A 72,089-nucleotide genomic window follows, 5' to 3' on the forward strand; every position below is an offset into this window, starting at 1 on the left:
GTGCCCACCTGGCAACTCATGAGAGAACTCATTTCCCTTTGAAAGATCTCAGGAGCGGAGGATATCCCAAAGGGAAGTCTGCAGAAGCAGAACCGACCTACCGGAGTGATAAAGGTAGTCAGTTTGCGGCACTTTGGATCCAGGGGGATCTGCCAAAAGCCGCTAGAAGCGTCTAATGTGGAAAAGAACTTCGCCCCAGCCAACTTCGGGGCTATATCTTCCAATGTCGGCAGCACAAATCTCTCCCTCTTCACTGCCTCATTCAACCTTTTCAGGTCCACACAGATGCGCACCTTTCCGTTTTTCTTTGCAACTGGAACAATGGGGGCACACCAATCAGTTGCTTCAACAACCTCTTCAATAACCCCCATAGACTTCATGCGCATGAGCTCTTTCTCCACTTGAGGCATGAGCGGGAACGGAATTCTACGAGGAGTAGAAATACTGTACGGGACTGCGTCACTTTTAAGTGCTATACGGACAGGTTTGCAGCTCAGTAGGCCCAACTCGCCAAACATATCTTCAGAGATCTCATTCACTCTGGCCACGAGGCCCAAGTCACAGGCTGCTTTTCTGCTCAATAAACTGTTAACACACTGACCTCGGATCACATGCACCCACATGGTGAACTTCCTTTGTTTGTACTCACAGCTGGCAAGAAATTTCCCCACACAATCAATGCGGCCACCAGGACTATGAACATTTGTAGTAACCTTCGCCAGCTGGGGCTGTCGAGGCAGTTTCATAAATTCAGCAAAAGACATTACAGTGATATCTGCTCCTGTGTCAATCTTAAAATCAACTTTGGCTCCCATTACAGTAAAAGTAACTTTCCAATCTTCCTCTGAGCTTGTCCGTTCCACAACAGACCCCACAAAAGACACTTCCTGACCCTCCTGGTCACTGTCCACCTGCATCTCCTTAATGTATTCAGTTTTACACACCACTTCAAAATGGCCTATTCTGTTACATTTTCTGCATCTTTTATCTCTGGCCGGGCATATAGCACTCTGATCATGAGCCCGGTAGCACCGTGTGCATCGGCCATGTTGCGCCCATCCACTTCTAGGCCTTTCCAGTACTTTAGATCTACCGCTCACACTGTGCCTTTCACTAGTAATTTTCCTAGACTGTTGCACTTCATCCACAATACTCTCAGACCTCAGATCAGCACTTTGCTTTTTCACCAGTTCACTCTGGCGGGCCATCCTAATAGCCCCGTCTAACGTTAAATCAGGCTCTAACTGCAGCTTCAGGGAGACTTCAGCATCTGCAATTCCAATAACTATTCTGTCTCTGATTTGCTCTTCTTTAGCAACACCAAACTCACAGAATTCAGCTAATTCATACAGGCTGCGCACAAATGACTCCACAGATTCTCCCACACGCTGATTACGTTTGTGAAAACAAGCTCTCTCATGAATCACATTTCTTTTGGGCACAAAGTGGGCACTGAGTTTATCCATAACTATATCAAAGTTAACTTTGTCCCCTTCTTGGAAAGTAAAAGCATTGAACACTGGCTCTACATCTTTCCCCATAGAATATAAAAGAGAATTAACTTGTACTTCACCACTCTCCTTGTTCAGTTTGGATGCAATCCTGAAGCGCTGAAACCGCTGACGCCATGTGGGCCAAGCTGCAGGCTGAGAAAAGTCAAAAGGCTCAGGTGGGGTAAACTTTGACATCGTCATCATCAGAAACAGAAGCGTAGTCCAGAACTTCTGACACCATGTCATGAGATGCAGGACATATGCAGGACACAGCAATGATGGTACAACTCTATTTTATTACAGAGCATAGCAATACACATCCAGACAGGTTGATTGTACTAAACTAACTGCGACACAGACACCGGACCTAAGCCCCGCCCACATGCTAGTGACATCACATCCTGCTATCATCACAACCCACACATGTGTTACACATACAGTGTGTCTGTGACTGCAGTACAGTAGTCCAGCCTAGTCAGTGTGTGTGCGGGGCTAAGGCTACCGGCATCCCCACAGCCCTACCAATCACATAAATATAACATTTTGCGGCTAGCTAAAATCACTCAGTGTGTAATAGTGGGTGGGGGCTAAGGCAGCTGCAGCCCACAGGGCAAATGCCCGGTATGCCCTAGGGTCAGTCCGGGCATGACCTGAGGTGCATAGAGAGCCTGAGCTGCATAAGATGTGCAATAAACTGAGCGGGACTCTGGAAGCTTGGATAGAAAAAACAGAGGGGTAAAAGATAAGAGTATATTTATGAGACAGCAGCTGTCTCCCTGAGCAGTGTGTTGGGCGGTCCCTCTTTCACTCGCACTACAACAAGTATGATTAAAAAATAGAGTAAATACATTTTGGTTTTAAAAATGATAATAAATTATTAGCTTACAGATGAGGCAAGTTCAAAAGATATTATTTAGGGAAAAACACTTTATCAGCAGTAGTTTTAGTTATGCTGTGCGCAGAGTGTGCTGTCTAGTGTCTACAACTCTACATACGTGCGCGCTCACAGCAAAGCAGAGACTTCCGGGTTTGTCTACATAACTTTCTGCCATGTCTGCACGGAGCGGACAGAAAGTGAAGTAAATTTAAAAAATGGAAAAAAAAAAGTAAACATATAATAAAAATAAATAGCGAATTGCATTTAAAAAAACAAAAGAAACATTATGAATTAAAAAACAAAACAACATAAATACAAGTGTTTAAAGTCCCTTTAATGCACATGATTTGGACCTGTCCTAAAATAAGGCATCTTTGGTGGAAGCTAGAGTTTTGGTTCAATAAAACCTTAAAAGTCTCTCAACTGGCTCTTACACAGCAACAGATCATCTTTGGTACAAAGCACCATAATCCAAATGATAAATTGATATTTCTCTCTATACTGGCAACTAGATATCTTATTCTTAAAAATTGGAAATTAAGAATAGCCCCATCTATTCCAGAGATCAAGAATTGTTTGAAAAAACAATACTTGCTAGAACAAAGGGACACTAATCTAGATAATGACTCTGACATCAGACAATTTTTTGCCAAATGGTCAGCCTTTATTAGGTCATTGCCAGATACAGAGATGAATGACTTAATATTCCCATTCAGAAACTCGGAACTGGTGCTTCTGGGTGTCTGGTAACAATTTATTAGTTGAGAGGAGCTTAGATGATTTTCTGGGATTCCCCTGGTCTCATACAATTGCACTCTCTTCCCTAGTTTCTGGCTTCGGCGGGGGGGGGGGGGGGAGTGTATTCTTTCTGGGTTGTCCTTGTCCTTGTCCTTCCTTTTTCTCTTGTTTTGTTCTCCTTCCTCCCCCCTTTTTTTCCCCCCTCTTCCTTCTTCTCTTTTTTCTTTTTTGGCTTTGGCAACCCATGGTTGGGTTGACTAATTCAGAGATAAAATTTAGCAGAATATTTACTTGCTCACTGTTCTTGATTTAAATGTAAAACAATTTTGAACTGTTTGATTTTTGTGATTTCTTCTGACATTTGTTTTTGTAAATTACTGTTGACATTGAAATAAAATAATTAATAATAATAAAATGGAAAATATGGGAGATAATTACATGTGAGGAACCTAGGGCCTAGATTTAGAGTTTGGCGGTAGCCGTCAAAACCAGCGTTAGCGGCTCCTAACGCTGGTTTTTACCGCCCGCTGGTATTTGGAGTCAGTCAGGAAAGGGTCTAACGCTCACTTTGCAGCCGCAATTTTTCCATACCGCAGATCCCCCTACGCCATGTGCGTATCCTATCTTTTCAATGGGATCTTTCTATCGCCGGTATTTAGAGTCGTGGCTGAAGTGAGCGTTAGAAATCTAACGACAAAACTCCAGCCGCAGAAAAAAGTAGTTAAGAGCTTTCTGGGCTAACGCCGGTTTATAAAGCTCTTAACTACTGTGCTCTAAAGTACACTAACACCCATAAACTACCTATGTACCCCTAAACCAAGGCCCCCCCACATCGCCGCCACTCTATTAAATTTTTTTAACCCCTAATCTGCCGCTCCGTACACCGCCGCCACCCACGTTATCCCTATGTACACCTAATCTGCTGCCCCTAACACCGCCGACCCCTATATTATATTTATTAACCCCTAATCTGCCGCCCCCAACGTCGCCTCCACCTACCTACAATAATTAACCCCTAATCTGCTGACCGGATCTCACTGCTACTCTAATAAATGTATTAACACCTAAAGCTAAGTCTAACCCTAACACTAACACCCCCCTAAGTTAAATATAATTTAAATCTAACAAAATAAATTAACTCTTATTAAATAAATTAATCCTATTTAAAGCTAAATACTTACCTGTAAAATAAACCCTAATATAGCTACAATATAAATTATAATTATATTGTAGCTATTTTAGGATTAAAATTTATTTTACAGGCAACTTTGTATTTATTTTAACCAGGTACAATAGCTATTAAATAGTCAATAACTATTTAATAGCTACCTAGTGAAAATAATTACAAAATTACATGTAAAATAAATCCTAACCTAAGTTACAATTAAACCTAACACTACACTATCAATAAATGAATTAAATAAAATACCTACAATTACCTACAATTAAACCTAACACTACACTAGCAATAAATTAATTAAATAAAATACCTACAATTAAATGCAATTAAATAAACTAACTAAAGTACAAAAAATAAAAAAGAACTAAGTTACAAAAAATAAAAAAATATTTACAAACATTAGAAAAATATTACAACAATTTTAAACTAATTACACCTACTCTAAGCCCCCTAATAAAATAACAAAGACCCCCAAAATAAAAAATGCCCTACCCTATTCTAAAATTAAAATAGAAAAGCTCTTTTACCTTACCAGCCCTTAAAAGGGCCATTTGTGGGGCATGCCCCAAAGAATTCAGCTCTTTTGCCTGTAAAAAAAAAACATACAATACCCCCCCAAAATTACAACCCACCACCCACATACCCCTAATCTAACCCAAACCCCCCTTAAATAAACCTAACACTAAGCCCCTGAAGATCTCCCTACCTTGTCTTCACCACGCCGGGTTCACCGTTCCGTCCACCGAAGTCTTGATCCAAGCCTCCGAAGTCTTGATCCAAGCCCAAGCGGGGGCTGAAGAGTGACGTCCATCCTCCGGCTGAAGTCTTGATCCAAGCGGGCAGAAGAGGATATCTGGACCGGCAAACATCTTCATCCAAGCCGCATCTTCTATGTTCTTCAATCCGATGACGACCGGCTGATCTTCAAGACCTCCAGCGCGGATCCATCCATCTTCACCGACGACTTCCCAACGAATGACGGTTCCTTTAAGGGACGTCATCCAAGATGGCTTCCCTCGAATTCCGATTGGCTGATAGGATTCTATCAGCCAATCGGAATTAAGGCAGGAAAATTCTGATTGGCTGATGGAATCAGCCAATCAGATTCAAGTTCAATCCGATTGGCTTATCCGATCAGCCAATAAGATTGAGCTCGCCTTCTATTGGCTGATCGGAACAGCCAATAGAATGCGATCTCAATCTGATTGGCTGATTGGATCAGCCATCGGATTGAACTTGAATCTGATTAATTGGGATCATATTTTCGGATTGGGAACCTGATTAATTGGGATCATATTTTGTGATGTTATTGTATGATGTAATACTTGATGTTCACATGTGTTTCTCTCAATAAAAAAAAAATAATAAAAAAATGCTCTATCTGAATCACAAAAGAATCACAAAAGAAAACAATTTGGGTTCACTGTCCCTTTAAGGAAATTCTTTCTCTATAAATATGTGGGTTATAAGGTTCAAATGGGCAGATTCTAAATTAATTAGCTTAAATCAGCCTCTAACGAATTATGTTTGCAAGTCAGTAAGGCAACATGAATAAGAGGTTATTTTCTACAGTGATGACAGTTTGAAAACTTTGAATTAGAATTTGTTTATGTATCTTGAACATGAAACCCAAAAAGATGATTGACAGTTTGATAAATGAGGACTAGAGCCTAAAAATACACAGTAGGGAGAAAGAAAGATCCTAAATTATCTTTTTATATTTATGATCCTTCTGTGGAGCTTAACTTACCAATTTTAGTACTCAGGACCCACAAAAATGAAAGATTATTGGGGTATCTGAAGTGCATCTCTGGTATAATCAGCTGCTCAGTACTTCTTACTATCTTACCTTTTATCATACAAAATAAACCTAATATTCTCTCCTGTTTATAGGGCCAATCGGAATTAAGGTAGGAAAATTCTGATTGGCTGATGGAATCAGCCAATCAGATTCAAGTTCAATCCGATTGGCTGATCCAATCATCCAATCAGATTGAGCTTGCATTCTATTGGCTGATCGGAACAGCCAATAGAATGCAAGCTCAATCTGATTGGCTGATTGGATCAGCCAATCGGATTGAACTTGAATCTGATTGGCTGATTCCATCAGCCAATCAGAATTTTCCTACCTTAAATCCAATTGGCTGATAGAATCCTATCAGCCAATCGGAATTCGAGGGACACCATCTTGGATGACGTCCCTTAAAGGAACCGTCATTCGTCGGGAAGTCGTCGGCCAGGATGGATGTTCTGCGTCGGCGGGATGAAGATGGAGCCGGAAGAAAGAAGATTGAAGATGCCGCTTGATAGAAGACTTCAGCCGGATGATGGACCTCTTCAGCCCCCACTTGGATCAAGACTTCAGCCGGATGATGGACCTCTTCAGCACCGCTTGGATCAAGACTTCAGCCGGATAATGGACCTCTTCAGCCCCCGCTTGGGCTTGGATGAAGACATTGCTCGGATTGGATGAAGACTTCGGACCCTCTTCTGGACGGATCGGTGATACCCGGCGTGGTGAAGACAAGGTAGGGAGATCTTCAGGGGCTTAGTGTTAGGTTTATTTAAGGGGGGTTTGGGTTAGATTAGGGGTATGTGGGTGGTGGGTTGTAATGTTGGGGGGGTATTGTATGTTTTTTTACAGGCAAAAGAGCAGAATTCTTTGGGGCATGCCCCGCAAAAGGCCCTTTAATGGCTGGTAAGGTAAAAGAGCTTTTAAATTTTTATTTTAGAATAGGGTAGGGCATTTTTTTATTTTGGGGGGCTTTGTTATTTTATTAGGGGGCTTAGAGTAGGTGTAATTAGCTTAAAATTGTAATATTTTTATAATGTTTGTAAATTATTTTTTTATTTTTTGTAACTTAGTTCTTTTTTATTTTTTGTACTTTAGTTAGTTTATTTAATTGTATTTATTTGTAGGTATTTGTATGTAATTAATTTATTGATAGTGTAGTGTTAGGTTTAATTGTAGATAATTGTAGGTAGTTTATTAAATTTATTTATTGATAGTGTAGTGTTAGGTTTAATTGTAACTTAGGTTAGGATTTATTTTACAGGTAATTTTGTAATTATTTTAACTAGGTAGCTATTACATAGTTATTAACTATTTATTAGCTATTGTACCTGGTTAAAATAAATACAAAGTTGCCTGTAAAATAAATATTAATCCTAAAATAGCTACAATATAATTATTATTTATATTGTAGCTATATTAGGGTTTATTTTACAGGTAAGTATTTAGCTTTAAATAGGAATAATTTATTTAATAAGATTTATTTTATTTCGTTAGATAAAAATTATATTTAACTTAGGGTTAGACTTAGCTTTAGGGGTTAATACATTTATTAGAGTAGCGGCGAGGTCCGGTCGGCAGATTAGGGGTTAATACTTGAAGTTAGGTGTCGGTGATGTTAGGGAGGGCAGATTAGGGGTTAATACTATTTATTATAGGGTTTTTGAGGCGGGAGTGAGGCGGATTAGGGGTTAATAACTTTATTATAGTAGCGGTGAGGTCCAGTCGGCAGATTAGGGGTTAATAATTGTAGGTAGGTGGTTGCGACGTTGGGGACGGCAAATTAGGGGTTAATAAATATAATATAGGGATCGGCGGTGTTAGGGGCAGCATATTAGGGGTACATAGGGATAATGTAGGTTGCGGCGGTGTGCGGTCGGCAGATTAGGGGTTAAAAAAAATTAATAGGGTGGCGGCGATGTGGGGGGGCCTTGGTTTAGGGGTACATAGGTAGTTTATGGGTGTTGGTGTACTTTAGACCACAGTAGTTAAGAGCTTTATGAACCGGCGTTAGCCCAGAAAGCTCTTAACTCCTGGCTTTTCTCTGCGGCTGGAGTTTTGTCGTTAGATTTCTAACGCTCACTTCAGCCAAGACTCTAAATACCGGCGTTAGAAAGATCCCATTGAAAAGATAGGATACGCAAATGGTGTAGGGGGATCTGCGGTATGGAAATGTCACGGCTGCAAAGTGGGCGTTAGACCTTTACCTACACGACTCTAAATACCAGCGGTAGCCCAAAACCAGCGTTAGGAACCCCTAACGCTGGTTTTGACGGCTAACGCAGAACTCTAAATCTAGGCGTAGGTTCTTTGCTGCTTCTGAGCTTACCTAGATAAATATTTCAGCAAAGGATAACAAGAGAAGGAAGCAAATTAAATAATAGCAGTAATTTGGAAAGTTGTTTAAAAACGCACCCAAACGCACCCAAACGTGAACCCAAAGCACTACCACCATAAATTAAAAAGCTTAAAGCAATCTCAAACCCTATTAGAGCGTGGTGGAAGATTGGGAACCTCTTAAAAATTAATTGTAATGCTTCACAACATATGCCTATCAAGGGATGTCCCGATTTTCCCCCGGGCCTTGAGCTGGCAATTTTTGATAAATGGCACATTAAAAACTTGAAGAGGGTTCAGCAACTCATTAAAAAAGATACACAGAGTGTAAAAACATTTGAGGAATTAAAAAATGAGTTTAAGTTAGAAAACAATGAATTTTTTACATATCTCCAATTACGGCATTTTGTTTCAGAATTGGTTAGAAAGATAGGCTGGAATTGGGACATGGGTAAGATGGAAAATTGGTTGACACTTACGAAGAGTGGTCATATGTCAATAACTTTTTGCTACACATCTCTAAATAGCATTAAAGGAGTCTCTTTCCTTGACCAACTAGCAGAAGAGTGGAATAGGATAGTTGTTCCCTGTATTATAGATCCAAAATTTCTTCAAAAATCTATAAGAAAAGTATCTCAGGCAACGTTCTCAGCAACCTGGAGAGAAGCTCATACTAAGCTACTGCATAGAGCATACTTTACACCACAGAAGGGATATAAATTACACAACGGCAACTTTGATAAATGTCCAAAGTGCTCTCTAGAAGCAGCTGATTTAAAACATATGTTCTGGAGCTGCCCGAAAATTGGGCAATTCTGGCATAAACTTGAATATTGGTTCCGCAATACATTGAAGGCCTCCCCTCTGGGTCTCACACTTACACAAGTTATATTTTGTATAAAGCAAAGTGAAGAGCAACATCCTCAAGAAAAATTAGTAATACTTTCAATATTAGCAGCTAGGTACTTAATTATCAAATGTTGGAAAAACCATAGGGCTCCTACAATATTAGAAGTTAAAAATTGCCTCAAAAAACAATGCATGTTAGAGCAAAGAGATACCAATATAAATAATGAAAAGGATATTAAAACATTCTTTAAGAAATGGTCAGCTCTAATTAAAAGCCTCCCAGAAAATGAAATAGAGCATATGGTTTTCCCTTTCAGAAATTCAGAACTGGTACAATTAAATATCTGGTAGAGGAGATGCGAGGGAAGTGAGAGGGGAATCACCCTTTCCCCCCCCCCCCCCTTTTCCCCTTTTTTTTTTTTTTTTTTTTTATTTTTATTTTTTATTTGAATATTTTGTGTTATTTAGTGAAGCGTTAGATATTACGTTTTTTTTGTTATATAAATTGATAAAACAGCAGATGAAGTCAAAGGTCAAGAATTAATTGCCTAAAAGATGATAACTAACATACATGTTACCCTGAATTTTTATTTTTTTGTTCTGTATCCTCTTTTCTTTTTTTTTCCAAATGTATTTAATCTTTCTGCTGATATGATAAATAAAATTTATAAAAAAAAACGCATCATCTGAATCATGAAAGAAAAATTTTGCGTTTCATGTCCCTTTAATGCTCGTTGATATATAAAATGGCCACACTTGGAACAGATTTAACATTCTCATATTTACATATATTCAGCATTATTGAACACAATTTTAGGCCTCCATCCCATGCTTTAGGACAACATAATAGTAATATAACTATAAAACGATTTATTATAATACTGTTTTATGTTTGAATACATTTTAAAATGTTAAATTTACAAAGATAAATATTGATACTGTTATATTACTTATTATTCATTTTAGCTTTAACACTTCAGAGTTTTATATTTTTCATTAAAACCTCCAGTGAAATGCTGACATTGTAAAGCATATTTTATAAAATCAATATATTATTTTACTTGCTGCAATGGGTTCCAGGCCTCTCCTGCAGTCAAGGGGTTTAAATGTGAAAATAGTGTATTGTTAGCAAAATACATTCTTTTATTTTATGTCCCATCTTGACTCTTTTGACCATGGAATAGATGGGACTGATGTAATTGGATTTAATTTTCTAGTAAATTTATTATATTGATTATTAAGGTTGTAAGGAATCTCAGCAATATTTTTTTTAAACAGAACAGAAGGAACTACACAGATGAATGCACACACTTCATTGTGCCTTCAATATGTTATGGCAAAACCCCAGTCAGGTGATTCCTCCAATGAATTGATTTAATTCACAACGAAGAGCTGTATGTGGAATGCACCCTATCAACACTAATGAAGATTAAGGACACATTAATGGCTATGGCTGATAAGCATTGTCTTCATATTTAAGAGGAAATTAAAGCTGTTTACATCTGCATTTATTGCAAGCAGCGAGTAAAATAGATTTCATACGCTTAACAGATCTTCATTACTGTTCCCTACACTACATTAACATTATACCTTCTTCAATTAGAAATTGCACTGTATTCTTCCTAATCACATCATTGATTTATTAATGTGGCTTAGAGTTTAATTTTCAACCTTAAGAGCTTAAAAATAGTTCTAAAACGTAGGAATATTATTATTGATAAAACAGTGTAATAAAAGGTAATTATTTTTTTCATTTTTATATTTTAAATGACATATTAAAAAACAGCAATTGACAACTAATTAAAGGCATTCAATTTGTACCCCTATAAACACATAGGGCAAACTTTTTTAAAGCTATGAGATGCAGCTTTATGTAGCTCTGGTGCAGGCTTGCATAAGCGAGCCTGCAGCCGATAGTTAAGAAGCAGCGGTCACTAGATCGCTGCTTCCTAACCTGCACACCAGCTCGGAGTTGGCGGACTAAAATTACCCCGGACAAGTCCAACCGAGCTGATTGACAGCCTCTGCTGGCGCGCTATTGGCCGTGCGCTAGCAAGAGGCGGCATTGCACCAGCAGCTGCTGGTGCAATGATATTGCTGTAGCGAGCCTTGTTCCCCCATTGATTCTATTATACATTGCAAAACAATTGAATTTGATCTTCATTATCCATTCCTTCAATTAGACTCTTTCCCAGCCACAAACATATAAGGGAGAAATATCACTAAAGTGTATCAGTCATAGGAGGAAAGCCCACTCAATGTTAAGGATATATAAAAAAAAAACATATTTTATTACTCGTCCACTGTAATTAATTGCTCACTCAACCAGGACAAGTGGAAGTTAAAAAAAAAATAATATATATATGTATATATATATATATATATATATATATATATATATATACTGTATAATGCTTTAGACCTGAGGAAGATAAATACATATATGTGTGTGTGTGTGGACTCCCCTTCTAATTATTAAAGGGACATTATACACTCATTTTTTCTTTGCATACATGTTTTGTAGATGATCTATTTATATAACCCATAAAGTTTTTTGTTTTATTTAAATGTATACTTTTGCTTATTTTTAAATAACATTGCTATGATTTTCAGACTCCTAACCAAGCCCCAAAGTTTTATGAGAATACCGTCAGCTACCTTCTCCAGCTTGCTTCTGTTTGTGTAAAGGGTCTTTTCATATGCAAAAGAAGGGGGAGGGGGGAATGTCTTATTTCCCACTTGCAGTGAGCTTTCCAGCTACCTTTTCAACAGAGCTAAACTCAGAGCTTCTAAGTAAGTTTTTAAACAGTTTTATACTGGATTTTTATATCAGTATCTGTGCATCTTATTCTTTATAATAGTGTCTATTACATGCAGTTATATGAAAATGAGTGTATACTGTCCCTTTAAGTTCAGTTTAGGTGTTTCAGCAACACCCATTGGTATCTGGTGCCTAAAATCCAAGATATATCAATGAAATCTACATAGGCAAACACTGGCAGCAATTCATTATACTGAAAAACTCAGTGACTTTAACTGTGGCACTTTCATAGGACGCAACTTTTACCCAAATTAAGTTAATGAGGTTTGCCCTGTTATATCTAACCCAGTCAAATGTAAGTGCTATAGTGCAGTAATGAAAAAAAGGTAATAATGTAACGTGCGTTAATAAGGTTCTGAGATCAAGTTCCTTTAACCAGATTACAATTTTTGATGTGTAGTATGAATATTTAAAAAACGTCACTCACTTTTCTTTTCATTTAATAGTGGATTTTAAGAGAGTTTAAGGTTGTCATTGCCAACATGTCCTAGCTATTAGACTATATGACCTATGGAATTTGACTATTGACAGAAGTTGTTTTGGATGTTTGAAGAATAGCTAGTGTAATATCTCTCTATAAGAAGGACATCTGGGAAGACTCTGTTCACTACAAGTCAGTCAGTTAAACTTCATTAGTAGTGAAATTAATTTAAAAGAAATCATTTTGACTTTAATAAAGACAAACAATTCAGTCAAGATGAACAGTTGTAATAAAATATAGACCTAATTTATTTGCCTGTTTAGTTCCTTTTTCTAAATCCATTGTTTAGAATATTTAATGCCAATAAATGTCCTTTTTTATTACTCTGTAGAGCTGTGTACTTCAAGATTACTAAATTTGCCAACCTATGATTAATTAGATAGGACACTATGAGCTGAAGCAGCATTATTACAGTTTATCTATACTGGTTTAGATATGTTTTAAGTATGCCCATAACAGCGAACATTTTTATTCTATTTTCTGTCCAACAAATTTAAGGAAGGTGCAAAGCTAGACTGAAAAATGACCATGGTTTCCCCATGTGTATATATAATGGCACCTTTCTGAAACGTGTTCCTAGGTGATATTCCAAGCCCATCTTACTTATTTCTCACAACCAAGCAGTACTGTAACCTCCTTTGCATGCCATTAACACAAAGTGATTTGGTCCCAGAGGTTACCAGTCAGGTCAGTAGGCATAAGTAGGTCACACACAGAGGTTAACAGAAATTATAACCAAGTTTAGAGCATATAGGTACTGACTCAGTTCATGAGCCCAGAGAAAAATGAGACAACAAAGTTCTGGTAATTTGTAAAACTGTGTGTGACACATACCAGTATATTACCCAGCAATATATTGCTTTCCATTGCATTGTGTTACCTGATCCAATTTACCTATTGTTTTACCTGCAGCATTTACTTTGGCATGATAGTATTTAGGTATAGCCTTTTTTTACTGTTAGCCAGTTGGTCAAATAGCAAGATTATACAAATGATACACTATGTTCTTATAAGCAATGTAAATGAAACCTGGTTAGTATTAGTTTAGGCTTAGGGTTTGAGGTTATGTCTGTCCGGCTGTAACGCATTGCTTTGCAATGTATTACAATGTATTATATCTATCTAGGACAGCTGAAGTCTTCACAAATGTTTCCTTGGACAGACATATGATAAACTTGTTACTTAGAAATTGGTGCAGAAATGCAGGTTACATCAGTTCTTTCTCAGTATTATGTCATGTGACTGTTTCTCAGTTAAGTAAAGTTAAAAACAACAAAATCTTCACTTCACGCAATAAAAGTTGTCTTATTTCACCCTCCATAGTGCTGCCATTACAAGTTTTTGAAAATCCGCTGTGTGTGTGCGATATGGTGTTGATGAGCTCCATACCGCACAAAATCCAAGGGCTGCTTTGACGTGCTCATGCACGCTTTCCCCATAGACATCAATAGGGAGAAAGTGTTAGAAAAAAACCTGAAGTGCGAAATGGCGATCGCCGTAAAGCAACCCCATTGTTGTCTATGGGGAAAAAAAGTTACCTTTAAACCTAACACCCTAACATAAACCCCAAGTCTAAACACCCCTAATCGCGGCCCCCGACATTGCTGACACCTAAATAAAGTTATTAACCCCTAATCTGCTGCTCCCGATATTGCCGCCACTATAATAAAGTTATTAACCCCTATTCTGCCACTCTCCGACATCGCCGCCACCTAAAGAAAGTTATTTACCCTTATTCTGCAGCTCCCCAACATCGCCACCACTAAATAAAGTTATTAATACCTAAACCTCTGGCCTCCCACATCACCATCACTAAATAAAGCTATTAACCCCTAAACCGCCAGCTCCCCACATCACAAAAAACTAAATTAAACTATTAACCCCTAAACCTAACAACCCCCTAACTTACCTGTGAAATTAAAAACTAAGTTTAAACTATATATTAAACTAACATTACTAATATATTAAACTTAAAATAACTACAAATTAAATAAACTAAATTACACATTAAAAAACCTAACTACTAAAAAAAAATTATAAAATTATAAAAAATAAAAAATAGTAAATTACAAAAAATAAAAAATAGTAAATTACAAAAAATAAAAAACAAAATTATCCAAAATAAAAACAATTACACATAATATAATAGCCCTATAAAAATAAAAAGGCCCCCCAAATAATAAAAAAAAAACCCTAGCCTACAATAAACTACCAATAGCCCTTAAAAGGGCCTTTTGTAGGGTATTGTCCTAAAGAAATCAGCTCTTTTCCGTGTAAAAAATTACAAAGACCCCCCAACAGTAAAACCCACCACCCAACCAACCTCCCAAAATAAAAAACCTTACTCTAACAGAAACCTAAGCTACCCATTGCCCTGAAAAGGGCATTTGTATGGGCATTGCCCTTAAAAGGGCTTTCAGCTTTTTTTCATTGCCCTGAAAAGGGCATTTAGCTCTTTTAAGAAAGTCCAAACCCTAATATAAAAAAAAAACCCACCCAAAAAAGTTAAAAAAAAACCTAACACTAACCCCCAACAATCCACTTACAGTTTTTGAAGTCCGGACATCCAGGCGGCGAGAAGTCTTCATCCAGACGGCGAGATCTTCATCCATCTAGACGGCATCTTCTATCTTCATCCAGGCGGCATCTTCTATCTTCATCCCAGTGGCGGGGAGCGGGTCCATCCTTCAAGACATCCGGCACGGAGCGTCCTCTTCATACGGTCGCCGCTTTACACTGAATCTTGAATGCAAGGGAACCTTTTTAAAATGGCGTCCCTTGCATTCCTATTGGCTGATTTGATTTTTGAAATTAAAATCAGCCAATAGGATGAGAGCTACTGAAATTCTATTGACTGATTTGAATAACCAATAGAATTTCAGTAGCTATCATCCTATTAGCTCATTTGAACAGCCAATAGCATTTCAGTAGCTCTCATCCTATTGACTGATTTGAATTTCAAAAATCAAATCAGCCAATAGGAATGAAAGGGTTCGCCAATTTAAAAAGGTTCCCTTGCATTGAATATTCAGTGTACGGCGGTGACCGTATGAAGAGGACGCTCCGCGCCAGATGTCTTGATCTGGGATGAAGATAGAAAATTCCGCCTGGATGAAGATAGAAGATGCCGCCTGGACAGATGAAGACCTCACCACCTGGATGAATACTTCTCTCTGCCTGGATGTCCAGACTTTAAAAACTGTAAGTGGATCGTTGGGGGTTAGTGTTAGGTTTTTGAAAACTTTTTTGTGGTGTTTTTTTTAGATTAGGTTTGAGCTTTCTTAAAAGAGCTAAATGCCCTTTTCATGGCAATGAAATAGAGCTGAATGCCCTTTTAAGGCAATGGGTAGCTTAGGTTTTTGTTAGAGTTAGGTTTTTTATTTTGGGTTGGTTGGGTGGTGGGTTTTACTGTTGGTGGGGTCTTTGTATTTTTTTTTACAGGGAAAAGAGCTGATTTCTTTAGGGCCCTACAAAATGCCCTTTTAAGGGCTGATTGGATCTTTTACCTTTTAATTCTGATTGGCTTATAGAATTCTATCAGCCAATCAGAATTCAAGGAACTCCATCTTGGATGACGTCCCTTAAAGGGAACCTTTAGTGTACGGCTGGGATCGTATGAAGAGGATGCTCCGTGCCAGATGTCTTGAAGATGGAACTGCTCCGCATCGGAAGGATGAAGGTAGAAGATGCTGTCTGGATGAAGACTTCTGCCCGCCTAGAGGACCACTTCTTGCTGCTTGGATGAAGACTTCTCCCGGCTTTGTTGAGGACTTCTTGCCGCTTGGATGAAGACTTCTCCCAGCTGGATGAGGATGGATGTCCGGTCTTTCAAAACTGTAAGTGGATCTTCTGGGGTTAGTGTTAGGTTTTATTAAGGGTTTATTGGGTGAGTTTTATTTTTAGCTTAGGGTTTGGGCAATATAAAAGAGCTAAATGCCATTTCAATGGCAATGCCCATCCGAATGCCCTTTTCAGGGTTCAGGTTTATTTAGATATTTTATTTGGGGGGGTTGGTTGTGTGGGTGGTGGGTTTTACTGTTGGGGGGTTGTTTGTATTTTTTTTTACAGGTAAAAGAGCTGCTTTCTTTGGGGCAATGCCCCACAAAAGACCCATTTAAGGGCTATTGGCAGTTTAGTGAAGGCTAGGTAGGGGTTTTATTATTTTGGGGGGGGGGGGCTTTTTTTGATAGGGCTATTAGATTAGGTGTAATTAGTTTAAAAAATGTATAATTTCTTTTTTATTTTGCGTAATTTAGTGTTTATTTTTTTTGTAATATAGTTAATTGTATTTGATTAATGTAATGTATTTAATTTTAGTGTAAAGTTAGGTTTTACTGTAAGACAGGTTAGGTTTTATTTTACAGGTAAATTTGTATTTATTTTAACTAGGTAGTTAGTAAATAGTTAATGTGTTAAAATAAATACAAACTTACCTGTGAAATAATAATAAAGCATAAGCTAGATACAATATAGCTATTAGTTATATTGCAGCTAGCTTAGGTTTTATTTTACAGGTAAGTATTTATTTAGTTTTAAATAGGAATAATTTAGGTATTAATTGTCATTTTTATTTTGAATTATTTTAATTATGTTAAAGTTAGTGGGTGTTAGGGTTAGACTTAGGGTTAGGTTTAGGGGTTAATAACTTTAGTATAGTGGCGGCGACATTGGGGGCAGCAGATTAGGGGTTAATAAGTGTAGTTAGGTGGCAGAGTTTTTGGGGGCAGCAATTTAGGGGTCAATAATATTTAACTAGTGTTTGTGATGCAGGAGGGCGGCGGTTTAAGGGTTAATATGTTTATTATAGTGGTGGCAATGTCCAGAGCGGAAGATTAGGAGTTAATAAATTTATTTTAGTGTTTGTGATGCGGGAGGGCCTTGGTTTAGTGGTTAATAGGTAGTTTATGCATATTAGTGTACTTTGTAACACTTTAGTTATGAGTTTTATGCTACAGCTTTGTAACGTAAAACTCATAACTACTGACTTTCAGATGGCAGTACAGATCTTGTAGTCAGTGGCGTCACTAGGGTTGGTGTCACCTGGTGCGGTAAGTTATGGTGTCACCCCCCCTCACCCCAGAAAGCAGACACACACCCATACAAACACTCAGACACACTTGAAAACACAATCAGATGCACACACAAACACTCGGAAACACACTCAGAAACACACACAAAAACACACACACAAAAACACTCAGACACACACACACAAAAATAATCTGACACACACACAAAAACACTCAGACACACACACACAAAAACACTCAGACACACAGACATACACACACAAAAACACTCAGACACACACAAAAACACTCAGATACACACACACAAAAACACTCAGACACACACAAAAAACACACACACAAAAACACTCAGACACACACAAAAACTCAGACACACACATACAAAATATGTAAATTGCACTGCATTAATTATAAAGCTCATGCCTACTAGAGCTGCTCCCTGGCTCAGAAGAGCATCAAATGAAAGATAAACAGAGCACTCAAAAATAAATCACTAAAGAAAAGGTTTAGGCGCAAACTATGAAAATTCTGCTCTCTAACTCTGTTCCAAGTCTGTCAGTGCCTACCGCTTCTTATGGCCAATCACCTCTGCAATCTGCCCACCCCCAGATCCCCACCCGCCCTCCCCTCCAACCTCTTCAGTGTGCACTTAGTATACTGTAACCGTACCAGTCTGGTGGGCATCATACATGGCTCCTTTACTTTAGAGACAGTGCCAGACAGTCATGCGGTCAGGTGCCAGGCATCCCCCTAACGATTTCCCTGTTCCCATTTAGAGAGACAGCACAGCAGTGAGTGACTCCACTGCTCCACACGTCACTGAGCAGTGAGCACAGATAGGCAGGCAGGTTTAGGCTAGCAGCGCAACTTTGCAAGCCCCACGGCATGCCCACAACATTCATAGTGAAATTGGGCAGGGGAGGAGCAAAGTACAGGAAAAAGGGGGAGTATGGGATAGCGCTCAGAGAGCACAAGAGAGTGAACAGTTTATTCTGATTATACCGACAATATTTGGATTAAGTATAAAAAATAACTACCATAAAAATGTCTGAGTTCCAATAGGGTATCGAACAGGCACTATGACCCTGATATCAGTTTAGCTTAAGCAGCCAAAGAAGGCAGTGAGCAAAATGATTGATTTCTCTAAAAGAACAGTCTCATATATAAGCGTTAACTGTTAAATGTTCTCCATGAGGTTAATACTATATATAGACAAATTCCAACAAATAGTGAAAGAAGATATGAAATTTAATGTTATTATTAAAAAATCAATGTTCACGAATAAAAAATCAATATTCACAAAAAAAACTAAAAGCGATGCCGGCATCTAAATTGCACATTAAAACATTAATGTTTAAAAAACAATCTGATATTAGAGCGTTAGTGTTTAAAATGAAATCTGATAATTCAATGCACTAATTATGCACACTTTAAGATGAGCTGATTCTGCAACAAGTTAATAATTGTAGACAGTGTAACTTTGTATAAAAACTATGTAGCACACTAAAGTTAACACATTCATATATGCAAATCTACACAGTTGAGGAGCAAAGTACAAACAAGCAAAAGCAGCCGGGAAAAATATTTGTGGAAATTGCAGCGCTGGCTCAAGGGGCAAAAAAATTAAGTGTCTACAACTTCCCCAGTCCCACTAATGTTCACAAATGCTGGCCCCTCTAATAAAAAAAATCTATGCATCTCTACATTGTATTTCTTTGAATTTTAATAGAATTAAAAAAAAAAATTTTTTTTGGTGGTGTCACCACCTGGAGGGTGTCACCCGGGTGCGGCACGCACCCCCCGCACCCCCTAGTGATGCCACTGCTTGTAGTTATAGGCTGTACCACTCACTTTTTGGCAAACAGACAGGCAAACTCATAATACAAGCGCTATGGATGTCCCATTGAAAAAGGACTTTTTGAAAGGTGCGGTAGTTATGTTGCGTTACAGCAAAAAAAGTGTGCGGTACAGCTGTACCTACAAGACTCGTATTAGTAGTGGTAGTGAAAAAGCAGCGTTATGAAGCTTTTTCACTCATAATGCACAACTCGTAATCTAGCTGAATGTTTGTTACATTCCCTGTCCCTCTGTCCCTATCCCTCTGCCCGATGTGGGGGCTTTCGGTTTAGGGGTTAATAGTTTAATTTAGTATATTTTGTTGTGGGGGCTTTTGGTTTAGAGGTTAATAGGTTTATTATAGTGGCGGTGGTGTCGGGGAGCGGCGAATAGGGGTTAATAACTTTAGTATAGTGGGTGGTGATGTTGGCGGACGGCAGATTAGGGGTTAATAATAGCCAAATAGTGTTTGCTATGCAGGAGGGTGGCAGTTAAGGGGTTAATAACTTTAGTATAGTGGCGACGATGTCGGGGAGAGGCGGAATAGGGATTAATACATTATATTAGTGGCGGCGATGACGGGAGCAGCAGATAAGGGGTTAATAACTTTAATATAGTGTTTGCAATGCTGGAGGGCCTCGGTTTAGGGGTTAATAGGTAGTTTATGGGTGTTTAGTGTACTTTGTAAGACTTTAGTTATGAGTTTATTGTAACATTTTTGTTGCGTAAAACTCATAACTGCTGCTCTCAGGTGGCGGTACGGATCTTATATGGTGTAACGCAAGCTTTTTAGCCTCACCGCAAAACTCGTAATGGCTGCGCTATGGAAGTCCCATGAAAAAACTTTATTTTTATAAGTGCGGGACTGAAGCTGCGTTACAGGCTAAAAGACTTGCGGTATAGCTATACCGACAAGACTTGTAATGGTTGTGTTGCTAATTTAACGCTGAAATGGCCATTTTTTTCAACGTTAAAACACGAACGCACAACTCGAGTCGTAATCTACCTGTCAGCTTGTTATTGGCAAGCAGATGGAATACATTTACAGTTGTATATGTGTTGCTGATAAAAAGGCAGATTAACATTGAAGGAAATAGAGCTACATAATCTGTAAACAAAGGGAAATCACACAGGGTGATAGGGTGCTAAACATTGCTGTATAAATGTTACTGGATCACTGTAGGATCACTTTACTTTGTTATGTGTGTTACCAGCATAAAAGTAGTTGCTCTGCATTTTATTTGCTATAAAGATTATGGAGTGGAATGAGGGCTAAAATCCCTATTTATTGTGTGTTATTGTGTATTACTGCTGTTGAAGAGACAAAATCACCATTGTGTCTAGATTTTTATATAGTTTGTTGCCTTCAAGGTTGATAAATCAATGACCACCTTGTTTCAGCTGTAAGGATATTTACCAGAATATTTGTACCCTGATTAATTATTGACATATTATTTTGAAGAAGGCTCTAATTAAATAACTCCACATCTTAACATATTGGAGAAGATTTATCAAGCAGTGGATGATGCAATCTACCCCCTACGTTTCCAGCTTGCCAGAAACTTAAGTTAAGAAGCAGCGGTCATAAGACCGCTGCTCCTTAAAGGGACAGTCTAGGCCAAAATAAACTTTCATGATTCAGATAGAGCATGTCATTTTAAACAATTTTCCAATTTACTTTTATCACCAATTTTGCTTTGTTCTCTTGGTATTCTTAGTTGAAAGCTTAACCTAGGAGGTTCATATGCTAATTTCTTAGACCTTGAATTCCACCTCTTTCAGATTGCATTTTAACAGTTTTTCACCACTAGAGGGTGTTAGTTAACGTATTTCATATAGATAACACTGTGCTCGTGCACAAGATGTTATCTGGGAGCAGGCACTGATTGGCTAGACTGCAAGTCTGTCAAAAGAACTGAAATAAAGGGGCAGTTTGCAGAGGCTTAGATACAAGATGATCAAAGAGGTTAAAAGTATATTATTATAAATGTGTTAGTTATGCAAAACTGGGAAATGGGTAATAAAGGGATTATCTATCTTTTAAAACAATAAAAATTCTGGTGTAGACTGTCCCTTTAAAGGAACATTCCGGTCAAAATGTAAATGCACATAGATGAATTACATCTTTGAATAGAAACAAATTTGCAATATAGATGTATTGGCAAAAAATATTCTAGTAAAAGTTATCACTGTTTTAGTGTTAACAATTTTCTCTGCATGTGCACGTGAAGTATAAATAGATATTCTCACAGCACCGGCAATTTAAATATTGCAGCTGTTTAGATAATCAGAAGGGCTTGTATCATGTCAGCACTTAACAAATTGAGTCATTACCAGATGTCAAAAGCACCTTAGGCTATCTGAGCAAGTGCTGTGTTTAAAATGCTGGTGCACGGTGCATACTTAAATACACTTTTGAAACAGCTATAGCTTTTATTAGAAGCATATTTGCTAATGCATGTATATTACAAAAATGCTTCTATTCAAAACTACTATGAATCCATGTAAAGTAAATTTTTGGCTGGAATGTCCCTTTAACTCGTCCGCCACCCTTTAGGTAGCAGACTGCAATCATCCCGATCAGATACGATTGGGATGATTGCAGCGAATCATGTCCGCCCGGCATTAGATAATACCTATTGATTTATCAGAACATTTTTTTTTTAATTTCTGCCATTGTATTTCATCATCAGTCATATGAGATATGGCACTGTTGTTTATCATAAATACTTAAATAGTTTTTAAATATAGCTCGGCCGACATTTGTGGGGGGATTTGTGTAAAAATAATAATGGGCTCACTTAATTTATACTGATATGAAGATATATAATTAAAGGGACATGAAACTCACATTTTCTTTCATAATTCAGAAAGTGAATACAATTTAAAAAAAGGTTTCCAATTGTATTCTATTATCAAATGTGTGTCATTCTCATGTTATTCTTCGAGCTATCTAGATAAGTAGTGTGCACATATCTGGAGCACTACATGCCAGGAAATACTGTTTCCATCAAGTGCTCTTGCTAATTATTATTATTATACTTTATTTATGAATCACCAACATATTTTGCAGCTCTGTCCATGGATACAATTCATTTAAATAAAACAATGATTTAAAACTTGTAAGAGACAGGACACAATTTACAAACACATACAGAAGGAAATGAGGGCCCTATTCCTGTGGGAACTTACAATCTAGAATAATAACAGTTTTGCGACTATGTGTAACATAGTTGCAAAACTGTTGCCAAACATACCTTTGTGCTTTTCAACAAAGGATAACAAGAACATTAAGAAAAATTGATAATAGAAGTAAATTGAAAAGTTGTTAAATTGTATGATCTATTTGAATCATAAAATAAAAAATGTTGGGTTTAATGTCCCTTTAAAAATGAAAACCGATATTTAGCAAGGTGTTCTACTAATATACGTCTGTATACCCTATATTCAATTGTTATTTCATGTATAGCTATTCATATAGCTTAGCTTTCTTTTTACACCTTTAAATTGCAGTTCTGCAAGTAACAGAGTTAAATGGAAGAAATACATATTGGAGAAATGGGGTATTGTATTTAATAATCCACATTCTCTAGAAGATTATACAGCAGAAGCTATTAAATAAATTCTGATTACCTTATTTGAAATAGAATATAATTTAATAGCATGAACAAGAACAGAATCAGAAAATGTCAATCTTTTGATATAATTTCTATCTGCTTGAAAAAATATATACAGGTTGAAAAATTAATCAGAACCTGAGTTCTGGGTTCTCTCAATCACATTTACTTAGCTTGATACCTCCATGGAAATTAAGTCCAGCATTTGCACGAGTAGTTTACATGTCTTACCTTGTTATCACTGTCTATATTCCATACATATCATATTTTATTTCAATTGAAAGTTTGGTAATCTAGATGTCAAGGCTAAAAAATAGAATAGCCTCCCTATAAAATGAAATAATTTTGTTGTTCAGTTCTGAACGATTTTGTAATTTCATGCTTGTGTATGATAATTTTATGCTGTCCTGCTCAACGTAACTCAGTTCTGCCAAACACTGACAGGTGATAAATACAATCCTTTCCGCCCTGCATGTGATGGGCCAGCCTGGAAAAAAGGATAGTTGCAATCTGCACACCCACAAATGAAATAACTCTGGCCCATTCCACGTAATTTCACACCTCAATTCAAGCAGAGTCCATCATACGAAAATACCTGAAATCCCTAAATTCAAATGAAACATCTATGTTGAAAGGTACAATCTACATTAGGTTTTGGGTAAGAAGTACAGCATTGGATTTTTTCTTTGTCATATTTTAATATGGAATAACTGCCTTAATATATATTTTTATAAATGTGCATATAAGATGGACTGCAATATTTACGTGTCTATCAAATGGTTATTTCATGACTTCTTGTATTCCTGTACCGGTTAAAGTCACAACAAAAAAATAAAATTTCACTGTAGGATATATTATTATTGAAGTGATTATTTATTATGGGCTAGAGTTCAGCCGATAGAGCAGGGTGCGTAAATTCATATAATAACCCTGTGCCAAGAACAGGGTGCACTATTATGGCTCATTTTACAAGTGGTGACTTAGCAATGGAAAATGTATTGCTCTTGGAGACCTGAAGTAAAGTGTTACAGCTTGTATATATGCATAAGAAAACAAATGTATAATATCTTAAAGTATTTCACTCACATGTATACACATTAAATGGATTTTTTTTTATAAATAATGTTTTAAAAGTGATTTAAAGAGATACTATATAAGACAAGGTGTTGGACTGGAAAGGGCTCAATGGTGTATATGTATGTGTGTGTATTTGTATGTATGTAGATATATGTGTGTATGTATATGTGTGTGTATGTGTATGCATGCATTCGTGTTTTAAAAATATATTACAATATAAAATCAAAGTTTGGCAATGATGTGGATTAATTTTAAATTTATTTTTACAAGGAGAAAGAATAGGGCTATCCCAAGTTTGGCTAAACATTAAAAAAAAATCCCATTCTTCTAGAACAAGGTTCTCATAATATTCTTAACATTTTAGAGGGATACAAATGTCAAAAATAAATTGAAATTCAATAAAATTTAAATTGTAAACAGAAGCATTTTTGCAATATACTTCCATTAGCAAAAATGCTTCTAGTAAAATGTATTACTGGTTTTCAGTGTCATATGTACATATGCTATGAGGGCACATGCACCAGTATTCAAACTCAGAGAGCTGGTGGTATACTATATTGTGTCTGTGAAGACCAGGGCCGGACTGGACCAAAAATAGCTCCAGGCGTTTGAAGGCAGAGCAGCTCCCCCGCCCCCAATCTGTTGTTTTGATTATACGCTGAAAATGACAAGTATAATATACTGGTATATATGGAACAAGTCACCAATAAAGGCACATGCCCTCACAGCATATGTGTGTATGCTTCTTAAAAACTTTAATAACATTTATTAGAAGTGCTTTTGCTAATGGAAGAAAATTGCAAAAATTATTCTGTTTAAAATTGAAATATACCCATGCACATTTCAGTTTTGACCTTTCTACTAATGCTGGCTGTCCATCATACAAGTAAACATAACTGAGTAAGGAAATGCAGAGGGAAAAAGAGCATAATTTTAATTTTATGCATAGTATACTCATACACTTAATCCACTTTACAAACTCACCAAGCTACACAGCCTATACACCATACACAAGAAGCCATACTATAAAGCATGCACTTTACTCACACTAGAAAACATACTGGCACAATAGAATCCACACTAGCTTACACACAAATATGCAAAACGTATGCAGCAATTATACATACATGCATACACACTGCATTGCTTTTACACTAACTCACATACACACAGCACACTACACAGCAGACACACACACACTATGCAGTACACACAGATATATCCACACATAAAACAACATACACACTGTCCAGCATACACATATACATGCACAAACACATGTATACTGACTAAACATACACAGTCTAGAACATGCACATGTACACACACACACACTACACAGTATAAAGATATACATGTACACACACACTATTCAGCTTACAGATAAACATATTTGAACACACATACACAACATTCAGATATGTCTAAATACACAGCATACAGATATACTTGTACACACAATTCACAACATTCAGATATACGCGTGCACACAAACAGCATACAGAAATACTTGTACATAGACATTACCTTACATACAGATATATGCACACACACTATACAGCATACACACAAAGCATCACATAAACACTGGACAGCATACATAATCAAATAAACACACCAGGCATGAGACAGCAGACCTGTCAAGTTAACTTTGAAAAAAATAGTTTATAGTGTGTACCAATTTGCATATTCAATGATGTCATTGGAAGTGACATCATAGAAAGGGGGAAGTATTTAAATAGAATATGGGGCCGATTTAACAATCTCCGAATCGGCCCCAATGCCTCTGTTCCATGCGAGCCTTCAGGGTCGCCGGAAACAGGAGTTAAGAAGCAGCGGTCTTAAGACCGCTGCTCTTTAACTTGTCCACCTGCTCTGAGGCAGCAGACTGCAATCTGCCTGGTTATTTACGATCGGGTTGATTGACACCCCCTCTGCAGGGGGCAGCATTGCATAAGCAGTTCACTAGAACTGCTTGTTCAATGATAAATGCCGATAGCATAATTTATTGATGTGCAGCGGACATAATCCGCTACTTTGTGTGGATTGGAAGATTAGTGTAATAATAAAATGCTTAAAGGGACACTGAACCCAAATTTTTTCTTTTGTGATTCAGATAGAGCATGCAATTTTAAGCAACTTTCTAATTTACTCCTATTATTACATTTTCTTCTTGGTATCTTCATTTAAAATATAAGAATGTAAGTTTAGATGCCGGACCATTTTTAGTGAACACATTGTGTTGTTCTTGCTGATTGGTGGATACATTCACCCACCAATAAACAAGTGCTTTCCATGGTCCTGAACCAAAAAAATAGCTTAGATGCCTTGTTTTTCAAATAAAGAAAGCAAGAGAACAAAGAAATTTGAGAATAGGAGTAAATTAGAAAGTTGCTTAAATGTGCATGCTCTATCGAAATCATAAAAGAAAAAATTGGGGTTCAGTGTTCCTTTAAGATTTACAGAATTTTTCTATTACCATAACATGTCCTTTTAATAAAAAATATATTGCAAAAATATAATTATTATCATTCATTCTAGCAAACATAAAATATGTCGAAATGAATGAGGTTACAACTTAAATTCACACACATGGGTTTATTTAGAAACAGCAGTTAAGAGGTAAACACATAGGGCCAGATTACTAGTGACTCACTAACAGTTGCGTGCAAGCGATATCAGGTTTATTGTGGGTGTTTATATGCATTGGAAGTAGGGTGCATATTATAAGTTGAAAGTAAACGTGATCGACTGAAATCAATTTAACGGTCGTTGGGTTAGCACGACTTCAGAGCTCTGGTTAAATGTTACACACGTATAAAAAGTTGCACAGAAAACATCAAAAATACATTTAAAAGTACAGTTATACTCATAATAACACCATCTAATAAAGTTGTTTAAAACAAATATTGCAATTAAAAATTATAAGGGCTCAAAATATGAGGTCTCAGATGATAGAAAAAAAAAAGTACTGCAAAGTGCTTTAACATTGAGATACATACATATACATGTCTATATATGTATATTTGTATCCATGAAAGGTTAGCACACCTTCACATAGTTTCCTGCTGCAGTCTTTCAATAATACTTGTAAGAATTATAAAGACACAGCTCCTTTGATGCAATCATTATATGATTATTCCAACGCGTCGGCAACTTTTTGAGATTTGTCAATGTTACAAATATTTCCCATAATCCCTGTCCTTATACACCCTTAAGCCCTAAATAACTCTATCTCACCCATAGAGACATAGGCCTCTGGTTATCAAGCCGTCAACCGCAAATACGCTGGAATTCCGCAGCATATTTGTGGCGAGGCTTATTCGCCTTAGTTATCAACGGCTAGAGACCGGCAAAAGTAGAATATAGTGACATAAGTTACTATCCGCCTGTCTCAGTCTGACACAGATAAATTCTTACAACACTCCAGATGTGACGAACGCAAGTTCGGCACAATCTGACTGCTTTTTCTAGTTATCAAAGAACTATCAGGTACGCTCGCCACTATTCCGGGCCAGCGTACTTGGTTTTCAATCCGCCGCCCTGGAGGTGGCGGATCCCATAGGAATCAATGGGAGTCTTTCAGCAGCGAAAGCTTATGTTCGCTGCTGCCCGATATCCCATTGATTTCTATGGGAACGTCTGCACCAAACACCCTAACATATACCCGAGTCTAAACACCCCTAATCTGTCCCCCCTACACCGCCGCCGCCTACATTATACTTATTAACGCCTAATCTGCCCCCCTACACCGCCGCCAACTACATTATACTTATTAACCCCTAAACCGCCGCTCCCGGACCCTGCCGCAACTATAATAAATATATTAACCCCTAAACTGACGCTCCCGGACCCTGCCGCCACCTACATAATACCTATTAACCCCTAATCTGCCGCCCCCTATACCGCTGCCACCTATATTACATTTATTAACCCCTATCCTGCCCCCCCTATACTGCCGCCACCTATATTAAACTTATTAACCCCTATCCTGCCCCCCCTACACTGCCGCCACTATATTAAACTTATTAACCCCTAAACCTAAGTCTAACCCTAACACCCCCCTAACTTAAATATTATTTAAATAAATCTAAATAAAAATTAATATTATTAACTAAATTATTCCTATTTAAAACTAAATACTTACCTATAAAATAAACCCTAAGGTAGCTACAATATAACTAATAGTTATATTGTAGCTATTTTAGGATTTAATTTTATTTTACAGGCAACTTTGTATTTATTTTAACCAGGTACAATAGCTATTAAATAGTTATTAACTATTTAATAGCTACCTAGCTAAAATACTTACAAAATTACCTGTAAAATAAAACCTAACCTAAGTTACAATTAAACCTAACACTACACTATCATTAAATTAATTAAATAAATTAACTACAATTACCTAAAATGAAATTCAATTAAATAAACTAAACTATAGTACAAAAAAAATTACACCTAATCTAAGCCCCCTAATAAAATAATAAAGCACCCCAAAATAAAAAAAATGCCCTACCCTATTCTAAATTACAAAGTAATCAACTCTTTTACCAGCCCTTAAAAGGGCTTTTTGCAGGGCATTGCCCCAAAGTAATCACCTTTTTTACCTGTAAAAAAAATACAACCCCCCCAACATTAAAACCCACCACCCACGTACCCCTACTCTAACCCACCCAAACCCCCCTTAAAAAACGTAACACTAACCCTATGATGATCACCTTGAGCCGTGTTCACCCAGCCGGGCCGAATTCTTCATCCAAGCGGGGCAAGAAAAGGTCCTCCATCCGGCCGAAGTCTTCATCCAAGTGGGGCAGAAGAGGTCCTCCATCCGGTAGAAGTCTTCATCCAAGCGGTGTCTTCTATCTTCATCCAACCGCGGCTCTATCTTGCAGACCTCCGATGCAGAACATCCTGCTGGTCCGACGACTACCCGATGAATGAAGGTTCCTTTAAGGGACATCATCCAAGATGGCGTCCCTCGAATTCCGATTGGATGATAGGATTCTATCAGCCAATCGGAATTAAGGTAGGAAAAATCCAATTGGCTGATTCAATCAGCCAATCGGATTGAAGCTCAATCCGATTGGCTGATCCAATCAGCCAATCGGATTGACCTCACATTCTATTGGCTGATCGGGACAGCCAATAGAATGCAAGGTCAATCCGATTGGCTGATTGGATCAGCCAATCGGATTGAGCTTCAATACGATTGGCTGATTGAATAAGCCAATCGGATTTTTCCTACCTTAATTCCGATTGGCTGATAAATAAGTTTATTTAATTGAATTTATTTTAGGTAATTGTAGTTAATTTATTTAATTAATTTAATGATAGTGTAGTGTTAGGTTTAATTGTAACTTAGGTTAGGTTTTATTTTACAGGTAATTTTGTAAGTATTTTAGCTAGGTAGTTATTAAATAGTTAATAACTATTTAATAGCTATTGTACCTGGTTAAAATAAATACAAAGTTGCCTGTAAAATAAAATTAAATCCTAAAATAGCTACAATATAACTATTAGTTAGTTATACTCTAGCTATCTTAAGGTTTATTTTATAGGTAAGTATTTATTTTTAAATAAGAATAATTTAGCTAATAATTTAAATTTTTATTTATATTTATTTAAATAATATTTAAGTTAGGGGGGTGTTAGGGTTCGGGTCAGACTTAGGTTTAGGGGTTAATAAGTTTAATATAGTGGCGGCGGTATAGGAGGGGCAGGATAGGGGTTATTAAGTTTAATATAGGTGGTGGCAGGGTCCGGGGGCGGCGATTTAGAGGTTAAACATTTAATTTAGTTGCAGCGGGGTCCGGGAGCGGTGATTTAGGGTTTAATGAGTTTAATGTAGGTGGCGGCGGTGTAGTGGGGGGCAGGATAGAGGTTAATAAATGTAATGTAGGTGGCGGTGGGCTCCAGGTGCGGTGGTTTAAGGGTTAAACAATTTATTTAGTTGCGGCGGGGTCCGTGATCCGCAGGATAGGGGTTAATAACTTTAATATAGGTGGCAGCGGTATAGGGGCATCATATTAGGGGTTAATAGGTAGCGGCGGGGTCCGGGAGCGGCGGTTCAGGGGTTAATATATTTATTATAGTTGCAGCGGGGTCCAGGAGCAGCGGTTTAGGGGGTAATAACTTTATTTAGGTGCAGGGTGGCTCCAGGAGCGACGGTTTAGGGGGTAAAACAGTATAGTTAGTGTGGGTGCTTAGTGACAGGCTAGCAAGAAAGCTGCGAAGAAGCCGATGAGCAGCGAGATCGATGACTGTCAGTTAACAGCAGTCCGCTGCTCATCGCACGGTACTTGGTGCGCGGCTTCTTGACAGCTTTCTTGATAACTTTGCCGAACGTATTCAGGTCCCCAGCAGCGATGGTAGGCGAGCTTAGGCGAGCGTATTGGGCTGGCGAATGCAGGAAAGTAGATGGCTTCATACATAGAGGCCATAATATTAGGTGCCATCTAGTGGTAACAATCCATAATGCACTCTTTACCAGTATCTACCTATGTTACTTTTTTTTTGCTAAAAAGAACAAAGTATTCATGAGTTTCTTTAATGAAAACTAAAAGGGCATACATTATTTCATCAAATACAAATTACAAATAGCCTAAAAAATATATACTCTTTTTTTTTAATTCTCATGCTAGAGATAAATATGTGTTCAGACCTTTGGGTTGTACAGTAGCTAATTAATACATCAATTTAGCCTCTCTTTGGAGCAGCATTGCCTAATTTATGTAGAGCCATTCTCTCTTTGAGCATACACTCCATTTTTCCTTTATAAATATCACCACACTGGAATTTGATGATATAGATAACATATTTAGATTCACAATTGAGGGGATATTTATTCCTGTACCTTTTGCTTGAATGGCCGTGTGAGAATGTGTCACCCAAAATCAGGTTGTCACATGTCACACAGCCATAGCAGCAATATACCTCAAGCCTTCTCAGCAAAAAGTGGGATATGCGGTTCTCATATTTCTCCACTGGATCAGCCTGAACCAATAGGTCTTCAATGCTTTTACCCCTTCTTTAAAAAAAATATGGGGATATTAATGACCAGTGGAGCCAACCTTTCATCTGCCTGCAAAATTTTCCAATTTTCAATAATGGCCTTTCTTATCTCATTTGTCTCTCATTTGTCTCATTTGTGTAATCAGTGACAAAATATAGCCTATTCTCATTCTCCTTTTTCTTTTCTTTTTGTAATATCCATTCTCAAAAAAACTGTTCTTTGCTTTCTTCTAAAATTGTCTTAAGGTAGCTTCTATCAGAAAACCTCCACCCTATTTCTTCCACTGCTGCTTCTATTTCACCTTCTATTGAAGATAGTCTTTTGGCCCTAAGCAACTGTGCTCTAGGCATGGATTTTAAATAATGATAGGGATGAAAACTTTCAAATCTGTAAATGTGTTTCTGTCAGGGGCTTTTCTGTACACCCATGTCTCTATATTGTCTTTTAATAAATAATTCAGTATCAAGAAACCCTATGTGATCAGTGTCCAATTTGGAACATATCTAATGGGGCTCAGGATACAATTAAAATCTTCAGCAAAGTTTCTCAAATCATCCTCACTGCCATACCAGAGAAAGAACAGGTCATTAATGAAGCATTGTAATATCTACCAAATTGTACAAATTTAGGGTGAGAAAAGCTGTGTTTCTGCTCATAATGGTGCATAACAATATTCACATAAATGGGGGCTACTTGAGACCCCATAGCTGTTCCTATGCACTACAAATAAATGCCTCAAATTTAAAGTATTATTTGTGCAGAATGAAATGCAACATTAATGCAATGTATTCAATGGGAGGACCATTAAATTTACTATCCTCACTATCAAATTTTCCCTAAATGCTTTTATCCCTTCCATATGGGATATTCAAGTATACAAGTTAGAGACATCTAGAGTTACAAATAAGAATTCACTATTATTCACTTCTTTCAATGTTTCAATAAAATGACTATAACCTTTTATATAGGATGGAATCTTTTTAGCACTATGTTGTAATAATGATTTATACATTAGCCACTGGTTGATTTAAATAATCCATGGGCTCCATGTACTAACTGGCAGGTGGATAGCTTCTCAACTTGCAAAGCTGTCCACCCGCCTTTGCTACACACAGGCAGCAGATCTGTTGATATGCTTGCCCGTATGTATCATTACACACTCATCAGAGTGTGTAATGCCCGCCTCTTCATTCGCAAGACTGAAGGGGCTGTCAATCACCAACAGCGAGCAAGCTCTCTGTGATTTTCCCTCGCCACCTCAGAAGTGGTGTAGGGTGTAAGAAGCAGCGGTCTAATGACCGCTGCTTCTTAAATTGCGGTAAGCAGGCTCGCATATGCGAACCTGCACCATAAGGGCTCCAGAGAAGCTTTCGCTGCTTCATACATGGAGCCCCATGACTGAAATTATAGGCCTACCTGGGGGTTTATATTAGGCAATACATAAAAAATTTGAATCTTTGGCCATTCAGTTTACATACTGTTCATTTGCTCCTCATTAATCCACCCATTCTGTAAACCTAATGTTAAGAGATTTTCTAATTCTCTTTTATACTCAAAAGTGGGATTTCTATTTAACAAAATGCAGTTCGCTACATTATTTTGTTTGACTCATTACTTCATTTTTATAATCTTTATAGTTAATCAAAAATATGCTGCCACATTTATCCACAGATTTCAAAATTATATCCTTATTAGCTTTCAATCCACTTAGGGTATCCCATTCACATTTATTTAAGATGCAACATTTAATGAAAGTACCTTTAGAAAATATCTTTAAGTCCCTTTCAACCAGCTTCAAAAAGGTGGTGATATTAGCATTCCGTGATGGAAGATTAAATTTACAGTTTTATACTCTTTTTTTTCTAGCCTCTATAGTCCCCACTCTTATCCAGAAAATAGTCTCAGATTCCTTCCAAATTTATATAGATCCGTTTTTAATTGAAACATATTGCCCTTTGTTTTAGGTACAAAGTTCAAACCATGGGTTAAAAACTTTTTTCTCTCCCATTGTGTGTATGAATATATAAATATATATATATATATATATATATATATATATATGTGTGTGTGAGTGTGTGTCTTTGTGTGTGTGTGTGTGTGTGTGTGTATGTGTATCTGTTTGTGTATTTATATGTGTGTACATATGTATTTATGTAATTATATGTGTATGTAAATATATATATATATATTTACAGACATATATACGCATAAATACATATGTATACATATCTAGACATATTTATAAGTGCATTGGAGCCCTTTTCAGTCATGTAGTTGAAAACATGTAAGATCATATTTATGCAAAAATTACATTTAATAAAGTGTTTAACTATGTATTTTCTGTAAATATTTAACATTCCAATGTTCTTCACAAAGGGGAATATGTTCTAAGGGGCCCATTTATTAACAGTCTGTCTGACATGATCCATTCAGCGGATCATGTCCGACAGACATTGCTGAATGCTGACAGCATACACTGTCAGCATTTAGCATTGAACAAGCAGTTCTGGTGAACTGCTTGTGCAATGCCGCCCCCTGCAGATTCGCGGCCAATCGGGGGTGAAGGCTCGCATAGAAACAGGGGGATCATGGGCCATTTGGCCCTTAATAATTCGGCACCTAATTCTGTTTATATCTATACTTTATGTAATTATATATATATTATAATTTAATTTTTTTAACACAAAAACATCAAATATATGTAGAGATATGTATTTATGAATAAATAGAACATTTTGCTATGTGAAGACCACTGGAATGTGAAATATTACAATTTTCATGTCGGGTTAGTGCACTTGAGAAAATGCGATTGGATTTGCACACGAGTAGGATGTTAGTTTTTTTCCACTTTTTGAACTCTATTGACTTCTATGGGGGAATACGTTAACGCAATTCTGATATTGTAACTTCATTTTTTTTCGAAGTCTAGTAATGTTAACACATGAGCGGGAACACTAAATAGCAATCCATTCGTAATCTAGCCCATAGTTAAAGAAACTCACAGACCAGGTCTAAAAAATTAAAGAAATATTTCAAAGTGTGTACTGCCTATAAGGTTTTAATTGGGTGTAGAGTGAATCTTTTTAAGCTCTTCTTTACCCCCTAATGACCATGACGTACCCTGTACATCATAATGTTAAGGGTTTTTTGGTAAGACTCTGCTATTACATCTTCCCTCCAGCAGACCTCCTAGAATGTGCGGTCTCACCATTATTAAAAAAATCAAGCCCCACTTAAAGATCAGCAATGTAGAGAGTATGCTGCTGGTTGTTAAGGGGTTAATGTACACTGTGAGGTTACCTGCATACAAATAGATAATTAATACATTTAAATTGGCACATTACATTTTTAGAAGACAATTATACAGTGAGGAAACCAAAACATCAAGAAAATAAGTATGTAAACGTATATATCTAATATCTTGATCAGCAGACATTTTTAATTTTGTCTGGCTGATCCTTTTCCTGAGCTAACTGGGTGGGGGGCGAATAGCAAAACAATATTTTTGCTGCTGGACACTCATGAGCAACAAACCCACACACAGTGGGCAAGTTAACAGAATATAAAGTACTGCATGGGAATGAAAGCCTGACTTTTGAAGCTGCTGTAAGACAATGGCACTTAACATAGTCTCTCCCTCTCTAGTATTGTGCTATGTGTGACCCTGCAAATGTAAAGCCTTAAGTCTGACCTCCTAACACTTTCAAAGAAAATATCTGTGCTCTCAAGGAGAAAACAGACAAGGTAATGTGACAGTTTTGCTACTACTTCACTCACCTTTCTCTCACATTCCATTGGCAGCACAGCCAGATGTCACATGATCCCATGTGGTGCAGCTGGGGAAGATTATTTTAATTGCTAAGTAGAAGCAATACAGTCCTAGCAATACGATTCCTAGCTCAGAGAGGACTGCAAATCTGTCAGGCTCCATGCATAAAATAAGGGGCTGGGTTAGCAAGTATACAACAGCCACAACATCTCCACCCCTGCTGGTTTCCCTGCACTACATCTGAAGTGCACTGTATGGCAACAATGTAAAATCCCCATGGATGCCTGCATAAACACTCCCCCTGGCCCTGTTTAAACCCTATGATGTCAGGCTGAGGGAACAAGTGGGTAGAGAGCCCTGCCAAGAGTTGCACTGTTATAAATCAGCTCCTATAAAGGTGATCTAATAACATCTGGGCTCAACATATGACAGCATATAACATTAGGGAAATTGCAAAGGGAGGACTACACTTTATATGTTACTCTGCAATCTACATGTTTATATAATGCATTACATATTTAGGGTAAAGAGCCACAAGCTCACAGCAGTTAGTGTGCAGTTAGTGTGTGCTGCAGGGCAGATAATAGGTAATTAATAGGTGAGTGGAACTAAGAGACCCGGTGGGTGTGTGGGGCTAAGGGAACTAGTGTCCCACCAGGCATTTGCCCAGTATGCCAATGGCCTTGTGAAGACTTAATTTGTGTCATATAAGCCAAGGTGTATTGTTTAAGTACTGGTGCAAGGGCTGTGCATATGCCATTGAAAAACAGTAAAATGTTTGCAAGGAGCACTTTTGCAAACAGAAGCATATAGCAAAATGCATCTATTTAAAGTGCCCCAGAATTATTGTCTATATAAGCTATAAATACTAAAATAAGCTACGTGATTTTAAGACTCTGTATATTTAGGATATTTCAGTTTTTTTCAGTTATTTATTATATTTTCATGTGTTACCTGTCTTGAGTGATATTTAAACTATAGGAAAATAGTTTTTTAAATAGTTTTCAATTTATTAATGATTTCACTCAGAGATTACTCTGTAAGAGCAACCAGAGCAAGGACAAAAGCTAAAACAACCAAATAAAAGTTTCTCAAGCAAGCATATAAACAAAATCTTATTTATTTCAAAGGGCATGGAGAGTCCACAAAATCATTCCAATTACTAGTGGGAATTCAACTCCTGGCCACCAGGAGAAGGCAAAGAACACCCCAGCAAAGCTGTTAAGTATCACTCCCAATTCCTATAAACCCCCAGTCATTCCTGTAGGTATATATATGCATAATAACTGATATAGAATGTATATAAAATATGTGTGTCTGTGTGTATGTGTAACAAAGGTCTACATTCAATGGAAGGGTGTGATTATTGATACAGGTAGATAAAAGTAACATCAAAGAAACAAGGTCTTTACATATGCAAAGTACTTCACCCTTTCCAAGAAAGTCAGTTTGTCCAAAGTAAAGAAAAATCTCAGAATATAAGCAGGGCAGCTGAGAGGGATAAGGGCTGTTGGGATGGAAGGTTGGTAGGTATACACACACTGATACTCTACACACACATGCATTCACATAAACAAACACACACATGCAACCGCACAGTCATTCTAGATAGGAAGAACGTGTTATGGTAAGTGCACACACACAGACACCCACCCTGTAATAACTGTTAGATAGGATACATTGTGTGTTTGGGGGTATGACTGAAAACCTCTTTATGTAACTATCTCTGTAACCTTTCTGTAATTTGGGCATATTCTAATTAAAGCTCTCTCTCTGGTAAAGAAATGAGTGTCTGAAAATCATTTAGCCTAGAATTACTATGAGTACAGAATAGTGGCTATATTTCTGTAGAACTACACATACAATATTTACCTGGGATTGTTGGTAAAGTGAATAGTGCACAAGTGTGTAGTGAGGTGACACAAGGGGTTATTACAAGTATTACACAGCGCAGAAGATATTATCCAGAGCATATCAAAGTGGATTTATTGAATGTAATCCTGGTGGATTTGAGGGATAATTGTGCAACAATTCCTTGCCTTATACATAAGGATGGATGTGCAAGTGCAAAGTCTGAAGATATTTAATTCTTTTATTGGCTTTTTTTCTGCAAGCAAGGATTGGGGCTATGCTGTGTCCATGTAATCCTCTTTAGTAAGAGTAAAGGTGGCTTTTTAGCAGTTGGAAGGCGGCAAGGTAGTCCTTGCTGCCCTTCCAACATTTATGCTACCCTTATATAGAAAACTAGGGTTGGTTAATCTGCTTTTCTTTTTCTACAGTTCCCTGTCAGAGGTCGGCTGAGTCTGTCATACCTGAGATGCTGTGCCTGCCCTGCAGCTGATGCTCCAAGAGGAACTCTTGAAAAATGTCTGGGCGATCCCAGATGAAACGCGTAGAGACTTACATTTTATGACTGTCTGCACACCTGGTATTCCACCCCTAACACTGTGAAGGTGTTCTCCAGAAACCACTAACACACTTGGTTAACAATTACGACTGAGGTGGACTTTGAACGTTGGATTGCACCCTTGAATTGTGGAACAGCTGTAGTGGTCATTTCTTTGGAATATTATTTCCAATATTGCATTTTATGTTTTTAAATTTTGTAAGTAGTCATTTGTCACAGCGCACTTACCTTTCAATAAATTGTACTTCACTTGAGTCAGGCCACATTGGGGTTCTGCTGTGTGTTAACACAGTATTTGAAGCAGAGAGTTTGAGATATTGCCTATCTAATTTGCAAAAGTGTTTTTATCTGGAATTTGTACTTGCATTCCAGTGGTGATTTACCTGGTCCCTATCTCTAAGTGGGGCCTAGGATTTTGTTCAAACCAGCTGCCTTTGCTTAGCTGCCTAGCAAATGGAAGGTTTCCCATTTTGAATCCAACTACAGTTATTTGCGCTTTGAATGTGTGTTCACAAGCTGTTTGATCAGTACATTTAGTCTTTCAAGGTTTTTGTCCCTTTGGACATTCGGTGCCTTTGACAATATCTGTTCTCATGGTGGCTTCCATGGACATTATTATTTTGGCTCATTTCCATCTGAGACCTCTACAGTTATACAAACTCAGTCTATGAAACAGAGACGTATTGGACCTCTCTCTCAAGGATAGTCCTTGACACCCAGGAGAGAGATTCTCTGTCTTGGTGGCTCTGTCAGGATCGTTTGTCCCAAGGCACATGCTTCAGGATGCCCTTATAGCAGGGTCTCAACTGAGTTTGGTCCAGTCTCTCAGTAGCCCAGATCGCTCAGTAGCCCAGATCGCTCAGTAGGTGGAGCATCAGTCTTTTATTTTGAGATGAGTTCAGCTCCCTGTTCGGGCGATTGTTTTAAATCTGATTTTTTTCTCAGCGGTGGCTTATATCCTCTATCAGGGAGGAAAAAGGAGTTCCTTAGAAAGGAAGGAAGTGTCTCGTATCCTTCGGTGGGTGGAGGCTCACAACTACCTCTTTCTGCTATTCACATCACAGTTATGTACATCTGGGAAGCAGATTATCTGAACAGGCAGAGGTTTTTCCTTGGGGGTTCTTCCTCAGGAAGTTTTCTCTGATTACTCTTGGCTATTCTTCGAACTTCCATTTTCAGGGTCCAGATCTAGGAAATCACTAGCAATTATGGGGGACGCTCTTGCGGTTCTATGGGATTCGGTCTGATTTTCCTATCCCTCAATTTGTCCTCCTTTCTAGGTGGATATTTGTAACTCAGACAAGGGTGGAAATGTTGTTTTACTTAATAAGGATGACTATATTAAGGAAGCAAATAGACAGCTGGGCGACAAGGAGGTCTATGAGTTATTGACCACAGATCCTACCTTTAAATATAGAAAATTAATTTATTCTATAGTGGACAGTGCGTTAAATAGTGGAATAATTATGAAAAAGAATGCAGAATACCTTAGGGTGGATCACCCTGTAATAGAAAAATTCCACTATTTACCAAAGGTACATAAAGACCCCATTATTCCTCCAGGACACCCCATTATCGCAGGCATTGACTCTTTAAATGAACCTTTGAGTGAAATAGTGGATACATATTTACAACCACTTGTAACAAATCTTAAAAGTTACATACGTGATACTATGAATTTAATAACTCAGGCTGAAAAGGTTGGATGGCAGCACACCTACTGTTTTCTTATGGTGGATGTGGTGTCATTGTACACTTACATCCCACATCAGCAAGGAATACAAGCCATTGAGTTTTTTCTGGAGAGGTACTCAGGTTATGATGATAATGTTAATGAATTTATTATAAGATCTATTGAGTACCTTTTGACCCATAATTTATTTTTGTTTGAAGGGGATTTCTATCTCCAGAAGAGTGGAACAGCTATGAGAGCAAAATTTGCTCCAACATACGCCAACCTATATTTATGTTGGTGGGAGCTGTTCCACGTTTTTGGAGATGGAAACCCCTTAAGAGACAACATACGTTACTGCGGCAGTTATATAGACAACCTACTGTTTGTATGGGAATCTGATGATTTAAATGACTTGCATGAATTTTTAAAATATATTAAACATAACAACGTGAATTTGGACTTTACTATGGAATTTTCCAGGACATCCATCCCGTATTTGGATGTGATGTCAAAACTAATGAATTAAACACTGACATTACAGTCAGCCTGTATAGAAAACCAACAGCAGGTAATACTGTTCTCAATGCAAGATCTTGTCATGAATGCCACATTATCAAGGCCATACCTAAATGTCAATACATGAGGATAAAGAGAAACTGCACTTCAAATGCCAATTACAATCTGTACTCAAATGAAATTACACAGGGGTTTCTTAACAGAGGCTATAATGTAGGTCAAGTTGACATTGCAAGGAGACAGGTTGACAGCATGGATAGGGATTCTATACCTAAATATAAAAATAAGAAAAAAAGTTCAAACAATAAGTATGATAATAAACCCTTTTTTTATCACTACTTATAGTAGGGAGTACAGCCAAATATGTGAAATTATTAAAGGTGCACTACCAATTTTGAGAACTGACGACACTATGAATGAAATAATTGATTCAGGTCTCACATTTCTAAGTAGGAAATCAAGAACATTGGGTAATATGTTGTCACCCTCCATGTTACCCTCAGAGAATAAGAAGTATTGGTTAAGTAAAAAAACAGGATATCATAGGTGTGGCAGTGGGAGATGTAAAACATGTTCCTATATCATTCTTGGAGATGAGTTTATGTCACAAGATGAATCTAAAACTTATAACATTAGACATTACATTAAATGTAATACCAAATATGTAGTATATTTGTTGACATGCAGGGGCTGTGGAAAGAAGTATGTAGGTCATACGACTAGATGTCTTAAGGACCGATTTTTGGAGCACTTAGGAGCAATCGAGGATCCAAAATCAACTACACCCATAGCCCAGCATTTCCACAAATTTCATGAATCCAATAGTTCTTTACTGAAAGTACAAGGTATTGAACATGTACCAAGACACCCCAGAGGGGGTAATAGAATTAGATCATTAAAACAACAGGAAGTTTTTTGGATCTTCACTTTGGGAACTGCTTGTTTAAACAGTGAATAGGATTTAAAATTGTTTGTTGACTACAGTTATGCATAGTATGCTATTTATTACCTTAATGGGATGTAAAACTTTTCTTAGACTTAAGTTCTACGTAATCTGTTAATTGTCATCTCAAGTGGGTAAAATTGCATCCTTAAACATGGAAATAATGTTTATTCCAGCTTAGCATTTTTCCTCTTTTACTTTTGGTTTTATTGTTTAATTATGTATTTGTAAATTATAAGACATGTATAAAATAGTTCTCATTTAGCTTAAGTATTGTATAAATATAATTATGTGCATATATATGTCTTACACAGTAAACTGTAAACATTAATTAATAGATTAATCAGTTAGATATAAAAGTAATGTTATTTATGCACATATGCTTTACAAAGTGAACAGTAGCCAGAAACAGGATAAGGAAGTTTACTCACATTCAATTGTGAAATTGTATTTGATCAGTTAAAGGGTTAATCCTAATACTATACAAGGGGGAATGTTGATTGCCCTATATAAGCATGTATGGTAGTTCCTTATCCTATATGTCATTGAGGAAGTTACGTTATTACAGATGAAACATGTTTGACCTAATTGCTTCCACTTCTGTCTGATCTGATACACTGCTGCTGTTTTTATGTATTAATCTACAGAATTAAAGAATATCTTTTGTTTTTACACACATGGCGTTGGTGTGTGTTACTCTATACCTCTGAGTGCTAGGATTACCGTTTTTGGATCTATATTGTTTGGGAGGCATGGGTGAGGCTTCCCTACTCTTTTCCTTTCACCACCAGACTGGGCGTGCTTGCATCAAGTTCCCGGAGGAACTCCTTGACTGCAGGACCGGGCAGCGGAAGTGACACATAGCGCAATGCGAAGAATGTCAGAAGACAAACAGAGGAGAGAGAAAGATTCCCGGAGCGCTTACCACTTTTTGTCAATGGGTTTCTAGGTGGATAGCCCAGATCTCTTTGGAGCTGGTTTCAGTGTTTTTATTGGTCCAGCTTGATTGCAGAATTGGTTTGTGGACCTGGTGAGGATGTTGTCCTCTTTTTCATGGAGATTTCCACTGAGGAAGGACCTTCTACTTCAGAGTCCTTTTCTTCTTCCATCTCTAGATTCTGGGAAGCTGACTGCTTGGAGTCCAAATGCCTAGTCTTGTCTAGACAAGGTTTTCTGTTATGGTCATTGTCTCCTTGATCCAGGCTTGTAAGCCAGTATCTCGCAAAGTATGCCATATGGTTTGGTGCTCATTCTATACTGGTGCTACTCTCTGGGTCTTCCTTGGCGTAAAGTGAGTGTTCCCCATACAGGAATGACTGGAGTTGGGTGACGGATCAGATTTTGCTTTTTTGGTTCTTTTTGCTTTACCTTTGACTGTCTTACCCGTGGTATTTTCCTCTGAGGAAGGACCTTCTACTTCAGGGTCCTTTCCTACATTCTAATCTAGATTCTCTGAAGCTGACTGCTTGGAGATTGTATGCCTAGTCTTGTCTAGATGAGGTTTTTCTGATAAGGTAATTTATATGATGATTCAGTCTCGTAAGCCATTAACTCGCAAGATTTACCATAAAGTATGGCGTACATTTTTTTCTAGTGTGAATCTAGGGGTTTCTCTCGGAGTCAGGTGAGGGTTCCTCACATTCTGTCCTTCAGGAGGGCCTGGAGAAGGGCTTATCCATGTACTCTGAAGGGCCAGATCTCTGCCCTTTCGATTCTTCTGCATAAATGATTGGCTGACTTACCAGATGTTCAATCTTTTGTTCAGGCCTTAGTCAGATCCGGGCCTGTGTTCAAGCCTCTTGTTCCTCCATGGAGCCTTAATCTGCAACAGGCTCCATTTGAGCCTATGCACTCTGTTAATATTAAATTGTTATCCTGGAAGTTTTTTTTTTTTTTTTTTGCTGTTTCTTCTACTCGTAGAGTCTCAGAGCTATTGACTCTACAGTGTGACCCCCCTTACAACTAGATATTTTCATCAATTTAATGCCCCTTTTTGTAGTTTTCTCTGGTAAATGTAAGGGTCAGGAGGTCACTTCTACTCTTTTCGATTGAGAAGTGTTATTCGGTTGGCTTATAAGAGAGGATTATGGCTCATTCCACTAGGGCTGTCTCTTCTTCCTGGGCCTTTAAAAAATAGGCTTCTGTGGAACAAAACTGCAGGGCTGCCGCTTGGTCCTCATTGTTTACTTTTTCAAAATTCTACAAATTTGATGTTTTTGCCTCAGCTGAGGCTTCTTTTGGGAGGAGAGTTCTTCAAGTGATGGTAACTTCTGTTTAGGCTTGCCTGCCTTGTTCTCCCTCCCATTTCCATTCTGTCTTTTCTAGCTTGGGTATTGGTTCTCACTAGTAATTGGAATGATTTTGTGGACTCTTCATGCCATTGGAAAGAAAGCAAAATGTATGCTTAACTGATAAATTATTTTCTTTCCTGGCATGGAGAGTCCAAGACAGCCCTTAATTTAATTTTAAGACAGCTTTTGTCATAAAAAAAAAAAACCTCAGGCACCTTTGTGTCCTCTTCTCTTTCCATATTCCTTCGGCTGAATGACTGGGGTTTTTGGGAAGTGGGAGTGATACATAACAGATTTGCTGGTGTGTTCTTTGCCTCCTCCTGGTGGTCAGGAGTTAAATTCCCACTAGTAATTGGAATGATTTTGTGGACTCTCTATGCCAGGAAAGAAAATACTTTATCAGGTAAACATACATTTTGTTTTATTAAAAATACACTGGTACAAATATGTTGTTTTTAGTTGACAGAGAACTACAGTGTTTGATGTATAAATTGTTTTTAATCACATAGAGATTGAAACACTTTAGACATTTTATGCATAGTTAAAAAATGTTTTCATAAATAAATCCTTGTTAATACCATAAAAAAAATCATAAATTAATTTTTCAATGTGATTTTGAAATGAACTTTAATAATCCCTCCCTCTCAGCTTGCCTGCTTGCATTGCTACAACTGAATGTGCATGTCTTTTCTATCTACAATTCTAAAATTAAAATATTAGGGAAGAAGAAAAAAGGAAAAAGCATGCTGCAGGATTTAAGTCTGGCAAAGTTGGTGAAAAGGCAGGAGGGAACAAGGAAAAATATTTGTAAAATAAAAAATCTTTCTTTCTTTTGGATTTGGTCTTACATCCTATACAGTCCACTAAATTACCACACCACACAGCAGGTCCATTGCCTGCCTGCCCACTGCCTACTAGTATCTGTCCACTGCCAATGGACTGGGACAGTTGGAAAATTGGAAACAAATATCATTGAAAATTCATTTGACTCTTTTCTATATTGAAAACACATTATTAACACATTATTTGATGTTTTACTTTGTGAATCTAATGTATTTTTGAAAATATACACTCATTTCAAATCTGATGACTACAACACACATTTCAAAAAAGTGGCTCCAAAATGTATATATATCTTCCTGCATTAATGGTACCCTCACATATGTGCAAGTTACCCATACCATGGGCATTGACCAATACCCCCCTTCCCATGACAGATGCTGGCTTTTGGGCCTGTTACTGATAACAGCTTTTCTATGGTCCTTTTCCCAAGTGCCCGGAGAACACGACAGCTGTTTGTTCCAAAAACTATTCAAAATGTTGACTCCTCGGACCACAAAACATGATTCCACTGTGCTACTGCCCATCTCAGATGAGACTGAGCCCAGAGAAGGCAGCAGGGCTTCTGGACAGTTTTGATGTATTGCTTCTGCCATGTCAGGATACCCATTACAGACTCATTATGGTTTTTGAGACTGCAACATCTGAGGGATTAGAGATCATGTGCATTCAGAAGTGGTTTTGGTCTTGCTCCTTTATTCACCAAGGTTTGACTGGATTCCTAAAATCTTTTAATTATATTGTGCACTGTGGAATGTGAAATGCCTAAAATCTTACAGATTTGCCTTTGGGGAAAGTTGTTCTCAAAGTGTTGGACACATCTATTTGCAGATTGTCTAACCTCGACCTATCCTTGCTCTTGAAGGACTAGGCCTTTTTTGGGGGCTCCTTATATACTATTATTACATGATCTTTTTCACCTTTCCTCCTTATTTCAACTTGTCACATCGCTATTAGTCCTAAATTGCCCCGTTCCAACTTTTTGGAACATGTTGTAGTCATCAGATTTGAAATGAGTGTAAATTTTCAAAAATACATTTAATTCACAAAGTAAAACATAAAATAATGTGTTAATGATGTGTTTTAATATAGTACAGGGGAATTGCATTTTCAAATGACTCTTTTTGTTAGTTTTATTTCATTTTCCATGCTGTCCCAACTTTTTAGAATTGTGGTTGTAAAATATTTGTAAAGTTATTTTTTTTTTATTTGCTCTATATCCTATCCATAGTCAACTGTAATAACCTCTTAAATGTTGAGCCATTTCCACCCCTATGCTGTACTGTTTTGGAGTCTTTAGATGATTCATATATTTAAGCTCTATGGTAGGCCATTTTTCCATAAGTAACCCACATATATTAGTTACTGTTGTTTTTAACAGACCCAGCAGATTCAAATTATACTGTTAGTTTATGTATATATCATGGCATGCAATAACTCCACAGCAAAATGTGTAAAAAAGTATATTTCTATTAAAATTGTGATAAAGATGATTGTAAACAATTGTTTATGTGTGTGTTTCTGTTATCTAAACACTTTAGAGAAAGGGGTTATCCTCATATCTGTAGGGGCCTTAGGTCATGATTGTTTAACTTTCATGGGCTCCCATGAGACTATAGTCAAATAAATGGACATTTATTATACTCAAATTAATGCACATTCATTCACTCCAGGTGATCACTATTGCTACAATGTCTTTAATGTCTGCTGTCTGCAGAGGACGGAGTTTGGCTACTGAAAAATATTTGCAGTAAAAATAATGTTTTATTTTTATTAAAAACATAAATATTTGGATGATATGTTGTTCTATAGCAACACAACAGAAATGTAAAGTGTTTACTGACCTCTGAGTTTCAAATTTCCACATATAAAATAATACCAGTAGTTTCCTTTGTGCTTGAGTGGGGCATAAATATTTTTGTATCATATCATTTAATACAGTCTAAAAAAAAATCAACCCTGCAAGTGACATCAAACAAGGGGAATAAATATAGATGTTAAACAGAGCCAACACAAATCCCTGTAAAATGAGGTACCAGGATCATTAGGTGCTTCACACATGGTTACATTACAGACAATAACAATTCTCATCCACAATTGCAGTCTAGCATATCTTATACATCATGGTTCACTGTGCCTGCTACAAAACCTTTGCCTTCCTAAATCTAGGCTTTTGTATATAATATGGATATAAACCAATGTATGTATATACAATATTCAAATAATATTATGTATACCTCAGCTTCAATAATACTGTTTTTATTGAAAAAACATTATTACGGGTAAAATAAACAATAGAACACTGGCTACACAAAAATGTTAGTTTGAGATTTATCTGGTTATATCTCGGTATAAAGATTTTCTATCTCCTAACCTAAAATATGTGTTGTCTTTGTTTAAAATGATACTCAGAAGCTTTTTGAGCATTGTTTGGATTTATTATTAATTATTCCAATAGACAGTATGTGCAAAAGACTTTAAACGTTTAAGAAAATAATGCAAAATGTATGTGTAAATGATTAATATATCAGAAACTGTCAAGGAAATAATTATTTATAACTAATTTAATTTAATGATTTAAAACATTTGAGATGACCAGAGAAAAGTGGCCAGTGGATTCAGATCAGACATCATTACCTAAACATCCTGTCAGTTACATTCCCATATCAAACCTTAACTTAAGGCCCTGTCAACCATATGCTTACTTCCTGTTTCAGATAGGATGTATCCAATCCAAAGTGTCCAGTATGTTTACATATATTTGACTGGACAGCCATTTGAAATGATTGGCTGACTGGTTAAATAATGAACACTTGCCAATCCCATTCACCAAGCTTAATAACTTACACATCAGTTCTGTGATGTATAAAGGACATACCTGCTTGCTCACCACAAACCCCATCCCTTTGCCTGATAAACCATAAACTGCCATAACCACATTGCAAAAAAAAAAAAAATCCTAACCAAATTAACTCTTAAACTACCACAACCCCCAATTATAGCTGCTTCATGGCTAAACCTCCTCTGATAACCTCTAAACTGCCATAACACTCATCTCATAATCCCTCGGCTCATTCCCCCCCCCACTATTAATCCTTAAACTGTCACAACCCATTGAAAAACCTAATAGCTATTTACTCCTAAACGTCCACATCCCCCTAACCTCTAATAACCTTTTACTGAAGCTACCTCTACCTAAGCTTACCCCTCACTGCAAGGCCCCAAAACCAAGCTGATGTTTTTTTTTTTTGTTTATTTACATTTCCTGGTTTATTGTTATTATTATTATTTATTTGTATAGTTTTGCAAAATTACAAATTTCAAATTTTGCTGAGGTTTTGACATTGGAAATGCCATTACTAAACATGGTTTTATAAAGGAAAACAGTAATGTATTACTTTGAGATAGTAGATATTGGATGGTGGAATTGATAACAGTGGTATGTATTACTGACAATGCTGTGTAAAATGTATAAAAGTTAGTCTTAGAAATATTTCAGTTTATTACAGTTGTATAGAATTCCATTGTGTTATGCTTTGCATTGCTCTTTTGTGGGGGTTTTTCAAATTCAAACCAACTCTTAGTTATTCTAAAACCTTATTATAACCTATTTATATGACCCTTCTTAAAACCATTAATGCCACAAAAACACCTCAACAAATTTGCTTGATGATGATTCAACATATTATTCTAAACAATCAGAAAACACCTCTATGGCTACTTCTCAATATCATTTTTTAAATTTTTCAAATTCAACACTTTGGACCTGTTAAAAACTTTTATATTTTTTGTATGACTGTAGAGTGCAAGTAAGTTTGAAGCTCAGTCTATCATCCTTAATGAACTGCTCTCAGGTAGTTTTAATGTGGCTATACCTAGTAAATGTTTTAAAAACAAATGTTTCAAATATTAAATAACTTCAGTGAAAAAATATTTAGCAAATGATTACATTTTTCTTTCTTAAATAATGTTTATAAATATTTATTTAAGGCATTCTTGCCTATTTTATTTTTTTCCAGACCTGAATCAAAGCTTTAAAAAAGTCTAAAGATGTAATTTTAAAGGGAACTCACCAATAATAAGGCCAGTTGTGGATGGGTTAATTGTAGAAAAAAAATTGAGCCTGCCCAACATATGCACCTTTAAGACTGCTAAAACAAGAAAAGCGGAAACAGGTGGCATAGTATCAACACACATTATTGTGTTTATGTAATGATTAATAAACTAAATACACAAATAAATAAAGCAAACTGTTGTTGAAAGACATAAAACAGAGCAATGTTCTTTGCTATCATATTCATGAATTTATCAGATAAAAATAACTTTTTATTAACAAACATTCCCTAATATGAAACAGTAAAAAGAAATCAATACACTGACTGAACATATTTGCATTTATGTACAAATATTATTTAAACACTATATTGATGTACTCCTTACGTACAATGCCTGTCAAATGTATTTACGTTCCTTTTATATAAAATTATACACATGAAATCAAAATCAATATAAGATTGCATTTCTGTAAGAGAAAAATAAACTGCACTATTAGTTTGCATAGTCTATTCTCCCCGATTTTTATGAAATTATAAATAAAACATTATAATGCAAAAATACACTGAGATATATTTGTTTATTTGAAAGTCATACATATTATATTACAAATGCCTATACAGGTTTTAATAAAATAGTAGTGGGAGCAAGATTATAACTAAACAGGAGGAATCTCCATCTATTGCACAAGCTGAAAGTGATCTTTCTTTGATACCTATTAAATGTTCCGGCAGATGAAACCCTATATTCTGCCAGGAAATGAGTTTGCCACAAGCCGTTGTGTGCGTTCAACTTTAGCACTGTCATTCCTCTTCTCAAAACTGCAATAGATTACACAGCCTCCATTTTTCATTCCTTGCTGCCCGAAATGCAAATTCCTTCTCTGTTGTTTATATTAGGTTTTCAAATATATGGAAATTCAGATATCTTGAGGAAAATGTCATGGCCAGAAATAGTCTCGATCAGTCTATTACAGAGTCAGGCTGTTTTCTTTAGTACATAGACAGGATTCTGTGGATAGTGCAGCAAGTAGCTTACTGATAAGAGTGAAATGTTGCTGCTGGTCTATGGTCAACGTAACAGCAGTTCTCAGTAAATAGCAGATATGTTACCACACCAATTGCATTGCAATAAAATATATTTTTATTTGTCCTGTATCTGCATATAAAAACATATTTGTTGAACTACAATATAAAATATTGGAAGCATAATAAATATAGTGTAAAAATGTTCTTTATCTTATTTTTATCATGGGCATTCTCACACGTATGCCTATAATTTCAATAATGAAAAGCATCAACAGAAAAATGAGTAAATGAATAAGATCAAATAGCAAAAAACTATTTTTTTATTAATTAAAAATACTTATTTTAGTCATAATAAAGGAATTATGTGTTGATATTTAGAGCAGATTCATTGTTTATAAGGTTTACTCTCTGAGCTTATAAAAATAATGTATCAAAATGCATATTTCTTTTTGCCACCTATTAATATTATGCTTGGTTTAAATTCATTCTTATGTTAAAAAGCAGTAATAAACTGCATATTAATATATAGAAGAGAAAATAAAAAATAAAAATAAAAATTTATATGCAAAATATGTTTTGTTAATTTTTATTTTTTTAATACCAAACAATACTTCTAAATGCAGATATGCAATAAAAAAAAATGAAAAAGACAAAGCCAGGTGACAGCAGCAAACATATTAAAAATGTATGAAACATCTAACAGGCAACATTATTTTTTTTTAAACTAACATACATTTGCATTCACCCTTTCACATCATACATCACCCTTTCATGTGAATATAAAGCAGTTTGCAGCAATGATTTCAAGGCCAGTAAAATTAAAAAATACAAAATAATTTTGCAGTAGGGGAACACATTTGTTGCTGCTTCTCTGCACAACCATGTGATTGCTAGAGTGTCAAGAAACATATTTCAACACAATGTATTGATCTTCCGTGACTTTGCTTTTCATCATTTTCTTTTTTTTTTTATTTTCTTTTCCATAATTTTGTTGTATATTTCCACATATATTCTGATACAATACAATGACTACATTCAATAATATCTCAATGGCCTAGATACAATAAAACATATTTAAAAAAAAGAAAGCCACAACATCGGCCTTGGAAAAGAGATTTGTAACCGTCCCTTGTCAGAGATACAGGGGGCAAGATAAGATCCTTTGAAATTAGTGTAGCTACTTCTATCTTACACCTGTTAACTACGTGCAGTATAGAACAGCTTCCAAAATTTGTATATGACATCCAGACGTAGTTGAAGTGGGTAAAACGCACGCCAGTTTGGTGTTCGAGACTGGTGTTTCCTGTGAACCTTACTCTTCAGGCTTAGTGTCTCAGTCCCCGTGAATCCCGGAAGGGTGAGCTTTGGGGAGCACTTTCCCTTACTCATGGACACCAGCGCTACTTGAGCATGTACAGTTAATGACAGTGCAGTGCAGGACCTACACAAAAAAGCAGTGCTGGAAAGTTTGAGAGGATTCCCTTACACACCATTACTCTCCTCATTCACTCAGTGTTATAGATGAAAAGTGAATGATTGGGGCACACCTACAGCTCATTGCACTGCAGCACATCACCTGTCATACGTTCTGTCCTATTTACTCAAGCACTAATGAAGGCTGCAGTATTACGCTGTGCAGGGAGAGGGCACTCTCACATACTCTCACTGCTCAGTGTGTATCAGTTAGACTCTCTTCCTCAACTAGGGAAGTATGTTTTTCATACATATATTTATTTTGTTTGAAAACAGAACTGCCAGTAGTATAATTTTGTAAAAGTATTTAGAAAAAAAGTGAATGCAGGTTCCTCCTGTTCTCCATTGCTGCATCCTCTCCACATGTCTACTCCCCATATAACCCTGAAGAAGACTCCTCTACAACCTATAATGTTTAATTTGGAGTGGAATAAGCTTAATCTATAAAACAGTGTGTATAAAAGTATATATGTATGAGTTTGTCTGTGTGTTTACATATTTGAATGCATACAATTGTGTGTATGTATATATCTGTGCGTGCCCACAATGTGTATACATTTGTGTGTGTGTGTGCAATTTGTATTTTCAGTGTTGTTTCATATCTGTATTTGTATTTGCCATAAAGCACCTATACTTATCTGCTTACAGTGCATATGGGAATGTAAGGGATTTAGTTTTGCAATATAATGAAATAAGCAGTATTTACAGTAATTTAAAAGAATCTTTGTAACATATTTGTTTTCCAAAAAAAAAAAATATATTTTTTTTAAATATTTCTTTTATTGAGATTCTGAACATAGTTACAACAAAGAAATAGAAAAAAAAAACAATAAGTTGCAATACAGGCATTATGAGTGGGTTACAGTTAGCAACTCAAATCTAACAGAGAAATATTTTTTTCCACAACATAAATTGCATATCAACATGAGCATACAGATATATGAGTACTATATGTTATGCAAGACTTTTAGGAATCTCATTTTCTTCTATATAAGCTTATGAACAATGGTTAATGCGATGGAACAAGAATGAACCAATTGTTATAGGCAGCAGGAATATAAAAATGATAACCATTAATAAAGAAATAAATAACATAGATACAAAGCTGCAACAACCTTGTTCTAACACACAAAATGATCTTATAATTTTTGACACCCTCATCTTAAACCTGTGGGAACCCCTCAAAGAGGGTATCCCCGTTTGACTAACTTCAGCGGGTAAACACCGCTTAGTAGTAGTCCCAAAAATGATAACCATTAATAAAGAAAGAAAAGACATAGATACAAAGCTGCAACAACCTTGTTCTAACACACAAATTTATCTAATAATTTTTGACACCTTCATCTTAAACATGTGGGAGCCCCTCAAAGAGGGTATCCCCGTTTGACTAACTTCAGCGGGTAAACACCGCTTAGTAGTAGTCCCAAAGAGAGAGAAAAAGAGAAAAAGGTGTCAAGGTTCTAATGCAACAATGTATCATGTGAAGTATAAGGGAGGGGGAAAGGGGAGGGGATAAGGTGGGGGGGGGGCGGAGAGGGGAATGCTAAATGTTTAGCAAAACGTATGTAAATCTAATTTTCTTAATGAGATAGTGGATCTTATAGACCACCATGACATAGGGGAGAATAGTGTAATAGAAGTTATGAGTTATGAATTACGAGGGGATAATTAAATTAGTATAGTGTTAGAATAAGGGAGCTAGTAGGCAGTGAACAGAACAAAGGAGTAGAGAGCTATGGATCAATATCAGAATCTGGCCTTCGAAAACCTCCATTTTATAATGAGTAAAACTTTTCTGAATGACTAAATAATTTTAGCTTAATAAGACAAAACTGCTGTAGAATGCACAAATAGAAATGACAGGGCAGTTTCCATATTACTTCAAGTAATCCCCTATCCTCACAGCCGGTAACCTAAAACGGGTACTGGATATATGCTGCATCTCCCCTCGGGGGTTAATGTCACCACTGGACGAAGCCGGAAAAAGGATATTGGATATGACCCACTCTGATTCACAGAGTGGGAAAGGGTGAGGGGAGATACTGTATCCAGCTGTCCTATGTTATGAATAAAATTAACATTATACATTATAGGGGTGAAAATATTACTAGCCGCTGCAGTGTGGCAGCCATATGTAGAATAGCAGGGAAATTAATTGTTAAACAAATACTAAGGGGAAATCCTTAGGGGGAGAATCGGAACCAGCCGACCAATAATAAAAGTGCTGGGCAACTATATTCAAATGAGTTTGTTAGTATTGGGTCCTAGGTTATGACCATCTTAGATAAACGTGTGTCACCCCAGGAGCATAAATATCAAATTTTAACGCAATGTTACACTCTATACATACATAGGTAAAGCGGTGGCAAATATAGGTATTGTAAACCTCTAGTAAACTAGCACAAGGGAGGATGTGGCTAAGTAGAGTATTCGGAAATACTCCTCTGTCAAGCAAGCCCATAATGGGTCATGCCTGAAATATAGATAGTTTAACCATGATTAAAGTGTTGTGCAGCATGTTTTACTCATACATAACTAGACGGTGAGTGTATCCATACTCAATACAGAATGAAAACATTTACATCAAAATCTCAAACATTAACAGAGAGCAAGCTAGTAAACAATATTCAAGAGGATGAGGGATTCACTGGCACTAGGTTAAAACTAAGTAAAATAAGTATAACATAAGTACAACATGAGAGTAGTCATTAGGTACAGGAGAAAGGGTGCAGGTCCTCAATACTATCTATAAAAAGGGCTGTGTGTATAGAGCTTGATATGGCAGATAACTAAGTAGGTTAAACATTTAGCAAGCATAGCAAAAAATCCTATTGCCCCAGCCACATATAATATTATTGAATGAAATACAAAATTTTATGAGGACCACTAGATGAACAGATCTACTAAACATTTTTATAGACTCTCAGTGTCCTAATAAGCTATATTTCGTCTGGGAGAGAGAGTGGGATAGAATTGCGGTATGGGATATAAAGTTAAGGAGTCTTATAGAATGATTCCAATCTCCTGAGTACATGTCAACTAGGAGGCTATAAACCAGCATATAGGGAGTCAACTGTTACATTTATCCTATCCCAAATCTGAGGACCTTGGATGCATCGGCTTCAGCTGTAAATCGATAAACAGCACATAAACGTTGCCAACACAAGCTATCAGCTGAAACCTGTACATGGATGTACAAACAGCTCGAGAGTTCCATCCCTCTGACTATGGAACGAAGGCCATGCTCTCAATAATATACTCAAGTGACTGGCACAGCGTCTTCATATTAGGTTGAGAGAAAAAAAACTGTGAGTAAGACCAAGTTACTCTGGATCACACCGATGAATGTCTCCTCTACTTTAGCGTACCACTCAGTGGTCAATTGCCGCTCTGTAATGCTCCCATGCTGTGTGTTAACATGGCGTCTACCTGCTTTCCGGGGGCTGGCCGCATCCCCCATCAAAGATGCTACAGCAGGGAATCTGAGCTCCTCTAGTATATGTGACAATCCACGAGTAGGTTCCTTCACATCCTGTAAGTGACACAAGTGTGCCATAGTTACACTGTGCCAATCGATGTCTTCCTTAAAATCTGTAGCCCCGGTCACCGCTTCTTCTGCTTCTTGGGAAGGGTGTATCACAAGGAGCATGAGATCCTCAAATTGCCTACTCATCCTGTGTTCCAGATTGATAAGCAGTTGTTGTATAACGCCACTAGCTTCCTCCATCTCTGATTGAAAAGTGGGTATAAGTTTAGTCCGTAATATCCCAGTAAAGGGTTGTTGGATATCCAAGCTTCAGTGGAAGTCCCCGGCAAGCACAAAGGGGATAATTCCTGTAGTGAATCTTTGTGTAGGCCTCAGATTCAGTCTCATAGGAAATCTTTATGTCGGGTCAAATATACCGGTCTAGCCACCAATTGTATCACTGCTTCCCAGGTAACAGGCTACAACTAAGGCAGTCTGGTCTATTTAAATGAAGAAAATCTGACTTCAAATTAGAGTTTTATGTAATTATATCAGGAGCTCAGCTCAAACACGTCTTCTCTTCCCAAGAGTTAGCTCCCCCCCCCAAAAAAATAATAATTTTTTTGATTGTTTGAGTAATCATTTCTATCCTTCATGCAACCAGCTAGTGATACAGTGATAGGACACATGCACATTTACATTGTGCTGGAACTTATACAGCAGATACATCCATATGTGGCCGACCACTGTACAGCAGCTGGTCACAATGAATCAGTCTGGCAGTGATATTGTTTTAAAGACACATGAACATAGCAAACTAATTTATAATATTTTTTTTAAATGCATTACTATACATTTCAAATATCAATGAGGTCCATTATGTATTTTTATTCCCCATAAATTATATTCCTGATGATAAAAATAGATGCGGTTTAATATGACAGTAAACACCTTAAATTTTTTATCATAAACTATTTTGTTATAAGTAGTAAAACAACAACATATTTTCATTATTTGTTAAGTCCTCTTTTCATGTAATTTAGCTCTGAAAATTATGACTTTTCTAATTTTCGGAGCTGGAAATTCTCCATGTTGACTTCTCAAGGCTAACCCTGCTATATATCTGTCTCTAACTGGCTTTAACAGAAAACAACTGCAAAATAATGCACTTTATATTAACATGACTGTGACTTGCCCTCGTTCTCTGCGTATAAAGAAAATGCATGGAATTTGGCTATTGAAAAACTATTACAGTAAACAAGATGTTAATTCATTTAAAAATGTTTAGACTTGGCTAATATTTTATTCTAATGCAAGACAGAAATGTATTGTAATTACAAGGTGTTTAATATCCCTTTTACACCTAGCTCTGATTCTTCCCCACCAACATTAAACTTTACACTGTAACTATTCAAAACAAAAAACGTCCTGCTTGGGTTTGTCAGGCCTGCAGTCCATCGATCTGTCAATATATTCCAAAAAAGCGGGCTGAACTTCAAACTGCCAACAAATGGCGATGTGTCTCCCATAGACAATGATAGGGATCTCGGCTTCAGCATAACTCCGCCATCATGGACTCTTGTCAGCACTATCAGCAGGGAAGGGTGGCTGTAAAATCAATGTCTGCGTAGGAACATTTCAAATAATTCATACCTAATCTAACTGCAATTAAACCTACAGTACCTGCCTCACACTGGAAAATCTCACCACTGAAAAGGTGGCGAGACAAATATGGCTGAAAACCTTTACCTAACCTGCAGGGCAGCCCTTGGAGAATATTGCACTACTGGTGATGTTTCCCCATTAAAATGCAGATTACTCCCATGGAACGCCCAGTTAACTCACACAGAATGTCTGTCTCTACATCATGTCTGTGGTCTGCCTTGCTAATAAAGACAAAATAAAATCCTTCCGATTAAAACTATAAGAACATGTATATACAATGTATTATTCAATGCATATTATTGTAATTATTGTTTGAACTTCAAACAGCTGTTGTTTTGTGTGTGTGTGTTTTCTTTAAAACTATAATATTTGTTTTCAGTTTCTATAAATTTGTTATAAACGACAGTAGTCACAACTTTATAGTTTAACATAACTGCATAATTTTATCATTGCAAATAAATGCAGTTATGTAAAAAGTTGTGGCTACTGCAGCTGTTTAAAAAAATAAAATAATATGCATTATATTAGAAAATGCATATACTTGAAACATTTTATATATATATATATATATATATATATATACATATAATATCCCACCAAACTATTAACCCTTTATGTGCCCTCACCCACAATGCAACATAACCTCAATACAATATTAACTCCCCATTTCTATTAACCCCCTAAACTATTAGCCTCTAAACTACCATTACCAGTACCACAATAACCCCCCTACACTATTAACCCACTAACCACCACATCGCCTAAGCCCCCCAGGACCCCTAGCCTAACATCCCCTAACAATCCAAAACTACAATTAAGAAAAAAAATGCTGAGAGCGATACTAAATCTTTACAAAAAAGCCAACCCTGAAAAAAAAATCTTTAAACTAACACTAAAACATACTCTAAAAATTGTCCTGAGAAGAGCATTTGTTGGGCAGTTCTCTAGTTGAAGTGATTACCGCTTTTGCATTAAAATATCCCTATACTAAAATTAAAGTAATTCATCACCCCCTCAAATAAAAATATCCTTAGTAATATGCTCTCTTAAGGTGGATTATCAGTTTTGCATCAACAATAACTAACTCTAAAAAAACATTCTTTACAATACCAGTGGGCATGCAAGGTAGTTAAAATTATAATTAATAAACTAATTTGAAACAGTGCAACAACATATAAAGGAAAGAGATAAGGGCTACCCCAACTAAAACTGCGCATGGAAAAAAAAAAAAAAATCATATTTATCTTACATATATATATTGAATAGTGAGTAGTTTGCAAGGGTCCTTTCGTCCTTGGGAGCAGTGAATACAGTGAAAAAAAACAAACAAATCTAAAACAATATGCTTATATGACAAAATAAAACTGCATTATTCAATGCAAAATTCTGCTCAGATATGAAGCTACATTTTAAAGTGATTGTCAATTTTCGTTCTTTTGAACACATATTCCTGTAGGCAATCCTGATATTAACCTAACCACCACTATACATTTATTATAAAATTAGTAATATGTAGTTTATTTTTTAGATGGAATATAGACTATTCACAGTACCTGCTCCTCCCACAGTTTACTTCCTTAGTTTTAGACATATCACGTATACAGCGGTCCCACCCGCTGTTTACGTCTCTTCAATGCGCGCTCCCGTTTTCACTTCACATTGCGCATGCGTGAAATGCTGTTTCCGCTTTCAATCAACCATAGTATTCATTGAATCAATACATTCAATGAATACTATCGTTGTGAAGAGAAGAAAACGATCTGCTAACCCAGCACCTAATAGCGCAAAAAATAAAAATACAATACAGATCGATTGTAAGTGTTTATTGAAACAGAACTTTTTAATTTAATTATGTTTTGCCTGCTAACTAATATTTTATTATTCAAACAGTATTGATTTTCAAAATAAGCTGTAATTTGAGAATACGGAGCCCTGTTACTGATGTACTTACCGAGCGGTACAGTAATTCAGAAATGACAGGGCTCCGTAAAGTAAAACTACTGCGCATGCGCGAAATGTGCACGAGCGTTAAAGGAAATCGCCGGTGAACATGATAACAACGCAGGCGCAGAAAGGAGTAGTGATGTCAGCGTAAGCGGGTGGGTCCCCCTGTGGTTAGAGCCTTGATTGGTAATAAAGACGTCAATCAGACTGACACTAAGTAGGTGCGTGTGCCGGGTGGAGGATCAAAATAACGGGAGCCAACGAACAAAATAAAAAAACAAGGTATATAACAAAAACATTGTAAATGGATGAATGAAACTGGTATTTATTTTTAATAGACATTAAGGGTAACGTTAGTGAGGATGAGCACTTTACATTCACTTTAATGCAGTTTTTTTAACCCTTCAAAGTATAGTTCTAAATGTTACAGCTAAAGAAAAAAAATGATTTTAAATTAGGTTAAATTTTTTGAAGTTTTTATATAAAATAAATGTTCCTGCACTCTCATATTTGCGTTGTCACTTTTTTTTAAGAATATGCATTTTTACAATTTAATGTCCATTTAATAATAAAACAGATACACAGAGCTATCCCAGCACAAATGTCAAATGTCTGGATGGCAGAGCATAACAAATAGTGGCCACCAAGTACCCATAGAAGCTAGTAACTGGAAACTGATACCCAGCTAAATCCACCTTTAAATTCTGAACTGGAGATTAATAAAATAGCTCTGAATATCCCAGAGCTTGACTACAATGGTCTTATCTCTCTTTTGTAATACATGTTCTTGTTAGTTCTCCTGGCAAATATCTATAAATGATTACCTTTAAAGGGACATAGGGCGCCATGTACTAAGGCGTCAATTTTTTCGCACAGACCGTATCGAAATAACCCGCCGGCATTCGCACCATGCGGATGGCACTTCGCTACATGAATGTACTAAAAACCAAGCCGTAAAATTTTGCGTCTATTGTGTGTCGAAGACAATCGGATTATTGATAACTTTGAAGCTTCGTTCGGCGCGAAAGAGCAAAGTTAAGAAGCAGTCTGTGACCTGATTGGTTTAGTTCTTTACCCACGTGACGATCTAGGTGTCATAATCGTCAGACAAGCGGCAACATCTGGCTGCTGACATGTATAAGAATGTGCATTTTCCCAGAAATCTTATAATATTGTTTATTTACAAGTACATTGGGCATTCCGGCCATTCTATAAAAATTAGACTTCACAGATTGCCACTCTTCTGTAGTCGCTGGAAGGCACACTTACCTTGGAAAGACGACCATCAAAGCATCAATAACTTTGGTTAGGTGCCTCAAAAAAGCAGACTGGCTGATGCCAATTATAGCGCTAGACACAGCTTGGAATGAACCGGTGGCAAAAAAGTGTAAGGCTGCCAACAGTTTTAATAGTCCGGGTATGGCTTGTGAATGCGCTGTCATAGGTTCCAGGTATTCTGCTATTTCATAGTAAAGTTCCATAATAGCTTCTCTGTCCAAACGGAATCTCTGGATAATCTCTCGATCAGAAATGCTTTCCAAACCCATACGTGGAAGGAAAACTCTAGGGACTCTGATTCTTTTACCTCTCCTTCTTTGCAAGTTGTCAATCGGTGCCTGTATAGCCCTTCTTACTCGTAATTGAATTAATCGGAAAATAAACATGTGTAAAAGTGTCTCCATCTTCATTCAGTGATCCAAAAACCAATAATGCTACAATAGTAGTCTAGTCCTTTCACTTAAGTACTTCTACCTGGCGTCAGGTTGAGACGCCCTATAGTTTTCTATTGTATTCACTACCTAAATGGTCACAAAGCAAATCACGCAAAGTTACAGTGAAAGGACGGATTAGTTGTAACATTCATAATTTCTGATTACAGCGAATTTATGTGCGATCGAACATGTAGTAAGTGGAAAAAGGCTTCGGAATGATCAGTTGCGTAAAATTACGATCGCTGATGAAAATAGTGGACCATATCGCAGATTGGTACATACGAGAAGCAGATCGTGAGCGAATTTTGACGCGGAAATACAGACGGACGGTCACTTCGAAGCTTAGTACATGGCGCCCATAATACTCATATGCTAAATCACTTGAAACTGATGCAGTATAACTGTAAAAAGGAAGATATTTTACCTCACAATCTCCTCAGATCAGCAGAGTAAGTTCTGTATAAAAAGTTATACTCAACTGCAGCCCAGCTGCAGGTAAAAAAAAAAAATGCAGAAATGAACAGCATGCCAATCAGCATCAGCAGTGCTGAGGTCATTCATGAGATTTGACTTAACTCTCATGAGATTTCATAGTAAACTTCCTTTAAACTGAATAGGGAAATAACATGAGGCTCATCCCTTCGGCTGTCCTGGGACAGACATACTGAATTTATGCTTAGAAATCCTTTACAATGGGATGTGGCTAATGAGAAACTTTTGAGGTAAAATATCTTTGTTATTTACATAGAGATGCTCAGGTGATTTTTTTCTAGTCAGCATTTTACAGCTATGCTGCAGCACTTTCAAGTGTAGTGTTTAAACATTTGGGTATTATGGCCCTTTAAGCAGGGTGATATCAGCATATAGTATAACACTGGATGAGGCCTGAAATAGATAGAGATTTGGAAATATATATTCATTGTGCACTTCTGCAATGTATGAGTCTCCTCCCCATAAGAAAATGCAGCAAACAGCCCTTAGCGAGATACCCTGTGGCTTTAGATGATTCCACCAGGGAAATAAAAGTACTGATGAGCATTCTCTAATAATCTCGCCAGCCTCGAGTCCTTTAGATCACCATCCCTTAAAAAAACAATTAAAATTATCACTGTAGCACATATCACTCACAACTCCCATTGGGAGTATAATTTAATCTGCTGGTTCTTGTTTACATAGCTTTTCTACATCCATTACTTAAGTACTAAAAGTTTGATTTAAGGTAGTGGATTCAACAAGCAAAATCAGCTATTTCAATTGACAAAGTAAAATGTATCATTTTGAACACATTAAGGGCAAGATTACAAATCGCACGTTCTGATTTTTCTCATGCACGATATGGTCTTTTTGCAATCAATTTCCATTGCGTAGGTACTACAAGTCTCGAAAAATCTTGATTGTGCGCATTTTTTCACCTTTCTATGCAACAATCCTTTCCGTGCTCGAAGAGCTGTAGTTAATGGTTTTGCGCAACATAAAAGTTTCACAAAACACTAAAATACATTACAAAGTACAGTTTAAAGAGATATTCGGATACAGATCTCGAGATATCTAGACATATACTGTATATATACATATATATATGTATTCATATACATATCTCTCTATAAAAATCATCACATATTCAGAGAAATATTTAAATATTTATATAGAGAAAAAAACTTTCTTTCAGTTACATATGAAACACGTATCCTATAACTATATATATATATATATATATATATATACAGACACACACACCTTTGAGCCCTTCCCAGAACAACACCTTATCATAAATACTTTTGTTTTTACATTTATTTAAATAATAAACATAAACTTTACTTTTAATATATATATATGTTCTGATCATTATATATATATATATATATATATATATATATATGTGTGTGTGTGTGTGTGTGTGTGTGTAAAACGTCTTTATTCATATGTTTTACATGTGTTTTAATGTACTTTTCTTCTAACCCAAAACTTTACTATAGGTCTCCAGTAACACTCAACACTCACACACCACACATAACTCACGACTTACAATTTGAGCCATGTTTGATGCGGCTGGACTATGCATTGAAAGTGGCAGCAAACCGTCAAATAACACCATAACTTAAAAAAAGAAAAAGCCTGTTTATGGAGTGTATTAGTGCTACAAAGTATCCTGCTGCTACACTACACTTACAAAAGTTGCCACCACTAAAATAATTCTGCCACTACAAGACATCTAACAGCCCATGTTTTATTAAAAGCTTTTTCTCAATAATACTGAAAAGTGTAACATCTTATACTGCATCTAGTTTATATAAATATAGTAAACATTTAAAGTTTTTCATGTGAAGAAAAATAAAAACTAATACTGAGAGCTTTAAAGAAAATCAGCTGTTTATATTTTTATTGTATGCAGTTCTCCAGTAGCAGTGCTTCACTTAAAAACAAAATCAATATCCTTATCATAACATAAAGGGGAAAAAGGATAACCATGAATTAGATTCTAATCTATTTCACAAGCTTTCTGAACAGGTAAATTATTTGGTGTTTTCTTCATCTCTTGGGCAAGGTTCTGTTATAGAATGAACTGTGAAGGGACACATAAGGGTAAATTGGGATACTTGTACATGAAAGTCAGAGTGACAAATCAATTGCACTGAATGAGGAATTCAGCCTCAGCAGCATCATTTCCATTTTCTATTCTGAATTTCAATTGAAATCTACATTACATTGGAAAATTTCATCACCTAGCTCATAGGGAATTATAACACTAGTTGACATAAAATATACAGCCTCCAGAGATGTTCCAAAGTTTTAAGACTCATCAAAGCTGCAAGAGCTTTGCAGAAGGACTTTCAGGGTAAAGAACTTGCTTTTAACAGTGACCATTTATTAACAAATACCATTTCAGAAGGTCTCGTAAAACATCACTTATAAATTGGCTTATTGGTAGTGGTTTTGTAATCTAACATGTATTTGTCCTTTTTAGGTTCTGATCATTTTATTTAATCTACAATAAAACAAATGCAAAAAAACATGATTCTTTTTTTTTTTTTTTACATGGAATGACACAATATTGCTATTGCAAATTACCAAAAATTATATCTGAAAAAGAGTTCATAACATCTCATTCCGTTACAGGTAATTTAGGATAGGGTCCCTCCCTGAGTCTGATCATTGTTTCAGGAGCTTTAGAGTAGAACAAAGCTGCCTACACCAGTGTTGGGTTTTGTTTTAGATCTAAAAGACTTTGCTCTGCATACTCAAATTCCTAACAACATAATTAAGAAATCTACTTAAGTAAATACAATTATAATCTCTCTCTCTCTCTCTCTCTCTCTCTCTCTCTCTCTCTCTCTCTCTCTCTCTCTCTCTCTCTCTCTCTCTCTCTCTCTCTCTCTCTCTCTCTCTTTCTCAATATATTATATTATTTATATTAAAGTCATATTTTATATATGCAAATAATATATCAGCACTGTATTGCAAACATCTGCATACAAAATAAAAGTTTTGAAAAATCCCTTTACAAACTTTTGTGTTTTTGTGAATTTTATAAGTTTTGCTGTGAGAGAAGAAACTCCTACACTGATCAAGCAATCATTGTGTTGAATGTTGCAGGATCTGAGTTCTGAATCATAGTCAGGATGGAAGCCAGCCTCTCTGGAGATAGTGGGAAAAAAACAGCTTTCAAAGTTTAAAGGTTCATAAGACCCATATGCTAAATTACATCAAAGTGATGCAAAATAACCATAAAAGCTGACAAGAAAATATCATCTGAACATCTCAATGTAAATAAGGAATATAATTTACTTCAAATTTTATTTAGCTTGCAGTGCTCTGTGAACATGTATCATTCAGCTATTGTAAGCTGAATGTTTTTTTTTAAAAAAAAAAGTCAATCAGCTTCATCATTGCTGATGTCACACTTTATTTTACTGTGATTTCATTAAATTCTCACAATATTTCATAGTAAACTTACTTAAACTGAGGAGGGAAATAACATGACTGTGCCTGCGCATGCCAGATGCACACTTCCTTACAATTCCTGGTACTAGCATCCTGATTGGCTGATTTAAGTCTGTGTACAATGGGTAGTAGTTACTGTGGAAATTTTGAGGTAAAATACTTTTTTACATAGAAATCATCAGCTGATATAGCTTTCTACAGGTATTCTGCATCACTTTCAAGTACTTCTACATTTTGATATCAAGTCCCTTTAATTACTAGAAAAATGACAAAATGCATAATGAAACTACATTATGAAGGAGAGCAGTATTAAAAAAAAACTCCCTCTTGTGCGCTAACTCAGCTAAAAATAAGGGTTTTGCATGTTTCAGGTAGTGCTCGTATCATAAGGTGAAAGTAAACTATTTTCGCTCTCTCGCTAACACAACACTTTAAAAAGACAAACTAATAACATATTCCCCCATTGAAGTCAATGGAGCAAAATAAAAAAAACCTACTCGCATGCAAACACGATTGCATATTCTCAAGTGTGCTAACTGGACATAAAAATATTAATATTTCACATTCCAATGTTCTTCACATAATAGAAAATGTTCTATTTATTCATAAATAAATATTTATACATATATCTGATAGTATTTTACACAAATATATATTTATAACTATATATACATGTATGTATGCATATCTAGAGTGGTCACACTTCTCTGAAGGAGAGCAGTATTAAAAAAAACTCCCTCTTGTGCGCTTACTCCGCTAAAAGTAAGGTTTTTGCACGTTTCAGGTAGTGCTCGTATCATAAGGTGAAAGTAAACTGTTTTCGCTCTCGCTAACACAACACTTTAAAAAGACGAACTAATAACATATTCCCCCATTAAAGTCAATGGAGCAAAAAAAAAAACCCTACTCGCATGCAAACACGATTGCATATTCTCAAGTGTGCTAACTGGACATAGAAATATTAATATTTCACATCCCAATGTTCTTCACATAATAGAAAATGTTCTATTTATTCATAAATAAATATTTATACATATATCGGTAGTATTTTAAACAAATATATATTTATAACTATATATACATGTATGTATGCATGCGGGGGGCGTGTCTGCACAGAGATCTAGAGTGATCACACTTCTCTGAGCTCCTGCTGAATTTCTCTTAAACCACCAATTAAAAGAGTCTTTCTACAGCATAATCCATCTGATTAACTCATCCTAAAAGCAAGTTTTCGAGTGTTATCCCATATCTTGGACTAAACACTGTATTTTTGACACTGGAGTTTAGACTCAGACATTAAGGGCCTAGTGCGGAGGCACACAATAGGTGACCCATCCCCCCCTCGGTACTGGAAGTTCTTTTCCTAAGCTAGCCACACTAAATTATAAATATTACTCCTTTCAACAATATCAAGTAAAGAGGGTGACCTGAGATCTGTAGAGAAAATGGGAAACCGAACAGATCTACAGCACATCACAGCTAACATAGCTTCAACAAAGGAAACAGGCCCAAAAATCATTCATGATGCGATCTGGCACAAACTCGAATCCCTATTTCAAAGTCGCATTGATCGAGCCTTGCTAGACTTCTTATTGACTCATCACTTTGCAGAGGTCCCAACCTACTTACCACTTGCTAGCTGTGAGTCACCAAACAAGGGGACCAGTGTACATGATGCCTACCCTTACCGATACATGCAGATCCCAACGCAACATGATGCCTCAGACGTCATTGAATAAAACACCAAAAACAGCAGGAAATGTAGACAACTACATCAGCACAGTGCCACTGATAAAAGATCTAGATGACATGCAGGCTGGACCTCTATGGAGAGGAAAATCTGTGAGGCAGACAACATGCACATGGGAGTTAGTTTGCAGTTTGTTTAAAAAAAGTTTATATATTTAATGTTGCATTACAACCCTAACAACCGTGTCACACTGTTGTATTCCACAAGATTTTATTATGACACTATAATGATCACTCAGCTACCACTGACATTGTACTACTGGCAAACGTTTTGCAGGCATTTTCAATATCTCAATGCTATCCTTTTTGTCTGGGTGTTTTCACTGGGGGTAAGTGGGGGGCCCCTGGTGAGACATTTTAGATAACACAAGCACACTTTGGGACATGACCCCATCATACTTGCCCATAACCCGCAATAATATTGACTTCTCCCTCGTGGGCTCACTGGCCTGTGGCCAAGGTCATGGGAGAAGCATATGTAGGATATACCTTACACTTAATAAAGAGTTGTAGGCTTTAGTGAATGCCACACAGGAAAAGGTACTTTAACATGATGATAGCTGCAACCAAATACAAAACCCTCTTGTGGAATATTTGTCATATATATACAAAGCAAACATGGTTGTTTCTAATAATTATGATGGTTTGTTTCTTTTAATACTTGTACTTTTGTTGAATGTATATCTTCATGAGAATTCTGTACCTGTAATGTGCAACTTCTCAATAAAAACAAATAAAAAAATAAAAAAATATATATTATATACTATATATATATATATATATATATATATATATATATATATATATATATATACACACACATGTATGCATTTGTATTTATCTGTTTATATGTATATGTCTTCATATAATTCATATAAACACATATAAATATATATGTACACACATATATACATATATTTATATATATATATATATATATATACAGTATATATATATATATATACACATACATATACATATTTAGACATGTATATGTATGTATATCTTTTTAAAGCCCTTTGTCTGCCTTTTTTTCTAACACCTGAGACCTCATATCTTTGAGCCCTTATAACTTATTTTTTCAAATTTGTTTGTAATATTTTTTCATTCGATGGTGTTATTATGAGTGTAACTCTACTTTGTAATGTGTTTTTGTGAAACTTTTTTTGTTTACAAAACAATTAACCAGTACTCTGAGGACACACTAAGCTGACAAACAATTAAATTCAATTGCACTGAAGCGGTTGTGCCTATTTTGAACTGGTAAAAAAAAATATTGCCCAGTACCTAATTTATTGTGCAGTAATCTGGCATTATTAAAAAAAAAAAAAAAAAAAAAAATCTCCTGTTCAAAAGTCTTTGAAAAACTATGCAAAAAGCAAAGCCCAAGTGTTGTTTTTTTATCTTGTTAAACATATAACATTTCCAGGTCATCAACATTGTTGTTTTATGATTAAGTGCAAGATTATGGGCTAGATTACAAGTGGAGCGCTAATTTAACATGCACCCTTAAAGGTGAAGCAAAATTTTAGCCTAAATTACAAGTGAAGCGCTAATTTAACGGGGCAAATTTGCCCATTTATGGTTGCACATTAATAACCAGCCATGGTTATTTAATGATGGCATCAGAACGAGGCTCCCATTGGAGACCATGGAAGAACACTCTCATGAGCGCAATGCTTCCAGGCAATGCAAACACGAGGTTGAGTTTGGTTTTAACTTAACTTGTAATACCAGTGCACATTTGTAATACCAGCACATTTAGAATGGATTTAAGGGGTGGAGGGGTGGGGGAGAGGATTGCCAGTGAGTAGGTTATTGCAGAAGTCAAGTCAGGAAATACAAAGGAGTGGAATATATGCTTTGTGTTAGCGCTCAGAAATGGGCGAATTTTGGAAATACTGTGTAGTTGGATGTGGCAGGATGAAGAGAATGACTGGATGTGGGGGGTGAAGGAGATGTTGGAGTCAAGTGTAACTCAGAGTCTGCAGATTTGGGGTGATGGGAGATAATGTTGCCATCAATGGTGATAGAGAAGTCAGAAATTGGAGAGGAGCTAGAGGGGTGATTCGGAGGAGTTCAGTATTGGACATCTTAATCTTTAGGTGGTGAGAGGCCATCCAGGAAGAAATGCCAAATAATCAGTTGCTGATATGAGAAAGTACAGAGGGAGAGAGAGCAGGGGTGTAGAGGTCGATCTGGGTGTCATCAGCATAGAGGTGATATTTGAAGCCATAGCTGATAATAGAGAACCCAGGACAGAGTCTTGAGGTGTCATCAGCATAGAGGTGATATTTGAAGCCATAGCTGATAATAGAGAACCCAGGACAGAGCCTTGAGGTACTCCAACAGACATAGGCTTTGAAGAGGAGTCAACAGCAATTGACACAGAAACTGACCTGTAAGAAATACAAGAGTGAATCCAAGAGAGAGCCGTGTCACAGAAACCAAGCGAGTTGAGGGTCTGTAGAAGGAGGGGGGTGCTCAACTGTGTCAAAAACAGCTGATAGGTTAAGTAAGATAAGTTTAAAGTAGTAGCCATTGCATTTAGAAGAATGAAGATTGTTAGTAACCATGGTGAGAGCAGATTCAATTGAGTGTTGGGGAAAGAAGCCAGATTGCATGAGGTCAAGCAAGGAGTTGGAGGACAGGAGGAGGCTTAGGCAGTTGCAACCTAGTTTTCACAGAAGTTTTGATGTTAGTGGAAGCCATGATATGGGGCAGTAGTTTGCAAGAGAATTAGGATCAAAGGAGGTTTTTTGAGTATTGGAGTGACCTTTGCATGTTTCAAAGACGATGGGAATAAACAGGAAGAGAGGAATAATCTGAAGAGGTGAGTGAGAGCAGTAGTGAGGGTGGAAGACAGAGAAGATATTATCTGGGAAGAAATAGGGTCGAGTGAGCAGGTAGTGAGGTGTGAGGATGACTAAGTAAGTAACAAACATCATTCTCGGTGGCTGGAGAGAAGGTGCAGAAAGTAGTAGAGGGGATGACTGAGGGTGGAGTTTGAAGATTGCAGATTAATATCAAGATGGTGCTTCGACCATATGTGTTTTACAAGCAATAAATACTTAATAAATTCTAGAACTGGTACATTTTTAGGTCAGATCTTACGCAAATATATTTGTTAATATCATTAAAAAAATTAATGTGTCTGCCTTCTGACTCCTCTAAAAATTGGTTGGGTGGTGGGCCAGGTCAGTCATTATATTTTATTGCAGTGTCATGGTTAAATATATAAGTGGCGTGTTTGAGTCAGCTAATATTTCTTGCATTGACAGAGTTTAAATTTAGGATACTAGAGGTAGGATGATGTCATTTTTAGGGTAAACTCAATGTTTTTCTTTAATGATTCATACATAAAATGTTAAACAATTGACTTAAATGATCTAATTTGCTTCATTATTTAGTTATAGCTAGCTAGGATCTACACTTGTGTACTATTTGCTGATTAGTGGCTGCACATTTTATATAATACATAAATGTACAACTTTTAGGTGTTTACAATAGTAAATCTATTTATGAATAATATATGTAACTATAAAATACTGTTTTTCTCTCTCTTGGATTAGATAAACATGCAACAAAAAACTATTTAAAAAACAAGCTTTTCTCAGACTTGAAGGGCTGTAATAATTTAAAATATGTTCAAAGTCTTTAACAATGTCATGAGAAAGTATCAAACACTGGTGTTTTTAAGAGATTATTGCTGTTGAAATAGAAAAGTGCTGCAGTCCTTTGAAATGTTATATGAAAAACAGTTTTCTAATGGATTGGAATAACACTGTTGAATTCTCTTAATTCCAAGTGTTGGTTGTATTTTTGCTTTCTAATGCTATTTAAAAAGAATACAACCAGCAGATAAGTAATACATAAAGCCTTTTTTCTCTCAATTGGAATGGTCTTGAATTCGAAAACACTGGGAAATCATGTAAGATAATTCAAACTTGGCAATGTTTATATGCAAGTTAATATTTTTTATACACAATGCTCACCCTTATAAATCCCAATCAATGTAATGCAAGATGATGATTATTATTATTATTTTATTATTATTATTATTAGTATTATTATTATTATTAATATTATTATTATTATATAGCAACCAACCATTGCTAATGATACAATTTTACCTTTTAAGTTTTAGGGCTATCATATATTATTAAGTTTCAACTATTTGACATAGGTGTAGGAAAATCAATGCTAGAAACCAGTGCACAAAATACGAATTTCAAGAGCACAATGGTTATGAAAGAAGAGGGGTTTTCCTGGAAATATTAAACTTACAAGTGAACAACGGTCATAGATTGCTACACAATGAAAGTAAGAATACTTAATATCTTAATACATTCAATAGTAATTATTACCTGAAATTAACTGGTAATCTGATTTTTCTTTTCCATTTATTCTTTGAAGATCCACAAAAAAGTGAAAGGATTACAGAGGCTGAACAGTAAGTTTGTTACTAGTAAATTTAAATCTGAAATTATATTTAAATCATTCTTTTTCCCTGTACTCTGTAATGTCTTGCATACAATACGGGATATAACAACCTGACAGATTTCGATCACCTTGATTTTTTTCCATGAAAATAATAAGAGATAAAGGAGATATAGAACTAGCTCTGTATATTTTAAAAATCTTTAGGCAGTATTAGTGTTATTTACTCCAGAAGGAACAGTAGAGTCAGCTGATTTCCAATCTGAAATATAGAGGTACTAATCCCCAAATCCAGAATTTCAAAATTGAGAATTATTCCAAAATCCAGACCTTTAAATAATATTTAAAAACAAAATGCAAAAGTATTAAACATGATATAAAACTACCGTTAGCTTGCATGTAAAAGCTGTATTATGACATGTTGCTTAAATGACATAATATATTGTTGCTTAAAGGGACATAATACTCATATGCTAAATCACTTGAAACTGGTGCAGTATAACTGTAAAAAGCTGACAGGAAAATATCACCTGAGCATCTCTATGTAAAAAAGGAAGATATTTTACCTCACAATTTCCTCAGCTCAGCAGAGTAAGTTCTGTGTAAAAAGTTATACTCAGCTGCTCCCAGCTGCAGGTAAAAAAAATTAAAAAGAAATGAAGAAATGAACAGCAGCCAATCAGCATCAGCAGTGCTGAGGTCATGAACTCTTACTGTGATCTCATGAGATTTGACTTAACTCTCATGAGATTTCATAGTAAGCTTCCTTTACCTGATTGGTGAAATAATATGAGAGTTCACAATGCTAGTCCCTTCAGATGTCCCAGGACAAACACACTAAAATGCTGCTTAGAAATCCTTTACAATGGGAGGTGGCTACTGAGGAACTTTTGAGGTAAGATATCTTTCTTTTTTACATAGAGATGTTCAAGTGATATTTTCTAATCAGCTTTTTACAACTATGCTGCATCACTTTCAAGTGTTTAAACATTTGGGTATTATGGCCCTTTAACATAAGATTTATCCTTTCTCCAAGATTCCAAAAAAACAAACTATTCTTAAATCAAAAGCTTTTCAGGTCCCAAGAAATTTAGATAAAGGGTTTTGCAATTGTTATAATAGTAATGATATTGATAATATGAATAGCAATAATATTAATTACATGGTATTGTATAGGTACTTATTTACTAGCCAATAAAGTGTTAAACATTTGTAATTTTCCTATTGGGCCCATAAAAGCGATATTAGCGCTCCACTCTGTAATACCAGTGCACGCTAATGTGTGTTGATATTACACATTTCCTGCAATGCGAACACAACCTCACGTTCTCGTTGCTGGAAAGCATTGCGCTCATGAGAGTGTTCTTCCATAGACTCCTATGGGAGACTCGTTCTGATGCTGTTAGAGATGTCATCAGAACATTGTGCAGTGAAGGGGGTAAGTAGTAGCGCATCAATAGCAGCAAACTTAACTATATATGTATATGGTTATAAACATATATATTTATGTGTTAATGTATATACACATATTAACAAATAAATATATATGTACAATATACATATTTATTTACTGGTAACACACAGTTCCCATTGACCGCAATGTAAAGGCACTTTTTTGTGCAGTTTTTTTTCTAACACCCCACTCCCACCAACTTAAGCCCCAAAATACTGCCTAGTGCGATAATAAAGATGCTACTTAATTGTTATCTTTTCGGGTTTTTTTTTAATAAAATTCACTAGGCTGTATTTTGGGGACATTTGGGGCACATTTATAAAATTAACCAGAGATATGATCTCTCAGTGCTAGTTGTTACTGCAACCTTGTAGTAGTAATAACCAGCCACTTTTGCCCGTTTGCGGGTGCGCGATCATTTAGCGATCCACTTGCAATCTAGCCCTCTATATGTACAGTGGATTATTCTATTTGTATTGCTATGTTGCAGTTTTTATTTTGACTTTTTTTCTTATCTAACATGCAAATATTTTTGACATGGTATAAATCAAGAAGCAAGAAGGACACAATTATAATCTGTGTTGCTAAAAGTTACATATGTCTACAAGTAAGGCTAATGAGACATGTACTAGAGCTTTTGCATTGTATTAATGACCCATTAGGGAATACAATTACAAAATAGGCTTTCACTGTAATAACTAGACTAATGACCAGCAGTGACATCATGTAACAACACTGCTTGTTTTGGACCTGTGTCAAAGTCAGACGTTGTAGGAGTAGTGAACATTACAGCTCTCAACATGATTACCTTTCCTTGCTGCACTCGCTTACTATTTATTCCATCTGCCTTGTTTATTACTGGCTTTTATCCAACTGACACAGGAATTCTACATTCCCCTACTTTTTAAGAGTGCCTTTGGGGCTATGAACACTAAGCAGCAATTTATCAGCACTAGCATCATTGTAAATGCTGTATGCAGAGTGAAAGGCTCATAGAGCAGAATAAAGGAGAAGGACTATGAGGCAGACTCTTCAGATCTAGCTGTACAGAGAGCATTTAATAAGCAATGATTTATTAACTAATGCACTCTCCTGGAGCAAATCTGCACTGTTTAACCTTTTTTAATGGTGTTTGAATAAATACTTGCTCTCTGCAGTGCACATTGGATCGGATGGCTTGTTTCTCAATTACATTAGTATATTACTTGATGAAAATACCTTTTTATAAGTGGTACTTAGAGGAGATAGGATGCTTACGTTTTCCATTGGGGCCAAATTGTGGTTGACCGGGAAGTTACCATTTGTTATATGTTTAACAAAATTACTACACCCAATACACTTACATGCCTGTTTTGATTTTTCTTTTTTGTTGATAATTAATTTGAAAACCACTTTATTTCACTAATATTAATTATTTTATGAAAGATGGGTCTCTATATAGCAAGCTGGGTATGAAATGCATGTGTGTATGTTGATTTTAATGAGCTCTGACTGTTAAACAAATGCATTGAAATAACATGAAATTACTGTATTTTCATTTTTAAGAGACAACACACAAAAAAAGATTGCTGCAAAGCTGTTTA

The sequence above is a fragment of the Bombina bombina genome, chromosome 2, assembly GCF_027579735.1.
Source record: "Bombina bombina isolate aBomBom1 chromosome 2, aBomBom1.pri, whole genome shotgun sequence".
NCBI lineage: Eukaryota > Metazoa > Chordata > Amphibia > Anura > Bombinatoridae > Bombina > Bombina bombina.